At 37.5% G+C, this 71,284-nt stretch overlaps 6 protein-coding genes and 1 long non-coding RNA gene across 14 annotated transcripts in view; 4 read left to right on the forward strand and 3 right to left on the reverse strand.

Moving 5' to 3' along the window:
* Positions 1-8,267, reverse strand: part of pou2f1b (POU class 2 homeobox 1b) — a 22,269-nt gene extending 14,002 nt beyond the window's left edge. For 3 of the 5 annotated variants that reach the window (XM_083536999.1, XM_083536996.1, XM_083536995.1), the window contains exons 1-5: positions 8,053-8,267; positions 3,324-3,389; positions 2,820-2,911; positions 805-987; positions 1-67 (exon numbers count right to left, since the gene is read on the reverse strand). The exon at positions 1-67 is cut by the window's left edge and continues 66 nt beyond it. In XM_083536999.1, the coding sequence (XP_083393125.1) occupies positions 1-67; positions 805-987; positions 2,820-2,911; positions 3,324-3,389; positions 8,053-8,098 (454 nt within the window). In that variant the 5' untranslated portion in view covers positions 8,099-8,267. The remainder of the gene's footprint in view (positions 68-804; positions 988-2,819; positions 2,912-3,323; positions 3,390-8,052) is intronic. The other 2 variants (XM_083536997.1, XM_083536998.1) reach the window with 2 other exon arrangements.
* Positions 8,268-12,327: 4,060 nt separating this feature from the next.
* On the forward strand, positions 12,328-19,184 carry gpa33b (glycoprotein A33 (transmembrane), paralog b). Its single transcript, XM_083537079.1, has 7 exons — positions 12,328-12,461; positions 13,988-14,157; positions 14,308-14,524; positions 14,668-14,832; positions 16,800-16,916; positions 17,035-17,158; positions 18,020-19,184. Exons 1-7 carry the CDS (start codon positions 12,410-12,412, stop codon positions 18,531-18,533), a joined length of 1,359 nt encoding a protein of 452 aa, XP_083393205.1. The 5' UTR covers positions 12,328-12,409; the 3' UTR covers positions 18,534-19,184.
* Positions 19,185-19,347: 163 nt separating this feature from the next.
* Positions 19,348-31,384, forward strand: LOC310723667 (immunoglobulin-like domain containing receptor 2). Of its 2 annotated transcripts, XM_083537030.1 has the most exons (9): positions 19,348-19,497; positions 21,404-21,733; positions 22,574-22,693; positions 26,010-26,066; positions 26,549-26,695; positions 26,819-26,977; positions 29,279-29,477; positions 29,575-30,229; positions 30,706-31,384. In XM_083537030.1, the coding sequence occupies exons 1-9, from the start codon at positions 19,452-19,454 to the stop codon at positions 30,739-30,741; spliced, it is 1,749 nt and encodes a 582-aa protein (XP_083393156.1). In that variant the 5' UTR covers positions 19,348-19,451; the 3' UTR covers positions 30,742-31,384. The 2 variants fall into 2 exon arrangements, with proteins under 2 accessions (XP_083393156.1, XP_083393157.1); XM_083537031.1 differs by lacking the exon at positions 26,010-26,066.
* Positions 31,385-32,472: 1,088 nt separating this feature from the next.
* On the forward strand, positions 32,473-43,832 carry ildr1b (immunoglobulin-like domain containing receptor 1b). Its single transcript, XM_083537055.1, has 8 exons — positions 32,473-32,992; positions 33,949-34,116; positions 37,461-37,610; positions 37,792-37,911; positions 41,160-41,306; positions 41,599-41,724; positions 41,828-42,690; positions 42,817-43,832. Exons 1-8 carry the CDS (start codon positions 32,941-32,943, stop codon positions 42,853-42,855), a joined length of 1,665 nt encoding a protein of 554 aa, XP_083393181.1. The 5' UTR covers positions 32,473-32,940; the 3' UTR covers positions 42,856-43,832.
* Positions 43,833-44,953: 1,121 nt separating this feature from the next.
* me3 (malic enzyme 3, NADP(+)-dependent, mitochondrial) lies at positions 44,954-54,433 on the forward strand. Its single transcript, XM_083537019.1, has 15 exons — positions 44,954-45,089; positions 45,704-45,936; positions 47,216-47,349; positions 48,603-48,752; positions 48,858-48,933; positions 49,037-49,198; positions 49,358-49,461; positions 49,541-49,650; positions 49,742-49,839; positions 49,983-50,096; positions 50,331-50,436; positions 50,589-50,731; positions 50,901-51,074; positions 51,160-51,258; positions 53,406-54,433. The coding sequence occupies exons 2-15, from the start codon at positions 45,709-45,711 to the stop codon at positions 53,565-53,567; spliced, it is 1,860 nt and encodes a 619-aa protein (XP_083393145.1). The 5' UTR covers positions 44,954-45,089; positions 45,704-45,708; the 3' UTR covers positions 53,568-54,433.
* Positions 53,933-55,414, reverse strand: LOC310723811. Its single transcript, XR_014532792.1, has 2 exons — positions 55,268-55,414; positions 53,933-55,206 (listed from the first exon to the last, which is right to left on the reverse strand). It is a non-coding gene; the product is annotated as an uncharacterized lncRNA (long non-coding RNA).
* A 12,575-nt stretch (positions 55,415-67,989) lies between these two features.
* LOC310723673 (NXPE family member 3-like) overlaps positions 67,990-71,284 on the reverse strand; it is a 13,783-nt gene continuing 10,488 nt past the window's right edge. The window contains exons 5-7 of one of the 3 annotated variants that reach the window (XM_083537041.1): positions 71,040-71,237; positions 70,750-70,943; positions 67,990-68,188 (exon numbers count right to left, since the gene is read on the reverse strand). In XM_083537041.1, coding sequence (XP_083393167.1) covers positions 68,165-68,188; positions 70,750-70,943; positions 71,040-71,237 — 416 coding nt within the window. In that variant the 3' untranslated portion in view covers positions 67,990-68,164. Of the gene's footprint in view, positions 68,189-69,977; positions 70,944-71,039; positions 71,238-71,284 lie in introns of those variants that run through there. The other 2 variants (XM_083537039.1, XM_083537040.1) reach the window with 2 other exon arrangements.

Genomic DNA, 71,284 nt, shown 5'->3' on the forward strand with positions numbered 1-71,284 from the left:
GGCCTGGCTGGACAAGCACAAACTGCTGCAAGTTGAGGTTCTGCTGCTGGTGCAGCTGCTGCAACTGCTGTGACACACAAACAAAGGGAAAAAAAAACTGAGAGACAAAACACTTAGTCACTAGGATTAATGCCTGGGCTACAAAACCAATGTAGAACTGAACTTTTTCAATGGTATTGCACAGAACAATACATGGTAATCTGCATATTTTAGGAACAGCTGGCCATAATATTAGAAAAAAATTTATTAAATCTAACAAATAATAGCTTGACAATGAATGATTATTATTATATCATATTACAAGGCCGCAGCAATAGCATATTAATAATGATCCAAATTAAAATCTTCTTGGTCCTCTACACGCCAAATATTGTGTAAGTCCCCCTTGTGCTACCAAAACAGCTCTGTTCCATTGAGGCATGGATTTGACAATAACACTCAAAGCGACACCAAAACATTAGTAGCAAATCTAGAAGTCCTGCAAGTTGTAAGGTGGGGTCCTTCCACATTTTTTTCTGTTTCTAAAACATTAACATTAAAAACTGTACACTTGATATTAAAATGAATAAATATTCAATGTATCACTGTAATTCACTTCACCGGTCAGTGGTTGTAATGCTATAGTACGACCAAATTTCACATTCATAAATTGAATTTATATATTTCAATATTGAGAACCATGGTTTAACAACTTTTACACATCTTCACATCATGTTGGTCAAATCATTACACTTTTGATTAAGAAATTGATTAAGAAAAATAACAGTACTATAGATTATTGTAGAGTGCTTTAGTTGTTCTTACAGGTGTGATCTGAATGGGCTGAGAAAGTGGGATCTGTGTGATCGGAGTAGCAGCGGAGGCAGAGATACTCGCTCCTGTGGTGCTGCTCTGCTGGCTGGCCGAGTGCTGCTGCACAGCTGCGGCTAAAAGCTGCGCCTGAGCCTGCTGCAGCAACAACTGCTGTTGAGCTGGAGTCAGAGTCAACTGTAGAATGAGAGAAAGGGCGAGATGAGAGAATATGAGAAACATCTCTGATGATCAAAAAAGTTAAACTACTATTCTGCACTATATTTCAAAGTATAGTCAGGGATTTTAGCAGAAGTTAACAAAAAAAAGCTAGATCACTCGAATGTGCATAAGGGGAACTGTCTGAGCTAAACAAGTAACAGTTTACAGACATTGTGGTACCACAGAAAATACTGACATGTAATAGCTTCTTGAATATCAAAATAATTGTCAGGAGGATAGTACAAAGATCTGACCTAAAAATAAATCAGTTTATTCCACCTTTAAAGTTATTAATCTACTATTTTAGCAGAGGGAAGAATTAATACTATGCTCTTAAGTAAAACATTCTGAATGCCTAACATGACTTAATCGCCCAATCTTACCCATTAACCTGCCTGAGCCTGACTGTATAGAAAAACTTGGTGGATCAACTGAGAATTAGGACACGATCATAACATCAGTATGTTGATGACTGTTTACTGAATTACTATGCATCGTATCAATCAGATATGATTTAGATTTTTGTCCAGATTAGCTTAAAAGAATGGTAAATACTGACTAATTGCACTTTAGCCCAAAAAGCCGCATCTGTCACATGTACGCACTATACAAATGACGAAACACAGACTTTTCTATAGGGAATAGAGGAAAACAACTATGTGTAAACAATAGCTCCTTGGGCAGCATGCCACTAATGCCAGCTAGCTAACAACGTCCCACCCCAACAACCTGGCAATTGGAGTTAGGTCTGGGGTAGTGTACCCTGCTGGCTGAAGGCTAGATGCTTGAAGTACCCTCTGAATTACAATAAAGTCAAAACTCTCAATGTGGTCAGAGCTTACATTATTTACCTGTACTTCGGTAACTACAAAATGTACAAAAATGTTTCACAATCCTTTAATAACGTAGACAAGACTTCAGAATATTGTCCACATAGTCAAGATACTAAATGAGTATATGATGTAAGGAATCTGTATAAAATCCAGAAAGAGAAAAAGGGTTGTGTTTTTTGCAGTAGAAAAAGAGACACAAAACAGACCCTAGTCAAAATAGAAGAAACTTTTCATATTAGTTTGCATTAATGATGATTAAAAATACACTGCAGCCCTCTGAGACTTGAAGGGAAAAAGGAGGTGGGGTATGTTAATTAAAGAAACGGTTATGCAGTGCATGCAAATTCTGCACTAATTTGCATATTCACCACCATCTGTTTCCGAGCAACTGCAGAGCAGCTAATTAGCATATAGGCACAATTAATTTCCCTTATAAAAAAAAAAAAAAAGATAAAATCTTTTTTCTACTTGCATGTCTGTGTAGTGCTAATTTTGCATTTTCAACAAATCAAACAAAATGTACTGCAAGACTGCTTGCCCACAACCACACAAGCTCACACTTATTGACATGTGACAATCATATTAGATGTGTGAACAGAGAGTCTGAAGCAGTCATTGACACATAGGATAATAATAGAGTCGGGCAGAAAGCTGTTTAGTCACTCAGAAAGGATATATCATGTCAGCAGAGAACAATGACCCTGGGGACATCTTGACATTCCTATGAGTTTGTATGCCTGTGGTCTGTGTGACCTAAATGCTTCTTTAGTTAGCTTTCATCAGACACAATTTTAATGTTTTATGCATGCATGTGATTTTTGAGAGAGAGAGAGAGAGAGAGAGAGAGAGAGAGAGAGAGAGAGAGAGAGAGAGAGAGAGAGAGAGGGAGAAAGACGAGTCAAAGTGTGATAAAGAAATAGAGCTTGGTAAAGAGAGAGAGAGAGCAAGAGTGAGAAAATGAGAGAAAGACTTTACCTGTTGAAGCAAGGCTTGTGCTTGTGCATTGGTGATTGCATTTGTTGTTTGCACCGTCTGCCTCTGAAAGTCCAGTCCGTTTGTTTGGGCACCTGGAGAGAGAGAGAAATGGGCGGCTGCTGAATAGATCAAAGCCACAAAATCCCCTTTCAACTGACATGACTTGTGCTCTCTCTTTCTGGATCGAAAGGTTTTCTGTGATAAATATGCAAAGGCATTCACTACTCTTCCTATGTCAGATGTAATAAGAGGAGCAACACGACCATAAAACCGAAATATTTCACTCTGACTTCACTGCATAGGAAGCAAAAATATGTTTAAGATGGATTTGCATATAAAAATTACAGAAGCATGAGAGCTTCTCCAAATGACAAATATCAATAAGTCCAAGCAGTGCATTTTCAAAAATAGTCAAAGGAATAATAATTCATTAAGACATATAAACAAAAATTAATTTCGAGGCAAACCAATTGAGCCCTTAACTAGTTTGGGCAGGTAACTTACCTGTGTTTCCGTCCCCACTCTCCATTGCACATTTATTTGTTTCTGACGGATTACTCATTCTAGAATCTGAAAGAAACAGAGACAGGCTTGACTAAACCTTCCCCCTGTGTCATCAGCACTGACCTCGAACTAAACATGCCATTATGTCATCATAAGTAGGTTCATCGTTGCAAACCCATTCCGCATTAAATTATATAAAATTCAACACAGGGCTGTATTTAGTCGCCAGTTAAATGACATAAAGAACACTTAGTGTTGTGCATGACCTCCTCATATTGATTATTGCAGCACCCACACACACACACGTGCACACACACACATCGCACTCACCAGAAACAGCTGCACCTGTTCTCTCAAGCATGGTCTCTGTAAGCATCCACAACTGTCTCAAACGTCCCACGAAAGCAGAATACAACCCAGAACAGCACAGACTTCTCTTCCTGAGATACTTATACACTAGTAAAACCACCAAAAAGAATACCAACAGACAATTACAGACTACAGCTGTATAATGCACAGTCGAGTTCAGCTAAGCCTAAAGAGAAGACTGCACTTCCTCTCCTGATCTCTTTCTCTCACTTATCCCTCCTCACTCCCTCTCTCACTTACTGCCATGATCGTCACAACCAGACTGTGAAAAAAGTTTTTTTTTTCCCCCAGAATATAGAGCAGAAACAAAGAGTGCAGCTGGCAGTGCCCATAATGAAGCATAATCAGTATTCAGCTGATTAAAGTCGTATGCAAATTCGCCCCTGCCTCGTTAGCACAGCAACACTTTGAAGTCCTGCAAGCAATTCATTCCACACAGCACTCTGAAAGCTTTCTGCATAATTTACATTTTTCATAAATATTTATCATCTCATTAGCATATTAATTGGATGGCTTTTGGAGGGGAAAAGAAGGGGAAAGAAATAACCTCTACACATCAGCACAATAGCTCACTGGAACCCACACAGGTCCAATTACCAGCAGTGAGCTGCGTTTAGAATCGATACATGGCACATGGACTCACAAAATTAAAAGTGAGGCATTTGAATTATATATATATATATATATATATATATATATATATATATATATATATATATATATATATATATATATATATATATATATATATATATATATATATATATATAATACTACATATAGCTTAATTATAATTTACATTGATTTCTTTTTCTTTTCCCCCCAACTGTCATGCTTCAAGACAGAGAGCCTGCCTTAAGATCCTTCTTCATCATCATCACATTCCCCTTATAACTTCAACACACTTGACTGATCAAATCCCACCAATTCTGCAGCTTTAACTCTATCATGGGACACTATAATTAGCATACCCAGATTAGCTTCAGCTCTCATTAGCAGTTCTTTTAAGAACTTAATTCACTTTTGCAAATTACTTTGCCAGAAGACTTAGTGAATGTTAATTCATATACTTTATTAAGCAAATGTAAGTGCTGAAAGTATGAAATGGTGTACCTGCAACTACTCCGATAACGCATCATTCCAATGTTGCGTTTGATTTTTACGGTCTAAATTAGATAACACGCCGAAGGTTAACAATTGCCACACTGCTTTACTTTGTCTGTAATACTCACTTCAAAGTAATGGTGCCAAAGTCAGTCTGAAAAACATTGTTAAAAACAAGCGGAAAATAGCTCTCTCTCATCTTAACAAGCTGTCAGAGCACTGATATTATGCAAATATCTTAATTTGCAGAATTCAGAATTATGGAATTTTTAATATGGAACTCATTAGTCGTGTTTTATTGAAAGGCAGGCTGAATGCCACAAAGAAGATAAACAGTGTTGAGAATTTCAGTATGAGTAACCATGGACACAGAATGATAATTGCATGCAAATGATCCATTTGAATTCAATTACAGAGACTTTCTAGTCGAAAAAATAGGGTGGGCACATCATAGCCATCAAGGACATTCAAGCGTAATATGCATAAAATATTTAATATTGCAGAGTTTTTGTTGCACTTCACATGGCTCAAAAACACTATGGGTTGTACAAGGCAGTGTGACATTTGGTAACTGTAAATCCTACATTACATATAAAAACTTAAGATTGGAGCTTAAAAATAGGAGTAAATCTATAATTGGTGACTGTAATCACTACATTAACAGCAAGTTAGATTATCAACTTTAGATGTCAAATTTGCAACGAGCTGTAGAATTACAAGATTATATGAAAATACAGAAACATTACAGACTGAGATCTTTATCTTTTCACTGCTTTTTAAACCCTAAAAAAGAGAGCTAATAAGCATTACATAGAATTACTGTGTATTTACAACAACTGGAAAATTAATAATTAAAATTATAGCCGTTTTAATTATAAAACATTAAATTTGGCACAAAAAAAACCCAAAACTTTAATTTGTTCATCTGTGGAACACTTACAATTATACAACTTAGGATTTTTCCACTTTGGAAAAATAACATAGTCCAAACATACAATTATTACACTATAAAGGCAAATCTAGCACAGTCTAATTATTAGCTTAAGATTTATGGTTTCTCTATTTGATAAATATATAAATATATAAAAATCTTTAAATAGTCTTGACAGCAAACTTTTTACCAGAAAATTAAAAGAAATTAAATGAACGCACTCATAAGACCTCCGTAATTTGATCATTTGTTTTTGTTTGGTGTTTGAGGGGGTGGGGGGGATTTTTTCTTCTTCTTAAGGGATAAGTCTTTATTTGTTTTTTTTTACCATATGGTCATTTGCCACACCTGATGCAGCTAATGAATGGCCTGATAAGCTCGTACATTGAGGAAAGAGGATACAGCAAAAAAGAGATCCCAAGTATATGTATTTAATTCTTCAATATATCAACCTTATATATATATATAAATCAAACCATATATACATCAATCAATCAACACTTCATGCAAAATGATTGCATTTTTATTTCTCAGTCCTGCCAGTGTTACAAAATGATCCTCCACACCAGAGCCCCATTATATCCCACTCTATAGTGAATTCATAATGGCAGCACAATTACCTGCTTTCACTCGACACTCATTCTACATGTCACAGCCTGCTTTTCACATTTTGGGGGGAAAATTTTTTTTTTTATGGAATACACATTTTCCAACCCACCCCCAAAACACTGAGTGCCATTTGTTTCAAAGATCCTACAACGTGTCTCCTAAAACCAATCCCTCTCACAAAAGCCGTGTGTGAACACCAACGTGTTGTAGCACGTTCAAGCCTGAACTCGGCTCTAAAAAGAACAACTGTAAACCAGCGTCTCTCTCCTTCCTTTTCTACATTTTCGTGACACCTCCAGCAAATTAGACTTTCTAATGAGAACCCAGTTGCTAATCAAGCCGAGGTTTATGCATTTATTCGGGCCAATGGTAAACAAACGCCTCCCCTCCGGCAACCACACAACAGCCGACCGCTTTCCACAGCAGCGACTGAGGGGGGAATAAACCTGTACCGGGGGAAGGGAGGGAGGAAGGGGGCATTTATGATGACTATTGTTATTATTTAGTAGCATTTTAGGGTTAATGGAACCAAACAAGCACTCAGTGTCGTGTCTAAAGAAAAATAAAAGAAATGCACAAACAGAGTGTCGGAGGCCTGATTGAAATCCTGGGCACTGGAAGGCGCTAGCTGGCCTGCTACATATGCAGCAGGAACAACAGCTGCGCATTATGCAGGCCAGCCGATGAGGGTTCAATGTCCACGGAGAGAACCCAAAACGCCAAGGAAAAAAATGGCTGAAATGTGCAACCAAACACTGAAACATTTCCATGCCTGCTGGATCGCGTTATAAGCTCGCAGGTATAGAGCGAGCATAATAATATTATAACACAGGATCAGAGGAACGTGAATAGGAGTGCTGGTTATCAGGTTTGCATTGTTCTTGTATTGTTGTGTGCGTGTATATGTAACACATGCGATAATGCGTTTTGTACCACGGTGTGTGTGTGTGTGTGTGTGTGTGTGTGCGCGCGCGTGCGTGTGCGCGCTCTTATAGAATATGCTGAAGAGCGCATTCTCCTCCGGCAGGCCCGCATGAATAACGCACAAGACGGGTTTGCACAAAGGCACCCAAAAAAATCACAACCACACACACACACACACACACACACCAAACACACACTGACTGCACTGACACGGCGCACGTTTTGACTAAACACACTACGCACAGTCGCCGGCTCATTGCGGCTGAATGAATATGCAAAGCTACAGTACAAAAACACACACACGCGCGCGCGCACACAAAGCGGCTGTATTAGCATTTAGCCTGCTAGCTACTCATAACATTGGATGTGATCCTGACACAAGATGCATCCGATCGACCCATGCCGCCGATTGACTATTAATAAAATATGCTAAACTATGGCGCTTTTGCACGCAGGCGCTATGAATATGTATAGTGCACCAGCAAACACGGCTCTAAATCATACACAATTTTTTTTATTTTTTTGGCAACGCAAAAAAACCCGTCTCAGAGCTCTCTCACTCTCACACACACATATGCAGGCGCGCACACACACACACACGCTCACACACACACACACACTGAATTAATCCGCCGGACGGAATAAAAAGCCGCCGCGGGTTTGGTCGTGAAGGCGCGGCGGCGGCGGCTCCCCGACACGCTCGTTTTTGCGCGCCGGCTTTCGTGCTCGTGTGGCCCGCGAGAAAGAGCGTTTGAATACGAATATGAATATGTAAAATGCAGTAATGATTACCTGGTGCTGAACTCTCATCTTGACTCGCTGCTCCTCCGTCCGCCATTTTGAATATTTAAGGTGAAATCCCAACCCTACACAAACACAGTCCCGGTAGAGCGCCCCATTGAAGCGCAGAGACTCGACTCCCGTTTTCTCTCATTACATTCAAACAGCGCCGGGAATTTCCTTCCGCCTGATCCGCGCGCAGTATTTCACCGACTTTCATCAACTTTCAGCTCGACTTTTTTATTCCCCTCCTACTATGATACATGAACATAAAATGCGTCCTTTAAGAGTTGCCAGTTTATGCTGGATACAAATCTCCATTAAACTAGTCCATAGTCTATTAGAAATATTCATCTGTTAAAAATAATCAATATATTTTACATGATTTTTTTTTATTTATATTTTTTACTAATAATAAAGCAGAATGAATGCCTGTATTTAACCTAATTTACTTCAGGACAGGAAGCTGAATGGGCTTAACATCTATATTCAGTTTTTTTTTTATATATATATATATATATACAGTGAGGAAAATAAGTATTTGAACACCCTTCTATTTTGCAAGTTCTCCCACTTAGAAATCATGGAGGGGTCTGAAATTGGCATCATAGGTGCATGTCCACTGTGAGAGACATAATCTAAAAAAAAAAATCCAGAAATCACAATATATGATTTTTAAACTATTTATTTGTATGATACAGCTGCAAATAAGTATTTGAACACCTGTCTATCAGCTACAATTCTGACCCTCAAAGATCTGTTAGTCTGCCTTTAAAATGTCCACCTCCACTACATTTATTATCCTAAATTAGATGCACCTGTTTGAGGTCGTTAGCTGCATAAAGACACCTGTCCACCCCATACAATCAGTAAGAATCCAACTACTAACATGGCCAAGACCAAAGAGCTGTCCAAAGACACTAGAGACAAAATTGTACACCTCCACAAGGCTGGAAAGGGCTACGGGGAAATTGCCAAGCAGCTTGGTGAAAAAAGGTCCACTGTTGGAGCAATCATTAGAAAATGGAAGAAGCTAAACATGACTGTCAATCGCCCTCGGACTGGGGCTCCATGCAAGATCTCACCTCATGGGGTCTCAATGATCCTAAGGAAGGTGAGAAATCAGCCCAGAACTACACGGGAGGAGCTGTCAATGACCTGAAAAGAGCTGGGACCACCGTTTCCAAGGTTACTGTTGGTAATACACTAAGACGTCATGGTTTGAAATCATGCATGGCACGGAAGGTTCCCCTGCTTAAACCAGCACATGTCCAGGCACGTCTTAAGTTTGCCAAAGACCATTTGGATGATCCAGAGGAGTCATGGGAGAAAGTCATGTGGTCAGATGAGACCAAAATAGAACTTTTGGGTCATAATTCCACTAAACGTGTTTGGAGGAAGAAGATTGATGAGTACCATCCCAAGAACACCATCCCTACTGTGAAGCATGGGGGTGGTAGCATCATGCTTTGGGGGTGTTTTTCTGCACATGGGACAGGGCGACTGCACTGTATTAAGGAGAGGATGACCAGGGCCATGTATTGCGAGATTTTGGGGAACAACCTCCTTCCCTCAGTTAGAGCATTGAAGATGGGTCGAGGCTGGGTCTTCCAACATGACAATGACCCGAAGCACACAGCCAGGATAACCAAGGAGTGGCTCTGTACGAAGCATATCAAGGTTCTGGCGTGGCCTAGCCAGTCTCCAGACCTAAACCCAATAGAGAATCTTTGGAGGGAGCTCAAACTCCGTGTTTCTCAGCGACAGGCCAGAAACCTGACTGATCTAGAGAAGATCTGTGTGGAGGAGTGGGCCAAAATCCCTCCTGCAGTGTGTGCAATCCTGGTGAAAAACTACAGGAAACGTTTGACCTCTGTAATTGCAAACAAAGGCTACTGTACCAAATATTAACATTGACTTTCTCAGGTGTTCAAATACTTATTTGCAGCTGTATCATACAAATAAATAGTTAAAAAATCATACATTGTGATTTCTGGATTTTTTTTTTTAGAATAATTCTCTCACAGTGGACATGCACCTACGATGACAATTTCAGACCCCTGCATGATTTTTAAGTGGGAGAACTTGCAAAATAGCAGGGTGTTCAAATACTTATTTTCCTCACTGTATATATATATATATATATATATATAGAGAGAGAGAGAGAGAGAGAGAGAGAGAGAGAGAGAGAGAGAGAGAGATAATTCAGTTGAATATATATATATATATATATATATATATATATATATATATATATATATATATATATATAGAGAGAGAGAGAGAGAGAGAGAGAGAGAGAGAGAGAGAGAGAGAGAGAGAGAGAGAGAGAGAGTGATAGATAGATAGATAGATAGATAGATAGATAGATAGATAGATAGATAGATAGATAGATAGATAGATAGATAGATAGATAGATAGATAGAGTACCTTATTAATCCCAATTGTAATTTTTTACAGCAGCCAGTTCACAGACATGCAAAAAAAGTAGAAGCAACCATGTATTGAAAATGTATTCATAGAAAATGTATTATTTAAAAAACGGAATTAAAAAGGTAAAGCACTGCACATTAATAATATACTGTTTCTAGGTAAAAGTTTCTATTTTAAATGTAAACACAAGATTTCCAGTGGCATGTGTGGATTCTGTGAAAGCTCTCCCCATCCCCTCCCCATAACTGTTCTCTGGGTTCTTTGGTTTCCTCCAACCTCCCAAAAACATGTCAGTAAGCAAACTGATTAAGATAAACTGCAAAGGAATGTACAAATGTGAGTGTGCATAGTGCCCTGTGAAGGCCGGGCATCTCATCAGGTTATCTTATAACTGTTAAAATTAGGAACTATGTTGTTTGTTTGTTTAATGGTATATGCAATTTAATCTTGTAAAATCCATCATGACCTCAGACACTCATTAGTATACAGTATACACAGTATAATCTAATAAGCTGTATATAACTTTATTAAATATATTTCACCTGGAAACATATGTACATAGTTAAACCTTGAGAAAAGAGCTCTACATGCACCTTCCAGTAATAAAGAGTTGCAGCCTGGTGGTACAGCTCATAGTCAACTTTATACTATATCCTAATCTGGGTCATACTCTTTTGGGAAGCATAGGTTTATGACCATTAGCATTCCAATATACACTGTAAAGCAATCAAAAATATATTTTTTAAATCTCTCGTTGATGTCAGTGTTTGAGTCTGCTTAAAAAAAAATAATTTTGATTGCCTTATTATTGTGATCAAGGACTGGATATTATCAATTTACAGTCTTAGAAATGCCTGATTACATCATGCCTGATTTTATTAATTTAGTAAAGAACAGTGTGCATAAGAACAGTAAAAAATCCCTCCCTAAACTTTTTCTGATTGTTAAAGATTTGTCCTTAGTCACACTAAGTAAGTCACACTTGCTTTATTAATTTATTAAGAACATAAGTAATTACGGAAGTTTTTATTATTAAACGGTGCACAGAGGATTAATTTATTTTTTCTTTCTTTCTTTTAATGAACTTTTTAATTAAGTTTTTTTAACAGTATATGCCTGAGTCACAGCCATAGTGCTTCTTCATTATATTATAATTATATATACAATTATAATACAGTCCTAATCACGTTTCTACTACATGGAATTTGTGCATTTAATGGTATTTCAAATGCAACTATATATTCATTTAAGACCAGTTTCATAAACAGAGATTAAGTCTGGTTTTATCATTTGGTTTATTATAATTATAATATTGATGAGAACCAGTAAATCAAATCACGTTGATGCTAAAGCTATATTGCCATCTGCTGGTTAGAAATGGAAATGCCACAATTTTTTTTCAAACAATACCTCCAACAGTGGCCCAACAGTTAATACTGGACTGATTTCACCACCCTCTGGGATACCAAAACTACAAAGAACAAATCATTAATAAAACTGGCAGAGTAAACTAATGATATGATATCCTCAGGAGGAAGCCTGTTGATTTATTTGATTAAAGACAATAATACTTTGGTGACTAATGATGACTAATTATAGACTAATGTTTTGGTACCTTGAAACAGAGCAGATGCAGATCTAAAGCAATTGTGTATTTGTACATCCTTACAACTCTGTAATGTCTACTTCCATATTTAAGTAAGATATGTTATCTTTATTTTTTCAATATCTTTGGTAAGATAAAACAGAAGAGCATAGATATGTTTGTTGACTAAAAGTCCAAAGGGTGAAAAAGGTGTGGTTAGAGTGCGAATGGAGCCGTTTAAATTAATGTAAATGTCACCTGCCGGTCATAAGGAAGTGAGCAGACACCAAACAGGCATCTGTTCTGTTAATAACTGTGAAAAAATCTACTTGATTGGAATATACAATTAAAATGGACACATGGAAATCAATATTTTGTGGCAATGGAGTACTACTGCTGTCAGGTACTTTGTAATATTATTATGTTATTCTTAAATTCTGTAAAGCTGCTTTGAGACAATTTCCATTGTGAAAAGCGCTATAGAAATAAACTAGACTTGACTTGACATGTATCAGAAAAGGAATTAGCACTTTATTTCTGGATATAAATATTATTATCATATATTTACCTTAATCCAATCTTTTATGAAGAATTAACAAGTATAACAACTATTAAAATAATGGTAGTAAATATTTCATTAATCTTTATATTAATATTATTATTATTATTATTATTTTAAATATATAATATTATATTATTTAATTAATTGTACTTTGGGTATGACTGGTTATTGTGATAGTTGAGAGACCACAGAAAATTCACTCATTTAAATGCATACCAAAAATACTTTACTTAGGAGGTATACTATATTGCTTTGTAATACTCAGGACATGAATAACACAGGTAAATACACTATGAATATATTGTAATAAATATATTTTATATATCTCATATTAATGGATTATTTTTGTACATGATAATATATCTATTTCAAATGATATATTTGTAATTAATTATATATAATTTATATTGAACTTCTCTCTGTGCTGCACACCTTAATTAGCTTCAGAGACTTTTATAAGGATAATATTATTTATATATGACATTTGTTAAAATGCAGGAGTGACTGTGTAATGTGTGGGTGTTGCACTTGTATGGGTGTATTAGGTTTGTATTAACACTCTGCACTTACTTAATAACTTTATTAGTTATGCATACTATGTTACCTTGGTATAATGGTATACCCTGATATATAATTCTGCATAGATATAAATATGCAAAAACAATTTTTAAGGCAGTGTGTGTGTGTGTTGATCATCGTCTAGCCATTCAGCAGTAGGCCCTTTCTAACTACAGGACCAGTGCTGAAATTATAATATAAGTTGATGGATTGTTTCTCAACCAAGCAGTGACATATTGAATCCCCAACAACAATGTTGTTTTCTCATACAAGTGCAACATACTCTACTATAATAGAAGCCAGAGAAATTGTGGAGTGTTTTAGATGGGATACAGTCAGTAATTAGAAAACTGACTGCAATCTATGTTTGGTAGACATTTTAAATGATGTAAAATAAGAATGATGGGTATTACTGTATAATATATTTAAAAAATAAGTACATACAAATATTTTTAAATGTGCTGGTTTTATCTTGTAACGAATGCTACAGATGTGCGTGTTTATTTATATAACAGCTGATCGAATGGGATCACAAAATAAAATGTTGGTTGTTATACTGAAATTTGATACGCAACCACTAGTAGACATATGCAAAAAAAAAAAAAAGAAAGACAGTAAGAAACACGATGTGTCCTGTTATTTCCCATTTTCTGAAAAAGGTCACCTTTTCTATTAAGAAAATAAAATATAGTGTACTGTGTGCGACTGAGTCAGTAGATAATTTAAATTTTTATAAACATATTTTCTGATAATCTGGCTACTGAAAATAAATGAGTCAATTTTTTGCTGTGTGTTTGTGTTTTGTATAGCGATTTGTGCTACTCTTGGATTGCAAGTGACTATTCCACAGTCCATGTATGAAGTCGCTCGAGGCGATGAAGTGATCATAACGTGCAGTTTTCAGCCTCAAAATCCTGTGAACCGACTCATTATAATCTCATGGACTGGTGAACCTGATGGGTCATTTGATGATGACGGGGTATGAAACACCCTCTATATCTGTACAAGAATATAGAGGCAATTGCATTAATTAGAAAACAATTAGGCCTTTCCTTTTCTTCTAGGCATACAGGGTGACATAAATGTACTTCTGAACTAAGAAACACATTTTTTTTTCTTTCTACTACAGATTTCTTTTGGGACTTTTTATTCTGATGATGGTCATGTAGATATCAATCCAATGTATGAAGGCAAAGTCCAGATTGAAAGTGATGTCAATAAAAAAGTGTCAAATTTAATACTGAAGCAAGTCACTTTGCGAGAAAGCAGACGCATCAAATGTATTGTCCAGATTCCTGGTGACACAGAGGGACGAACGTCAGATTCCACCTCACTTGTGGTTCTGGGTGAGAAAGCTTTAATCATATTTGCCTACTTTCTTTTTACAGCATTCATAAAGAGGGTATAAGAGCATACAGTATATATAGTATATAGTATATAGTATAGTATATATAGTATAGTATATATATAGTTTTTTTCTGTTCGACAGTTGCACCATCAAATCCTGTCTGTAAGATTAAAGGCACTGCAGAATATGGACAGAATATCAGCTTGAGCTGTGTCTCTGAAGAGGGATCCCCAACTCCCACCTACCAGTGGCAGAGCTATGATGTCAAAAACATCCCTAGATTATTTCCACCCAAAACCACTGAAAGTACGTGTTTGTTTTTACAAATTATCATGCCCTAGTTACTGCAACTCTTATACAGTGAATGTTTTAATCTACTTTTTATGTGATATAAAATGGCAGTTTTTGTGATGCAAAAAAAATAAAAATAAAATTTGAACAAGAATAACCATATCATATATTTTTTACCTTAAATGTAATATAACAAGCAACAAAATTCAAGTGAAAACAAAAAACAAATAGAAACATTTTAAGGTAGAATAAAGAAAGAGAAAGAATTTATAATCAATAATCTGTTTGCATAATCCATTCTTCTTCTTCTTTCGCCTTCTCCCATTAGGGGTCGCTACAGTGGATCATCTGTCTCCATACCCTCCTGTCCTCTACATCTGCCTCTTTCACCCCAACTACCTGCATGTCGTCCCTCACCACATCCATAAACCTCCTCCTTGGCCTTTCTCTTTTCCTCCTTCCTGGTGGCTCCATCCTCAGCATTCTTCTAACAATATAACTCATGTCCCTCCTCTGCTCATGTCCAAACCATCTCAATCTCACCTCCCTCATCTTGTCTCCAAAACGTGCTACATGCGCTGTCCCTCTAAAAAAACTTATTACTAATTCTGTCCATTGTCATCACTCCCAACGAAAACCTCAACATCTTCAGCTCTGCTACCTCCAGCTTCACCTCCTGTCTTTTACTCAATGCCACTGTCTCTAAACCATACAACACCGCAGGTCTCACCACAGTCCTATAAACTTTCTTGCAGATACTCTTCTATCACAAATCACTCCTGCCACTCTTTTCCACCCACTCCACCCTGCCTGCACTCTTTTCTTCACTTCTCTAAAACACTCTCTGTTACTTTGCATGTTTGCATAATCCACAATTCTAAAAATATATTTGGCACAAAACAGCTTTTCACCCAAAGAACACCATGTACATGAAGATGAATGGTGTTGGTTGCATCATACTGTGGAGCTGCTTCTCTTCAGCTGGGCCTAGGGCTATAATCAAAAGGGAATAATGGATAGTTCCAACCAGCTATTTTGGCATAAAACCTGCAGGCGTCTGTTAGACAGGGAAAGATGAAGAAAAATGCTTACCTTCCAGAACATAACAACCCAAACCACAAATCCGATTCAACACTGGAAAGGTCTTAACAGGAAATTATTGTTTTGGAACCGTCCAGTCAGAGCTCAAGTTCTCAAACCTGTGACTTGGGGGAAATAAATGGGAGATTTCCTCACAATGTGGCAAATCTTGACTGTAAAAAATGTCAAATCAAAATGTGCTACATTGATAGACTCTAACCCCAATAGACTGAGTGCTGTATCACAAACAAAATAGGTGTTAACAAAGTACTTTTTTAAAAATAATCCCCACCTTCTGGGAAAGATTTTTTTTTTACTAGATTTTAGAGATTTTAGAGGATCATTAATGAGCTCAGGCAGTGATATTGGGTAAAGCATGTGGTTAGTGTTCCAGTTTATCCCAAAGGCATTCATTAGGGTAGAGGTCAGGGATCAGCACACACACCGCTTGGGTTCTTCTACTCCAACCATGGCAAACTATGTGTTCATAAATTTTACTTTATGCATAGTTCAATTGTCATATTTTAACAAGTTTGGGCTTGACCACTTAATTTAGGTAAAGGAAATTGAAATGCTACAACATACAAAGACATCCTATACAATTGTGCAGTCCCAACTGCAGGATCATTTTGGGGATGATCTATATATAAGCGTGATAGTGAAGTGTGTACAAACATTTGCCCCTTTAGTGCATTGGGTTATGATCACTAATGCAACCTGGTTACTGTACACATTTTCTCTTTCATCTGACTTTTGTTGCTGTATCCCATTTAAAAAAACAAATAGATAATTTGGATTCATTTCCATGCATCACAAAAACATATACTTTTTGCAGGAGTGTGTACATTGATATCATCCTCTGTACAATGTACACAGTTGTGAAATACTTTTATTCCCCCCAGAGGATGGAGTGCTTTCCCTGTTCAATGTATCCATGGACACATCAGGTTACTACATTTGCACGTCAACCAATAAGATTAATTCCGCAAAGTGCAACCTCACCTTGTCAGTCATGCCATGTGAGTGCTTTATGACTTCACAGATCTTTTTTAGAGCTGCGTTTCCCAATAGCATAAAACATAAACATTTGTATTAAATTTGTTCACACTTACTATTAATGTTTATCTAATTCTGCAGCTACAATGAAAATTGGAGCTACAGCAGGAATTATTGGAGGCTGTATTGCTGGAGTCGCAGTGCTTGTACTCATAATTTACTGTGCCTGTAAAGACAAGCAGAAGCCAGAGGAGTTTGCTATGGAGTAAGTAAAATGTTTTATTGATCATGACCATCTAAGGAATATTTGACTCAAATTTTACTATTTTCTGTTTATCAGTGGTGGAGAAAGTGCACAAAGCATTAAAGTAGAGATACACTCTGTAAAATATTATTCCAGTAAAAGTGCTCTCTTCAAACTTTTACTTGAGTAGAAGTACAAAAGTATTTGCCTTTAAATGTACTTAAGTATCCAAAGTACTATGATTTATAATGGCTATATGTCCTATTATCATGACTCTTTGCTTAACAAACTTAATGTTTAAAAGACTCTAATGTTACTCTTAGTACTCTAAGTACTCTTAGTTAATCTCTTAATTAATCTCTATTAATAGAATGATATTAATAAGTCAAACACTAATTGATATCTATTAAAATTATCATGAGCCCAAAACCTCCTTTTCAACTACTTAAAAAAAATATTGCGCAAATAAGGCGAAGGGTGTTGTGGCAAGTTAGAGTCAGGAGTTTCTACCATCATTTATTGCTCTTAAATGTTATGCTTGCTGTTGTATGTGAACTGCTTAACCAGTTATGTTTTTATCCACTCAAAAAAAAAAAACGAAAAGAAAAGACTGATTTCACAAAGTGTAGTTGAGTAAAAAATAAGATATTTACTTTGAAATGTAATTAAGTTGAAGTAAAAGTCTCCCCAAATGGAAATACTTTAGTAAAGAACGGATATGCGAAAAAAGCTACTTAAGAACAGTAACAAATTACACTTAATTTGTTACTGTTCACCACTGCTGTTTTTTTTTTTTTTTTACAGGAACAAAGTTATGTGCCTTTTTTTTTACAGGAACAAAGTTATGTGCTATTTTCACTTAAATATATCTCTTTTATTTAGACCACCAATGGTAGAATACCATGGCATTCCAGCAGAAGAGAAGAAAGGAGATGAAAGGAAAACTAGTATTGAAGGTCACATTGACCAAAGAGAGAGGTATGAGATGAAGGCAGAAAAGGACAGCGATCGTGATTCTAATCATCGGTTTGATGATGATGATCAACCTCCTGAGATGCATGATGATCACAGGGAAAACTACAGTAGAGATTATAATGGAGACCGCAGAGATTATTATGATGACCGCAAACATCAATACAATGACCAGCAGAATAGCTATGATGATCGCAGAGGTCAATATGATGATCGTCGATATCGCTCCGATGGCCGAGGTCACTACCGCCAGAACCGATATGATGACCGAAATAGTTTTGATGACCGAAGAGAAGTTTATGATGATCGCCAGGGTCGCCATGACAATCATAGATACCGTTATGCCGATCGTGAGGATCACTATAATGACCACAGAGAGCGCTATGAGCGCCAAGGCCAATATACTGATTGCAATGAACGTTAGAAAGATCATCAGACTTGTGATCGTGACAACGACCAGAGAAATGTATGTCGAGACCTACAATAGATAGCACATAGGAAAATCGTTTACTTTTTTCATAAATTTTTTTATTAGTTATTAATCACTGTAAAATATAAAATTACATTAATATAAAATTACAGGTCAAACTTCATTTGCAGGTACTTATTATTGCAATATTAAAAAAGAGGTTTGAAATGTAGTTTTATATGAATAAACTTTGGGCTAATTGTTATTTTTGTTTAATAATTAAATTAATCATTACTAAGCATTCATAGATCTCCTCTCATTTTAATGCCTTTGTTGTACCCCAGAATAAAGCACAATATAGTTATAATATGATTATGATCATATCTTTATCTTTGAATTCATTTAGAAATAGTTCCAGTTAAATAGCGTAGATAGCAATTAAAAAAAACAAAAAAACAATTATGCAATCATGCATAGCGTTGTAGATAACAATATAGCACTACTTTTTCACATTGTTAGAATAATTATTAAGTATTTCATATACTTTATCTAAATGTATCAGCCTAATGATTCTTTGTAGTTAGGTGCGCCTATTTTTGAAGATGGGTGTTCGTAACGTGGTGTCTAAATATATCTTTATTTTTTTTTTACAACGTTTCCAATATAATGTATGTCAATCAAATAAAGTGTGAAACTCTTTAAAGTGTGTAAACAGTCATATTTTATTTATAATCGTTTTCATTTAAGATTATTAGTAATCCCTATTTCTTTTCATGTTTACCCCGTTTGTAAAAATGGTACACTCCACTCTCTACTCAAACTCCGACGTTAATCCATCTGCCTGGAGGACACGAGTATGAGGGGAACCACGGTGTAAGGAAAAAAGTCAGATCAGATCTATTAGCGGGATATTTATTTGTTTTTATTTGAACAATGAGATTTGTTTTAAATCACTGGATTCCAGTCGTGTTTATTTCGGGTAAGTCTTTCAAACTATTTACAGAAGAAGAGGTAAAAGTTGAGAAGTGGGCAACAGGTTGATCCCAGATTTTACTGCGTGTTTTTATACTCATGGGTTATGTGTGTTTCTGAGATCAAGTCACAGATTTTGTGCTTAAGTTGGCTTATAATGTAAATGTAAAAACAACAACAACAACAAACTTTTTTTGGTACACATTTTCATACCAGACACTCCTGTGCTGACCCTAAAGTCAATGTGCTTTAGTGAGAATAGAGGAAGCAATAATGCCCCAGGCTGAGAGACTGCAGGAATGTGTCTCCAATGTATCACATCTGTCTTAGAGGTGATAAATGCAACACATGATACAATGTTTGATTTTGATTTCCTGTGTCTCTTGATAAATACATGACTTGCTTTCATAAGAATGGAAAAATCTCACTTATGGGATATGGCTAGTACCCTGACCTACTTTGTTGATTTCAATAGCCTGGTCAGATTATAAAAAAAAAAAAAAAAAAAGGGTGGATTTGAGTGTCATGCTGTTTTTATGCTGTTTTTATGCTGAGATTTAAAATAGTTATTTAATTTTTTTGAAGGTTATTATTTTTTTGAAGCAAATCTGCTCGTTCTTTACTTAACTATTCTTTAAGTCCTTGTAACGGTTTTGTTTAAATCTCTTTTTTTCTTTCCCGGGTGCTCCCTGGGCGAGTTGGTTTATCTTATTGGTGGGTTTTAAATACCCCCCTTCCTTTTGCTTTCGGGGCTTATTGGGTGGGGGTTCTTCGTAATGACAAACAATGAATCAGGCTGACAACAAAAGGACAGGGAGATGGTCTTTACAGCCCTGGCTAGGAGTCTCTGACAATGGTGGCTACTTCAGAGGTCAGCTGTAGTCTGATGAATGTTGAGTGGGGTTTTGACTGGTTCTTTTAAATGCAAACAGAGCATTAAAAAAAAACTGTAATCTTTATTCCAGGGTGCACCTTTTTTAATTGTGAAATATGGCTTCAGAGTTATGTAGAGATTGAGTGTAAGTGCCTTGCCCCTGTTATTTCCTCTTGTTTAGGAATGTTTAGATCATAACAGCACCACTACACCCAGATGAACAGCAGACCGTGAACTCTTTTTAGATTGACAAACCCCCTACCTTACTCTCCCCCTACACACACACACACACACACACACACACACACACACACACACACACACACACACACACACACACACACACACACAGGCTCAGGAATTTTGCCTAATTTTACAGATACGGAAAAACTGACATTCTCTCTCTCTCTCTCTCTCTCTCTCTCTCTCTCTCTCTCTCTCTCTCTCTCTCTCTCTCTCTCTCTCTCACTCACACACACACACACACACACACACACACACACACACACACACACACACACACACAGACCATCAAACAGACCTTTTTTATTTTGTCCAGCTTGCTATAAGGTAGTCTCCCACACAGCTGGGCAAATACATGTACAGTTTATCATGGTCTACACACACAGTGGATGACTAGACCGAAATGTTATTAGGTATTTGTGCTTTCATGTTATCTTTTTTCATTTCTTTTGAAAAGAGGATTTAGTTTGAAATAAAGATAGAAGCCAAGCTTCTGTATTATTTCAGCATAATGTATGGACAAGAGCAGAATCAGAGAACAGGATTCCCATTTTAGTAGGTAATAGTTTATTATAGTAGTTTAAAAGATGATACAGGTCAAAAGTGTAAACTGAAAAGCTGATATTAAATATAGTGGATATTTAAAATACATTCTCTTGAATACATTCTCTTGTTTTTTTTTTATTTAAAGCAGTAAGCTGTTTTTTTTTAACCATTCTTTTGAATCCCAAACCACTTTATTTTGTTGTATTAAACTGCTACTAAATTTGACACTTCCACTCTTTTTTTTTCCCAGTGTTGACTTGCGACTGTGTTCATGTGACCATAAAGGATGATAAGAAGTTTGCCATGCTGTTTTCCTCTGTGGTGCTGCAGTGCCATTACAATACCCACTCCATCAATCCACCTGTGGTGCAGTGGTTATATAAGTCCTACTGTACAGACCGAACTAGAGAGTCATTTACCTTCTCTGAGACTCTGGGAGTCCATGGCTCTAAGCTGGGGTCCAAAAGCCACTTAGACTGCTCTGATGAAAGTCGCACTGTCCAAATCATGGCTTCCAAACAAGGAAACTCCTTGAACCTGGCCAAGCAATATCAAGGCAGAGATATCACCATTATCAACAGTAATGTATCCTAATCTTGCTATTTGCATCATATTATATTCGCAGCAAATATTTATAAATCAATAGCATTTTGGTGTTTCTATCAATTTAAAAAGTTTAATTTATACACAATGGCAGGTAAAGATGCGTGTTTAGTACCCAGGTACGGGTTTAAATTGAATAAGAATAAAACAGCAATTCTTACTATGTTCCAGACAGGATGTAATTTGTAGGGCAGTACTAAATTTAATGACTTTAAAGGAGAGGGCTGGCCTAGTCAGTGACTAATCATTGACATCCTGAAAGGGGAACTAATCAGCTAGAGGAGTTTTGGTTTAAATTCATTTTAGCTAGAATTGTGTACTATTACCGAAATCTTTTGGTGAATCACATTTAATTTTCTACAAGTTTCAATATAAATATAATTCAAAAAACATGTAGTGTCTTTGTCTTGATTGGGGTTGTGTGCGTAATCTGTCTTTGCAGGAAACACAGGCAATTGTGTTGTACTTTTCCTGTTCCCTAAATAGGGCACAGTTTTTTTCTGGGCTACACAATGGTCAGATGCTGGCCTTAATGAGGAATACTTCAGCTCTCCTGTTCCTCACAAAACAACCCCCGCATAACTCCTTATCAAAAAACAAACACAATCCCCCATGCTCTTACTAAACAAGCATTCGTGCCACCTTTACCTAGCAGCAAAGCACAGGTCATGTTATGCATAGGTCATGAGTTGAATTTGTACATTATAGCGTATAATAATATTTATATTTCAATTGAAAAATAAATATCAAAAATGGTGTATAAAGGATTTCCTCAGGGCTACCGACTAAAGTTTACCAAAATGCTCTTGTTGTTCAGAAGCAGACCTGCGTATTGGAGAGCTGCACTGGGGTGACAGCGGCGTGTATGTATGTCAGGTGTTCAGTGGTGATGACCTGGAAGGCAGAAATGAAGGCCAGGTGGAGCTTCTGGTGCTGGGTGAGTCATATCCTCCACAAAACTCACCAGAGCTGCAAATCCACATATTAAAAGTGCTACAGATTTAAATAGTTAGGTATTTACTGTAGGTATTTAAAATAGCTATGTAGCTTTGTTGCTACACCACAGAGCTGATGAATTCTCTAATTTTGTTGGTATAATAGTAAGAACTTGTTTTGCAGATGTTTCTGAAAGTCATCTATTAATGGTTAAATATAAGATATGGTGTTCTTGGTACATAAAATATTTTTCTATTATTATTTGTATCATTTTCATTGACATATCACTGTGGTATAAAACAGCCTCTGTCATGTTTTATAATTTACATACCTTGGATTCAGCACAATAACAATTAGGTTATTATAAACTTAATATAGCTTACAAATATGTAATAAATGCATATGATCCTGCTGTTTTACTGTTGACTGTAATACACATGAAGATGTAGGAGATCTAGGATCTCAACAGAAAAGCATTTGTCCTTTTATCTGAGTGAGCAAAATTCCTGCAAGAGTGGGAGGGTTATTCTCTACACTCTTTCAAAATAACAATGATACTAACCAATAGTGGCTCCTGTATGCAGAACAAGGTAGATAGCACTGCCTGGTGACTCTAGCACAATAAGCACATTTTGAAAGATGTGGTTAGTGGATTTCACATGTCAGAGGAAGCACCATAATAACCTCCACCCTCTTTTGTCAGCAGGTGTGGTTGAGTTGACTGGTGGGTGGAAATTGCCAGTTGAGCAAAATGTACATAATGTTTGTGCAGTGTTACATAATAACCAATATTAAATATGGCATAGGTTTTTTTATTGGCCTTTTTAAACTTGAAATTGACAGAACATAGTATGTCTAACAGTATGACTCGGTAATTATGAGTCATGGTAAGCAATGATGGTTGAGAACAGCTATAATGAAGACCTTTGGGAACAACATTTTGCTAAATTAAATCTTGGGTTTCAGGCATAGCTTGTAAGCTTGTGTATTTTGGTGGTGTGTGTTTGTTGTGTCTAGATGTGTGTATAATGAAAACTGCTTGTTTATGCCAGGGTTTGAATTCCTAAGTGCTTTTTCAAGGGCTTCCATGGTAACGGCTGAATGGCGCATGCCTCTCAACAGGGATCTGTTTCTTAATAAGAGACTCCTTTGTTCATCTCTGTCCTCTAAGGTCACTCATATCTTAAGTGCAAGACCATGTGCCAAAAAAATGAAAAACTGCAGGGATGCTTTGGTTGTTTGGTGCTATGTGACTGCAGAGGTTAAAATTCTGCCTGCTAAACAAAGGAAAGGTTTAAGCCCCTTTGCCAGACAACATACATATAATTTATAGGCATGAGTATTATAAGCCACTCTTAACGGTTGCTTTTTTTTTTTTTTTTATGTGCAATGGGCATGTCATAACCTCTTGTTTATTGGCAAATGAAGAAGGAGATGATGGAAAAAAGACTTACAGATAAACAGTTAGAAAAAATAGAGCACAATGTAGTCTGCAGAGAATGCAATGAGTCTATTGTGGACGCTGAGTAAGATGATTGTAATGGGGTTTGGTAGAGGAGGGGAAATTGAAATATGTATCCAAGGAACGTTTCATTTGTAGTGTACAGATTAAGTCCAAACCTTAATAACTCAGAAACAACTAGGCTTATATACAATTCAAATTTAAATAGCTGGACCATGTTCAGAAATAAATCTTCATAAAATATTTTCCAGTAAAGGGAGTCTCATTAGTGAACTGCTGGACTAAAAGATTGGTCTGAATTACAGTCATTTGCAATGTGGTATCCCTGAGGATTCAACTTTGGACCTGACACTCCCTCATTCTTATCTGCCTACTCGTTTCATGCTTCCCCCTTTCTGTTCTGCTGCTTTTCTCTGACTCTCAAATCACTCTTGTGTGTGTTGGTTTTATAAAAGTGCCTGTACAAGAGAAATCCTAGTGCCTGAGTACTCCTTCAACGCTTCCTAACTTTGCTAAGTCAGCACAGCCAGTTTAACGGATTAAAATCTGTCCACCTACAGAGTCTTTGCATGCTCAATGAAGTTGTAATTACTTCTGCAACTGCATCATTTAAAGCAATATATTTGAAACATAATGGTTTATGTATATTTTACTGATGACATTTTCTTCTGTAATGTACAGTATATTAACCCAATTTTATTTCAAATTGAGATTGAAACTTTGGCTACTTTAGTACGCCCCACAAATTTTGAAACTATGCTTGTTGTAAACATGTTCTCATGCAGTAAGTTTGCATAATTTCCATGGTGCTTATTAGACAGTGATTCAAAAACCTTCTACCACCAAACCTAGCTTGCACTGTTACTGTGGCATTGGTGTACCCAAACCTCTTTTTTTTCTGATAGCTGCTAAGTCAGAATGGTTTATAGTCTATCATAATATTTAGTATGTTGTGAAATCTTTCGCTTTTGCCTAGTTTAGGTATGTTAAGTAATTTGGTTGGTTGTTGAGTAAGAACAATAAACTTGAGTAAGAAAATAATGAACATGCTAGTAGCTGTATATGTGCTCAATAACATTTTAGATTACATTTAATTGAATTTAATAAATTTTTATTTCTAGTATGTTGTGCTTTCTCTTACTAGTAATTGCACTTATGCCAGGTCAGAAAGTTTCACACATCTTTACATTTTTTGTATGCATATATTGTACTGTTTTATATAAATAAAAAAATGCAAACATTATTATAGCCAAAGCAATGATATTCGTGTAAAATATCTTGAGTTTATGTTGTTAATGTCTAACAAACTTGTCATACAAGACACTTACGTGCATGTTTTGCTTAGCTGCATTCACTCCTGCAGGTAATGTTTGAACTGTAAGGTAGCTGTAATATTGCGTTGTGCTATAATTAGCCACCTTAACAGAGGGTAGTGTCTGCCTCCTAACCCCCATTACATGAACACATTACACAATGAGCTTCCAAAATGGCATTAAAAGCATACTTTGTTCACCTGACTGCCTTGCACTGCTTAAATACATGGATAAATGCAAACATAAATCAATCTCTCTTTATACCTATTTACTTTCTTTTGATTTCTGTCCACACATTTTTGATCCTATTAGTTTTTCCAAGCTTACATTCTTATTTTAGAGGGAAAAAAATCAGATCTTGCATCCTATTGATTGTAAATAGTTACAATAAAAAAACAAAACAGCTTTGGCTTAATTTTCCGCATTAGTAATCTCTGATCCTTACTTATTCTTTAATCGCATTCCTTGCATGTATCTTAGCCTCTTGCCTAGACGTCTGAGCTTTTAGCTGCTGCTCACCTGTGCGCCTCTCATCTCTGCAGGTAAGACAGGTGTGCAGAATGACGTCCTACCTGAGTTTGAGCTGGAGATTATGCCAGGTAGGGTGGCTTTGTTGCTCTCTGTTTGTCTGCCATCTAAAACTCTATTTCCTTTTCTCTCTGGCACTGGTTCTGTTAGAACAATGTTTTCATCATTTCCTCTACTTTCAAACTGTTCAAATGATTGTACATTAGGCTGCATGCTCAATCAACCTGTAATGAACTGTCCTTAATCTAACTGATTGATCTGATTCGTCAATTGATTGCTTTCAGCTAAAGTCCAAAAACACTCCACATTACTTGTACCTAAGATACTAAAGCAGAAATGCTTCATTATTCACCAGTATGTGATCTGTGCAGAGCTTTTGCTCATGCCCAAAGGAAGTACATCATTAGTCCAGAGGCAGAGACAGACATTCGAGATAAGGGTCTGGAAGAGACAGTACACAGTCTGAATCATCTGCACTCGTTACAGATTGAAGTGGTAGCATTCAATAGCAATGTCTGAATGATTATACACATGGTTCTTTCTCTTTTTGCAGAGTGGGTGTTTGTGGCATCTGTAGGCTTAGGTAGCATTCTGTTTCTACTTGTACTGGGAGTATGCTGGTGCCAGTGCTGTCCTCACTCCTGCTGCTGTTATTTACGTTGCTGCTGCTGCCCTGATACATGCTGTTGTCCGAAGCACTGTGAGTACCCAAACCCAGATCCCCCAAAACCCACACACACTTAGTCATATGTACCATATACTTACTGTACATTTGCACAGCTGTGATTTTTAATACTCAAAACTATCTAATATATCTTTTCAGTATATGAAGCTGGCAAAAAGGCCAAAAGTGGACAGCCTCCTCAGATTGCCATATATCCACCATACTATGGTATTCCCATGCTTCCTCAAGCAGCACCATCTCTGATTGAGCCTAAGATGCTTTCAGTTCTCTCTTCTGTGGAGAACAATACAGCTAGAGGTCAGTGAATTTCAGCACCAATTTGGCTCTCTGAACATACCTAATAATAAGACACATCAAAATGTTTGACTCAGATCATTCAATTCAATTATGCATTCAGTGCTTGAAAGTTGTCAATGAACTCTCAATGAGCCCATTACATTTTGGCCTATAATTGTTTCATAACTACTGTACATAAAGGAATGACACAAGCATTTTGTAAATTTTATAATTTTTCTTCAAAGCTAAATGCAAAATAAAAGATAAAGATGACAATACATAAAGTAGATATACACAAATTTAGAATATACATCAGCAAGCAGTAATAAAAAAGATTAATAGGATAAAACTTGAGAGAGAATCAAGAATGGCATAAGGTGTAGGAATACTTTAGAAGAGGGCTTGTTTCTTATGAATTGACCCTTGTAGTAATCAAGGTGTAATCTCATCACACAGGGTGTTCATAGTGGGTGGTGTCTTTTTGTCTCAAATTCAGCCAAAATCAGGATGCAAGGAATGTTGTATCATACATAGAAAGGGACTTAAGAAAGTTCCATACGGCAAAGTGGGCAGGTCACACATGCAAGTCAGTGTGTTATTAGCCATCTGTACTACCCCAATTTCTAAACAGTTTGGATGTTGTGTAAAAAGCACATAAAACATAATGCAATGATTCGCAAATTTTATAAACCCATATTTTATTCCCACTTGATCATAGAAAACATCAAATGTTTAAACTGTGAAAACCGTAATTTCCGGACTATTAAGCGCACCCAAATATAAGCCGCACCCACTGGATTTTACAAAGATTTTTATTTTGAACATAAATAAGCCGCACTTGTCTATAAGTCTACACTGAAACAAATGAACTTTGCACAGGCTTTAACGAAAGACAGTGTCTGTTACACGGTGTAACGGGTGAAATATGTTGTGGCTCCTTTAAGAGCAAAGCGGTATTTTGGGAATAGCCTGCCACCTCATTTTTCCGCAATTACTGCATGTGTGCAAGGCTGAGGAATATGTCCTTATTATTTTCTGATGCTCATTTCTAAGTTTCTTTGACTAACCCGTAACGCTGTTGCCAAGAAAAATTAAAAAGCACGAGTTTTGGAAACCTGTCTGTACTTATATGATTTCTGTTGCAACTGGAGTTAGCGAGCTCTCCCTTCACCCTGACTCAACGCGTTACAACGGCTTGTATCTAAACAGTAGCCTACCAAGAAAGTCATTGTTCACTGTCTTCCTCCTTCCTTTTACAACCATTTCTCTCACGAGTTTATCTTTTGGCATTGTCGTGCGATTAAAAATCACCATTGGTGAATCTTTTCTCCCGATGCCGTGCAGCTCAGAACACAGATGAAGTGCGTTTTTTCATGCCCGGTTGTTTTCAGCATGATGAATGATTCACCTTTCCTGTAGACAAGTGCGAGTGAGCGGCAGGTCAAACATCAGAGGAACATCATCCATATTTATGATGTGGTGCGGCCCGATTCAATGGGAGCGCGTCTGATTTAATATAAAGAATTTAATTGGTTCACCTGAACCAATTTAATTGGTCTAATGTTTTGGTGCTCAGTTTTTTTGCTTGAAGTTTGTGAAACCGGGAAAAACCCAGGAAAAATCCATAAATAAGCCGCTTCGTTGTAGCTTTTAACAGATTGGTAAACCTCTGCTCATCTTTTTTACTTCTAAAAGTCTCTGACTCTTTAGATGCCCTTTTTAGACCCAGTCATCTTCCTGACCTGTTGCAAATAAGAAATCTTTCTTGTTAGTACCATTTAATTTTTCAGGCTTTGTTGTTTTGAGACATGTTGCTGCCATCAATTTAAAAATTATCTTTTTTTTTTTTTTTCTTAAAATGGTTAATTTTCTCACTTCAAACATTTGATATGTTTTCTATGTTCTATTGTGATTTGCAAAACATTGCATTCTGTATTATTTACAATTTGCACAGTGTTCCAACTGTTTTGGAATCAGACTATCTGTTTCTGTGAGAAACAATAAGTGTCTATAAGTGTAACATGTTTCATCATCATGGCAATATGAAAGTGGCAGTGAAAGTGGCCCTGTAGCTTGCACATTTGCCCATATATCTACCATACATTTTCTGACCTTAGTATTATAAGTCCAGTTTTCAATTCATTCTTAACCCAGATTTTGATATTCTTTCTACCTGTGCCTTTTTTGCAACTGCCTTTTGCAGATTTACTCTACAGTACATTAGAAAACATTACAAGGAAATAGACGTTTTTATTTGTGAATTGACTAAATAGTTTGTGATATTATTAGTGTGTTCTTTTACTAATCTTATATTGTTTACAGCTGCCAGTGTATCAGAGCTAAGTTCCTTGCATGATGGCGATGTGGACTTCAGGCAGACCTATAGGCAGGTGCAAAAGAAAGCTCTGCCACCAATCAGTGACCCCAGCAATGAGCCAAAGATCCACACAGCTTCCACAGCTCACAGACAACGGCCCACGCACTATCAAAGAAATAGCACTGAAGAACAACATGATAGCCGGTATACGTTTAATATAAGTGCTAGTGCTTGTGGTTATATTAATACTCTGTCATGTATTGAGCTATGTATGCTAATTCTAATGAGCACATTTATGCAGATGGAGCTGCCGCTCAGAGCACCTGCCCAGGAAGGCTTTTGACACCCGGGGTCGCACAGGGTCTTTGGATGAACTGGAGGAGTTTGCAAGTAATTACGGTCACCGAGCTGGACGGAGGGGTGACTGTCATGATCTTCGTGATCCTGAGCGAGATTTTGACATGGAAATGAGGCGCCACAATCAGTACAGGCCTCGCGGTTTTCGAGGTGATGATTATGATGACGACGATGGCAACTGGCAGCGTCATAGCCCCACTTTGTCTCCACAAAGGAGAGATGAGACCAGCAGTGAACGGTATGCTACTCGTAGAAAGTCGTACAATGATGCCTACTTGACCGCTGTGCTGGAGCGCAAGACAAGGGGGCTGGGAGAATGCGGTGGGAGGGTTGATGAGGACAGTGACACACCATCAAAAAGCTTCAAAAAGAGCAGTGACTGTTACTACAGCAGAGCACCAACCAACCGGCCAGAGGAGGACGACTCCTTACCTCCCTACTGTGAGGTAGCTCATAGCCGGACCGAACATTTTTCGGAACAAGATCGCTGTCGGACCATGGACCCAGCCACAAGGCCATTTTCTTATACTCGTCCTAATCAAAACATGGCCCACACTCTACAGGAGCTCAGGGAGGATAAGAACAGACCCAGAAAACTGGTGAGTTATCTATAAGGGTCTCTGCTTATGATGCCACTTAAGCTTTCACCTCTGAGAGCTTAAAAATAAATAGCACAATATGAAAGATGGTGTGTCAAAGTGATTTCAGTGAAATGTTTTCTATTAATTTTTGTAGGAACAAGATCCATAAAATCTCTAGTGTAATTATTAAGTCCAGATATTCACAAAGAGGTGTCTCAGAAACAGGACATGATTACAATATAAAATTTTGTTTATTTAACATGTGCTTTCTCTGAGAAAAGATATACTGTAGTAAGTCTTGCGTAATAAAACGTACACATTTAAAGCCACTGTTTATAGGAAATGCTTTCTGAATTGTACTGCCATACTGTGCACTGTGCACATCACTAACAATGCATCATCCCAAAACTTTTGCATGCAATCACCCACAGAGCCTCATACTAACTATCTTCTTTATGTGGTCTTTAATATGTGGCTATTGGTGTTTTCAACAGACCACTCATCTAAGCAGAGACTCCCTCATTGTCTGAAGCCCTTGAGTATCTACTGTGTTGAATCACACTGGACTCACATCGTACTATTGACATGCATCCACAGGGACATGCACAAGGCAGCAGGAATACATACCAAATAAAGAGAAATAATGACGCTGGATCTTAAAATTAATCATGAAGAGACATATTTGCATTGGTGACCTGTACGTGTAAATGAAAATGCATGCATGTCACTCATCTTTTTTTGACCTACCAGTGTTAATCTATTACTGCCCTTATAAGGGGCAATAAATCCTCTTAACTTTACAAAACATTGTAGACTGAAAAAACACCTCATAAAACCATTTAATTTCTTTCAAAATCTTTGTTATTAAGTACTGTATTTGTTTACCTTTTTGTTGATGGTAATTGTTCTAATATATGTTTTTGCACTATACATTGAGTTTGAATTTCAGTGTTAATCAATTCTTCCATGTGTGCAGTGTGGTTTAATTTTTTATAAGACCTTTTTGTGCATTTTACTTGTTTGAATTAAAACTTCTTTTGATGTAAACACTGCACCATGTCATGTGATGTTTGTTTAATTACTATGAATGATAAGGTGTGTTATTGATAAAATATAAATGCTCTTTATCTCATTTCATTGTAAAGCACTAAACACACACTGCTTATGTACACATACCGGGATGACAAGATTAATTAATTAATTAACACAACATGAATTATCTGTAATAGTACTCATTTTGTACTGAATCACTGCTCGGATTTGTACTGTGCAGTTGAAGGTCATATATTCAGCAATGCTTACTCAAAGCCAAGCAGGAAGCAGGACAGGACCTGCAAAGGAAAGGATGCTTCTTTTCCAGGAAATGAAATGACAATGGCAGGAAGCTATATCAAACCAGTGCTCACAGGTGTTCTGGAATGACACATTTATATACTCCTTAGTGAGACTCTGTAATTGTACACACCACAACCTAAGAAATTAGGTTTAAACATATTGGCTATTTTCTTTCGTCAGCATTTTTTTTAAACATTTATTTAATCTAACACATTAACAAAGTTATACTTTGCAGGCTTTATAAGACTTCATGCATCAGTACATGTCACAGAGGCACTTCAGTATGCATGCAAGAAAAATGATTAAGTAATTCCACAAAGCAATTCTTATTTAATCTGTTAACTTGAATGCATAAAACGGAGATAGGCCCATAGACCATTGAACTTATTGGACTATAAATTTTTATTGTTTCTGTAATTTTTTTGTACTATAAATTTACACTGAACAGAAAGGCTTTATAACTATAACTGCATTAGTTTACCAGATTACATATTTAAACAATATAGTTAAATATAGTTAAACAATAGCAGATGAAAGAGTAAGGTACCTATCTATTTATTTATTTATTTTTAAAATCATAAAATAAGGGGAATCTGGCAACTTTAATTTGAATATAATACATTTGGGTATTATGCAGCATTTACTTTAAACAAAAGTTAACCTAACAAAAAAAACCAAAAAAACAGCCTAAAAAAAAAGGTTTCATATTTGGTCTTTCATATGAAAAAGTTTGGCCACCTCAGGTATAGAGTATATCAACACAAGAAATATTCAAATAGTATGAAAATTATTTTCTTTTATGTTATCTTTTACAGAGATTAAAATAAACAGATCCAATGTCTCAGGAAAGCTAAACCTGGGTCAGACTGGACTGTCCTGTGTGCAACCAGACTCAAACTTTATTATCTTGCAACAGCTGAGCGCCACCTTGTGGTGAGCATTCAAAGCCATTGCCTCATTGAATTTATATCAAAACAAACAGCGGTTACGGTGCCCAAAACTAAATAAATGGTGCCGTGATTTTTGACATTACACACGACAAATAGTATAGAGTTGGTTATATAGTATCCTAGATATAGCTTTAATGTAAGGAGTAAGTAGTTAATGTGTAACAGGGTTGCGGCCATGTTGTATGTGTGTACAGATGCACCTGTGCAGTGAAGGTGAGTGATGTCACTGTCTGGGGGAGGGGAAAGGAGGTATTCCGAAAGTCCAGCTTGACTTCCAAGGATCACTACTATACACATGCAAACCGAGGGAAACTAAATACAACATATTTAAAGCAAGAGTAATAAACTGTAAAATATGCGATTAATCACTGAAGCGGATTAATCGACTTGTATGATATTGTTTTGTGTGAAAAACCCGGAGAAAACTTGTTGCGTGGAAAAACCATGGAGAGGCCGAAACTGACAGCGGCGCTATTTTGCTGTCTCTTATCTACAGGTAAACATGGCTGCTATGTTTATTGTTCAGTAGCAAAACAAACAAACAAACTCACTGGTCTGGTTTTGTCGCGTTTTGGGCAATTTGTTACGTTTGCAGATATTCATACGTTAAGTGCGTCAAAATGAAGAAAGCTGGTCACGTGACGCGTTGCACTAGAGTTGAGTCTCGTTACTTGTATGTGCATTTGGACCTATAAGAGTTTTATTCATTACAAATAAACACAGGCTATTTTTTTCTTTTTATTTTGCCTTTACTTACAGAAACTCAGTTAGGCCTATTAGGTTTTTGTCGTGTTCACGAGCAGCAGTAACATAACATACAATAATGTATCATTGCATGCCATATTATAACATGGAATAGCATACCATATTATATCATACCACGCCATGTTCTAGAATACAATATTATACCATGCAATGCCATGTTCTAGAATACAATATTATAGCATGCAATGCCATGTTAAAGAATACAATATTATAGCATGCAATGCCATGTTATAGAATACAATATTATAGCATGCAATGCCATGCCATACCATGTATTTTGCTTTCTCTTTTTTTATTCTTTATATTTAATAGTTTCTTTAACACTGATTATAGAGGAAACATTTCTGTACACGAAAAAGTCCACAAATTAAACCAAGCAATATTATACCATACCATGTATTTTGTTTTCTTCTTGTCTTCTTCGTCTTCAAAAGATTCATATAAACTAATTATAGTGGAAATCTTTTGCCAAAAAGAACAGACATGACTAAATCTTGTACAAAATCACTGCTGTTTTGAGAAGCTCCCACGTAAAATATTGCCAAATGATAACCTCCGATAGTTAATATCCTGATAGAATTGATGGACCATTGGCAGTACCTTTCCACTGATGGTATTCAATGAAGTGAGCATGTTTGTCATATAGGCCTAAGTGTTTTTAAAGGTTATTTCCTTTCCTTTTTAAAGGGCTTGCCATCCAAGTGACCGTTCCTCAGACAGAACGGAGCACCACTCTGTTTGCGTCGGTCATCTTACGCTGTGACTACTCTACTTCAGTCAACCAGCAAGAAGTGCTGGTTACGTGGCGCTACAAGTCCTTCTGCTTGGACCCTGTGCTGCAGTACTACTCAGCAGGTACGCTTACTTGTTGCAGTGAAAATTTTTTTGTGTTTTTGTTTATTTTTTCTTTATATATATATATATATAAACCCAGCCATTAAGGGGGGCACAAGCCAGTGTACTCTTAGTGCCGGTCCCAAGCCCGGGTAAATGGGGAGGGTTGCGTTAGGAAGGGCATCCAGCGTAAAACGTGCCAAATCAAATATACGGATCACAAATGAGAATTTCATACCGGATCGGTCGAGGCCCGGGTTAACAACGACCGCCACAGGTATCGTTAGCCGACAGGGTACCGGTGGAAATTGGGCTACTGTTGGCCGAAGGAGGAGAAGGAAAGGAGGAAGGCGTCTACAGAGACGGCAGGAAAAGCAGCAGTGTAGGAGAGTAGAGGTTCGGGTTGGTACTTTAAATGTTGGTACTATGACGGGTAAAGGGAGAGAGATAGCTGATATGATGGAGAGGAGAAAGGTAGATGTGTTGTGTGTTCAGGAGACCAAATGGAAAGGGAGTAAGGCCAGGAACATTGGAGGTGGGTTTAAACTGTTTTATCATGGTGTGGATGGGAAGAGAAATGGTGTAGGGGTGATTCTGAAGGAAGAGTACAGTAAGAGTGTAGTGGAGGTGAAGAGAGTTTCTGATAGGGTGATGATCGTGAAGGTGGAAGTTGAAGGGATGATGATAAATGTCATCAGTGCCTATGCTCCACAAGTTGGCTGTGAGTTGGAGGAGAAAGAAAGATTCTGGAGTGAATTAGATGAAGTGGTAGATGGTGTACCTAGGAAAGAACGATTGGTGATTGGGGCAGACTTTAATGGGCATGTAGGTGAAGGGAACAGAGGTGATGAGGAGGTGATGGGTAGGTATGGTTTTAGGGAGAGGAATGTGGAAGGGCAGATGGTGGTAGATTTTGCTAAAAGGACGGAAATGGCAGTGGTGAACACGTATTTTAAGAAGAAGGAGGATCATAGGGTGACGTATAAGAGTGGAGGAAGGTGCACACAGGTGGATTATCTTCTGTGTGGGAGATGCAACCTGAAGGAGATTGGAGACTGTAAGGTGTTGGCGGGGGACAGTGTAGCTAGACAGCATCGGATGGTGGTCTGTAGGATGGTTTTGGAGGCGAAGAAGAAGAGGAGGAAAGTAAGGTTTGAAAGAAGAATAAGATGGTGGAAACTGAAGGAGGAAGAGTGTAGTGTGAGGTTAAGGGAAGAGGTCAGACAGGGGCTTGGTGGTGGTGAAGAGGTGCCGGATGATTGGGCAACTACTGCAGGAGTGATGAGGGAGGCAGCTAGAAAAGTACTTGGTGTGACATCTGGAAATAGAAAGCAAGACAAGGAGACGTGGTGGTGGAATGAGGAAGTGCAGGAGAGCATTAGGGGAAAGAGGTTGGCAAAACAGAAGTGGGATCGACAGAGTGATGAGAAAAGTAGGCAGGAGTACAAGGAGATGCGGCAGCAGGTTAAAAGGGATGTGGCGAAAGCCAAGGAAAAGGCATATGAGGAACTGTATAAGAGGTTGGACACTAAGGAAGGAGAAAAGGATTTATACCGATTGGCCAAGCAGAGGGACAGAGCTGGGAAGGATGTACTGCAAGTTAGAGCAATAAAGGATGGAGAGGGAAATGTGTTGACTAGTGAGGAGAGTGTGTTGAGAAGATGGAGGGAGTATTTTGAGCAGCTGATGAATGAGGAAAATCAGAGAGAGAGAAGGTTGGAGGATGTGGAGTTGGTGAAGCAGGATGTAGATAGGATTAGTAAGGAGGAAGTGAGAGCAGCGATTAAGAGGATGAAGAATGGAAAGTCGGTTGGACCAGATGACATACCGGTAGAAGCGTGGAGATGTTTAGGAGAGATGGCAGTGGAGTTTTTAACCAGATTGTTTAACAGGATTCTGGAAGGGGAGAGGATGCCTGAGGAATGGAGAAGGAGTGTGCTGGTACCGATCTTTAAGCATAAGGGAGATGTGCAGACCTGCAGTAACTACAGGGGAATTAAGTTGATCAGTCACACCATGAAGTTATGGGAAAGAGTAGTGGAAGCCAGGCTGAGAGAAGAGGTGACCATCTGTGAGCAACAGTATGGTTTCATGCCGAGGAAGAGCACCGCAGATGCCTTATTTGCTTTGAGGATGTTAATGGAGAAGTATAGAGAAGGACAGAAGGAGCTGCATTGTGTATTTGTGGATTTAGAGAAAGCGTACGACAGGGTGCCGAGAGAGGAGTTGTGGTATTGTATGAGGAAGTCAGGTGTGTCAGAGAAGTATGTGAGGGTGGTGCAGGACATGTATGAGGACAGTGTGACGGCAGTAAAGTGTGCAGTAGGTACGACAGACTGGTTCAGGGTGAAGGTTGGACTGCATCAAGGATCGGCCCTGAGCCCTTTCCTGTTTGCAGTGGTGATGGACAGGTTGACGGACGAGGTCAGACAGGAGTCTCCCTGGACTATGATGTTTGCAGATGATATTGTGATTTGTGGTGAGAGTAGAGAGCAGGTTGAGAAGAGCCTGGAGAGGTGGAGATATGCGCTGGAGAGAAGGGGAATGAAAGTCAGTAGGAGTAAGACAGAGTACATGTGTGTGAATGAGAGGGTAGCAGTGGAGTGATGCGGTTGCAGGGAGATGAGGTGGAGAAGGTGGAGGAGTTCAGGTACCTGGGGTCAACAGTGCAAAGTAATGGAGAGTGTGTTAGGGAAGTAAAGAAAAGAGTGCAGGCAGGGTGGAGTGGGTGGAGAAGAGTGACAGGAGTGATTTGTGATAGAAGAGTATCTGCAAGAATGAAAGGGAAAGTTTATAGGACTGTGGTGAGACCTGCGATGTTGTATGGATTAGAGACAGTGGCATTGAGTAAAAAACAGGAGGTGGAGCTGGAGGTAGCAGAGCTGAAGATGTTGAGGTTTTCGTTGGGAGTGATGAGGATGGACAAGATTAGAAATGAGTTTATTAGAGGGACAGCCCATGTAGGATGTTTTGGTGACAAGGTGAGGGAGGCGAGATTGAGATGGTTTTGACATGTGCCGAGAAGGGACATGAATTATATTGGTAGAAAAATGCTGAAGATGGAGCCACCAGGTAGGAGGAAAAGAGGAAGGCCAAGGAGGAGGTTCATGGATGTGGTGAGGGAAGACATGCAGGTAGTTGGTGTAAAAGAGGCAGATATAGAGGACAGGGTGGTATGGAGACGGATGATCCGCTGTGGCGACCCCTAATGGGAGCAGCCGAAAGAAGAAGAAGAAGATATATATATATATATATATATATATATATATATATATATATATATATATATATATATATATATATATATTTTTTTTTTAATAAGCAGAACAAGAGGTAGTTATATTTTTTTTATTCTGTGTTTCCAGCATACCAAGCAGCTTTGAGTCTGGGGCAAGACCCAGCAAATGACTGTCCTGACCGACAGCGCACTGTCCGTGTAGTTATCCAGAAGAGAGGGACCAATGAGCCCACACTGGGTTCAGAATACCGTGAACGCAAGATCACTATCCAAAACAGTAAGCAGTGCACTAGACAACACTCTAAGACAGACTCACGACATGTATACATGCATTTACTGTACACACATATATTACACGCATATGGTCTTTGATTTAATCAGTAATCCAATGTAGCCCTCTACAGATTTATCTTTAGGTGAACTGTTATTAATTAGATTTTATTGTGCTTCTTTTGCAGAAGCTGATCTGGTCATCAATGAGGTCATGTGGTGGGATAATGGTATGTATTTCTGCTCCATTGATGCAGCTGGAGATACCATCGGAGACTCTGATAAGGAAATCAGGCTCATTGTGTACAGTAAGTAATATTGGCTCAAGTTCTTTGATAAAATTTTATATAAAGTGGTGAAAGATAAACCAGTACAAATATAGAATTACAGTAATCCCCCGTTTATCGCGGTAATACGTTCAAAACCCGCTAGCTATAAACGGACGCCACAACAAAAATGCTTTTTTTATCGTTTAAGCTGTAAATAATCCTTCCACACACTTTAAACACACAGAAAACATTTGCAAGAATATACCAAGATGAATTTTGTGCACATTTGTAGAAATACAGTACACTGTATCACAGTTTTAGTATGTGCATGTATTGTACAGTATACAGTTCTGTAGTAGCATATCCTATGCATAGTTTTTTTGCTCGTTTATTTTTTTAAGTGTCCTATGATGTCAAAAAAGAGGCTGAGTTAAAGATGCCCGTCACTGCATTCTTTACTTTCATTAGCTAAATCTGGTGATGCATGTCTTTAACTCTGTCTTTTATTTTGATGTCAGAGGACACTTTAACCAATAAACAAGCAGTACTAATAAACAATAAACAACCAGTACTGTAATGCTACCTATTTCTTATGGTATGTACATTGCCGAAGTAATTATATTTTATATATATAATATATAATCATATTAAATCAAATTTTATTTGTCACATACACATACATACAGGGTACGACATGCAGTGAAATGCTTTATTATATATATATATATATATATATATATATATATATATATATACAGTGAGGAAAATAAGTATTTGAACACCCTGCTATTTTGCAAGTTCTCCCACTTAGAAATCATGGAGGGGCCTGAAATTGTCATCGTAGGTGCATGTCCACTGTGAGAGACATAATCTAAAAAAAAAAATCCAGAAATCACAATGTATGATTTTTTAACTATTTATTTGTATGATACAGCTGCAAATAAGTATTTGAACACCTGGGAAAGTCAATGTTAATATTTGGTACAGTAGCCTTTATTTGCAATTACAGAGGTCAAACTTTTCCTGTAGTTTTTCACCAGGATTGCACACACTGCAGGAGGGATTTTGGCCCACTCCTCCACACAGATCTTCTCTAGATCAGTCAGGTTTCTGGCCTGTCGCTGAAAAACACGGAGTTTGAGCTCCCTCCAAAGATTCTCTATTGGGTTTAGGTGTGGAGACTGGCTAGGCCACGCCAGAACCTTGATATGCTTCTTACAGAGCCACTCCTTGGTTATCCTGGCTGTGTGCTTCGGGTCATTGTCATGTTGGAAGACCCAGCCTCGACCCATTTTCAATGCTCTAACTGAGGGAAGGAGGTTGTTCCCCAAAATCTCGCAATACATGGCCCCGGTCATCCTCTCCTTAATACAGTGCAGTCGCCCTGTCCCATGTGCAGAAAAACACCCCCAAAGCATGATGCTACCACCACCATGCTTCACAGTAGGGATGGTGTTCTTGGAATGGTACTCATCATTCTTCTTGCTCCAAACACGTGTAGTGGCATTATGACCCAAAAGTTCTATTTTGGTCTCATCTGACCACATGACTTTCTCCCATGACTCCTCTGGATCATCCAAATGGTCATTGGCAAACTTAAGACGTGCCTGGACATGTCCTGGTTTAAGCAGGGGAACCTTCCGTGCCATGCATGATTTCAAACCATGACGTCTTAGTGTATTACCAACAGTAACCTTGGAAACGGTGGTCCCAGCTCTTTTCAGGTCATTGACCAGCTCCTCCCGTGTAGTTCTGGGCTGATTTCTCACTTTCCTTAGGATCATTGAGACCCCACGAGGTGAGATCTTGCATGGAGCCCCAGTCCAAGGGAGACTGACAGTCATGTTTAGCTTCTTCCATTTTCTAATGATTGCTCCAACAGTGGACCTTTTTTCACCAAGCTGCTTGCCAATTTCCCCGTAGTCCTTTCCAGCCTTGTGGAGGTGTACAATTTTGTCTCTAGTGTCTTTGGACAGCTCTTTGGTCTTGGCCATGTTAGTAGTTGGATTCTTACTGATTGTATGGGGTGTACAGGTGTCTTTATGCAGCAAACGACCTCAAACAGGTGCATATAATTTAGAATAATAAATGTAGTGGAGGTGGACATTTTAAAGGCAGACTAACAGGTCTTTGAGGGTCAGAATTCTAGTTGATAGACCGGTGTTCAAATACTTATTTGCAGCTGTATCATACAAATAAATAGTTTAAAAATCATACATTGTGATTTCTGGATTTTTTTTTTTTAGATTATGTCTCTCACAGTGGACATGCACCTACGATGACAATTTCAGACCCCTCCATGATTTCTAAGTGGGAGAACTTGCAAAATAGCAGGGTGTTCAAATACTTATTTTCCTCACTGTATATATATATATATATATATATATATATATATATATATATATATATATATATATATATATATATATATATATATATATATATATATATATATATATACAGTACAGACCAAAAGTTTGGACACACCTTCTCATTCAAAGAGTTTTCTTTATTTTCATGACTATGAAAATTGTAGATTCACACTGAAGGCATCAAAACTATGAATTAACACATGTGGAATTATATATGGAATTATATACATAACAAAAAAGTGTAAAACAACTGAAAAATCAGTTCAGGTTCTTGTCATATTCTAGGTTCTTCAAAGTAGCCACCTTTTGCTTTGATTACTGCTTTGCACACTCTTGGTATTCTCTTGATGAGCTTCAAGAGGTAGTCACCTGAAATAGTCTTCCAACAGTCTTGAAGCAGTTCCCCGAGAGATGCTTGGCACTCGTTGGCCCTTTTGCCTTCACTCTGCGGTCCAGCTCCCCCCTAAACCTTCTCGATTGGGTTCAGGTCCGGTGACTGTGGAGGCCAGGTCATCTGGCGCAGCACTCCATCACTCTCCTTCTTGGTCAAATAGCCCTTGATGCTTTCAGTGTGACTTTACAATTTTCATATAAAGAAATAAAGAAAACTCTTTGAATCCTGTGGATGCATGTCAATAGTATGATGTGAGTCCAGTGTGATTCAACACAGTAGATACTCAAGGGCTTTAGACAATGAGGGGAGTCTCTGCTTTGAATGAGAAGGTGTGTCCTGTATGTGTATATATATATATATATATATATATATATATATATATATATATATATATATATATATATATATATATATATATATATATATATATATATATATATACACTTACTAAGTGTGTATAATAAAAAGCTTTAAAAGATTTTTAATAATAAAATCCAATGTGTTGTCTATTACTTTCTCAGACTGGCTGACTGTGCTGTTGATCATTCTTGGGACTTTTCTTCTGATCACACTTTTCTGTATCTGCTGCTGTCAATGCTGCCCTCAGAACTGCTGTTGCTATGTTCGCTGCCCATGTTGTCCAGAAACATGCTGCTGCCCAGAGAAAGGTACAAACTATACACTCAACATCAGTGCTAAAGCCATTCAGACACTTCTTGGCAGACTACAACAAAGTACTGTATCACAAAAGTGAATGTGAATTAAAATATACTATATTTAAAATTGTTTGTTTGTTGCATACACTATATGGACCGAAGTTCATTGCTTTTTGAACATTCTATTGCACATTTAGCTACACTATTCTTGGAAGATTTTCCAATAGATTTTGGAGAGTGGTTGTGTTAAGAGTGTTGAATCTTGGTAAAAAATAATGACAAATCTTATTGGCCCTCTCTGTAGTGGTGATGCAACACAAGATGATGCGTGAGGCCCAGAAAGCTATGGCTCCCTGGCTCCATGGCCAACCTGTTTATACCCACATTGGGTCTAATGGATCATCTCAGGCAAACCCTCTGCTCTATTCAGGTGTGCAAAGCAACTTGTTAAAAATTTGTCATGCACTTACAAATTAGGCTTCCAATTATTCTAATTATGATACACATGATTTATTTAAATCTGTCACTCACAGGTTCCTTCTCAGACCATTCTTCAAAACACACTATACCAATGGCACAGATGGCTGGTCCTCCTCTGCAACCTTTCCCACCTATGGTGCTTTCAAATCACGTGCAAGCCAATGGGAGTGTCTATAACAACAATCAGATTCTAGACTTTCTGGAGAATCAGGTGAGGGGGATAAATGGGGAAGCCCCAGTTCTCCAGCCTGCAACTCATTATGTGGCAACACATCTGCCTCCTCAACAAGTGGCCCATCAACCCCAGCATATGCATAATGTTCCACCCATGCAGCCAATAACACAATCTGTGCCTTTCTCCACCAGACCCCCTAGTATGCTTTCAGCTTTAGATGAAATGGGTGTGCATGGTGTAGAGCGTAGGGTTATCCAGTTGCCTCCCATTGTGGGCCGTGCACCGAGCTTAACCTCTCGCAGGGGCCCAAGGGAAACCCGTGCGGTACCCCGACACTCTAGTCAATCAAGTGGCAGCTCAAACCGCACAGGTCGTAACCGTGACAATTCCCGGTATCCCGGGACATCACAGCATGGGATCTTGCGCAGCTACAATGATGAGTCTGACAGACGGTTGGGCCGAAGCTCAAGAGAACACAGGGGGGACAGAGACTCGCAGAGGTCTCGCTCATATGTTCGCAGCAAAGCTGAGTTAATTAAGGAACTTGAAAAGGAAAACCCTCAACGAGAAAGGAGCTACTTGCCCACACCCGAGGGTGACTTCTGGAGCTCAGAGGAGGAGGATGATGGTAACAGAAGGGTGTCAAGATCACGAGACCGTGCATGGCCTGACAAACCACCTAGTTACTCTTCCATTGAAATCCAACCAAGACATAGCAAGAGGACTGGTGAGCGTAATTCGGTAAGAATTTTTGTTTAGTGTTTGGATCTCTTTCTTCTTGTCTTTCATGTCCCTGTGCCATACCCCGAATGTATTTTTTTGTCTTTGCCCAACCGTTATGCTCTTCTTACTTTCTCTTTGTCTTAGGACAAGAGCTCTCGAAGTGGTGCCAGCGTTATCATCTGAAACCTCTATGTAATGTATTTTTACAATGAGTGCTTAAGTTAGTGTATTTCTGTAATAGCGAGTGTTACAATATCATTATGAAGATTATTCTAAGATCATACAATAATAACTTTCACTAGGACAGTGGGGCTAGGAAAAAATATAAGTGAATCTTTGTAATTTTAAGATTCATATCTTACATTTTTTATATGGTTTTATATATTGTCTGTATTTTCAAATGTCTGTTTTTTTACACTTTTTTTTTAAAAGGCTGCACTTTTTTTTTTGACTAAATTTTTTTAATTTTAGAATGTATTATTTGAATCCTATTTGTTATACATTAGGCTTTTTCTAATTTTGAGTGCTGTTTGTTTTATGTACAAAATGAAGGAAATCTTGTTACACACAGTTTATTATAATTATATCCTTATTGAGAACCTTTACAGTTCTACTTGCTGTACATACTTTTCCTCACAGAATACTAGGCTAGTTTATTTTAACGTTTTCTGGAACGTAATATTCAGTTTATTTGTTACTTGTACATACACTTTTAAAGAAATGCTCTTTTTCTATTGCTTATACTGTAATTAAAAAAAAAGGAATCACATGAGGAATGTTAAAGAACATTCAGAAGGTGTGTCCTTCTAACCATTCAAAATAAGTTGCTAACTGGTTGGTGCCACTAAGTAACCACATATTATATAGTTATCAAATTTGTTTACTTCTGTTAACAAATCAAACCTGTTCAGATTAGCATCTGCATCAGCATAATTTTTTTTTTTTTTTTAAATAAACAGATCCAGCAAAATGAACTATGTAATGTATAATTTACAATTAAACTAATTTTGTTCTTATTACATTGTAGGACACAGCCACATGAAATATGGTTGTGAGAGTTCTGGTATTTCATTTCTGTCTTTTGAAGATGGATTTTAATTGTCATAATGACAATGTCTGTAATTGTACATGGATATATAATAAATACATTTCTAATTACATATTGAGTGCACAGGTCATGTTGGTGTGGTTAAACACATTTCTCATCATGCGCATGTGGGTTTTTCTTCCGTTTCTGCAAAAATGCCCAAATGTGGATTGCCCCCATGTATGAATATGTGATTTTCTGTCACTCAAGTGTCCCATTCAGAGTGTATTCATTGATTCCACTAAGCTTTGTGTTCCTTAGATAGGCTCAATATAAACAGGATAAATATACTGTATGTAAAATTTTTCTCATACAGTTTGTCCTACAAGGTAAAATAATTATATGATAAACAGTTTGGAGAAGTGGTCTTCAAGAAAGCAGTGGAGCCAAAAAGCCATACTGAACTATACAGTATGAAACAGTAGGAAATGTGGTGCAGAACAAATGGCAGTAGGTGCACTGGACTGGCCAAGGCATGAGTTGTTTGCTGAAGGGCTGGAGACATTCTCCAGTGTCTGCAGGCAGCATGGTGGATGTGCCTTTTCAAGTTTGAGGCTGCATTTGAGCAAATGGAGTTGTAGATTTGGTCAGGATTGATTAGGTCCTCAATGATGAGAAATAAATCCAGATACTTATCCATCATGCAATACCATCAGGGAGACATCTGATTGGCCACAAATGTATTCTGCAAAAGGTCAATGACCCCAACATACAGCCAATGTCCTTCAGTACCAGCTTTAGTTTCTTCAAAAATGGTGTGCAAGTGTACCTAAAAGAATTGGTGCTGTTTTGCAGGCAAAGGGTGGTCACACTCAATATTAATTTGATTTGGATTTCATTTCCATTTTGTTAAGTGATAAAATAAATAAACTATTAAATAATAAAAATCGTCCTTTCTTTACAGCATTTTCCACACCTGCCTGAAACAGTATTCTATTTTTGCATTTTAGTGATGCGAAAAAAAAAAATATGAAGTGGCTTAAGCATAATATTGTGTGTGTTTTCTTTGACTCGACCCCCAATTTCTAAGAGGGTAAGGCTACAAATAATAGACTGTGTCCCAAACATGTATGTTACCGTAGGAAATAAAAGGGCCTAGTATTCTTGCATACTATGTAGTCCACTAGTATGCGCTTGAAGACGCACCATTCTATTTGGATATGCAGCCTTGTCAGCCTGCGTCTCTTGTCCTGATTGGCTGGCTTAAAGGGAAAGGGGGCGGAGCCAGATATTGGAGCTGTAGGAAGTAAAAGCGTCAATGTCAAGTCGGCAGTTTGAGCCGCTGCATCTTTGAGCAGTAAACAACAACAACAACAGCATCAGACCGGAGGTAATATCTATCTTAAATCTTATGTACAGTAATTGTAAGATGTTTTGCACGATAGAAGGCAGGATGATGGAGATTTCTCAGTTATTTTCTATTGTTCATTGTGGCTTTTTTGTATGGGCGTGTTTATAGTATCTAGACAAGAAAAGCCCAACGGCCATCTCGATGCAGGTCTGATATTTTATACACCGTTTTGTGTTCATTCTTTGCATTTTGTTACATTATACCACATGTACTACTAATAATGATCGTGTGTATAGCAATTTTCTTAAACCCAAGGTTGTTTTAAAAGACACCTCTAAACTGGATATTGTAGTGTCTTTATTGTTTAGGCAACGCCGGTGTTGTTTTCCAAAAACATACACATAAAGACACACTCATCATCTCTGCATTTGCGGCGGTTTTTTATTACAGGACAAGAAATAGTATGATGTGAGTCCAGTGTGATTCAACACAAAAAATAATGGCTTCAAACACCCCCCCCCCCCCCCCCCCCCCAATGAGGTGCTCTATTGTGTCCAAAGGAAAGCACACTGGCATGCAGCTCTAATCAAAGTGCCATGTAATGATCTATGGCCCTATGTCAACCCCAACTGTTTTCCACTATCTTTCTTTAGGAAACATGAGCGCTCTCTCCGGAAAGAGTGTGCTGTCTTTGTGCAGACGGACCTCCAGCTCCATCCGTGTGCTGACCAACAACACTCCTTCAGTTTTTCCTTCAGCTCATGGACTCGCCGGGTCATTGTTAGTTACACAGAGAGTGTGCCACTCAGCCACAAGCTCCAACCCTGGCAGCATCAAGACCAAAAAACGGGGTTATGACATCACAAGAAACCCCCACCTTAATAAGGTAATGGTTCAAATGCCAAGGAAAGTGCCCTAGACTCGTGTGTTGAGGCCAAGCAGGGTGATCTGATGCTCTGATCCAAGTCATTTTTTTTAGTTGTGCTTTGAAGAACGAGAAAACATTTCTAAGGAAATAGAATATGCAAGACAAAGTGCAATATAATGCGCTTTATCAAAGCACTGATAAGCTTTTGAGTGTTTACAAAAGAGAAAGCAGACTTTGCATAACACAGATCTGCAAAATCCGGATAATAATACATGAAGACTTAAGATCATAAAAGCATTTTAGATTTTTATTTAGATACATCATCTGGATAAACATAGTCTGGTACACGATGTGGTACGATGTACATTACTATGTACACATTAATATATGTTAATATTATCATTAATGGTCAGTCAATTTGAAGAAACCTCTTTTCAAGGACAACTTGAAAAAAGTGCAACCAACTAAAGTTGCAACAATACGAAAGTACATAACATAATATAATAGTTCTTAGAGAGTCTGCAAGGAATCATAATCTAAAACACAATGTTCAAAGCTTACTCAAACTCCAAGCCATAGTTATGTGCTTAAAGAAAAAAAAGAAATCTATATACCAGTAAATAAAAGGATGCTTTATCCTAGATTTGGTGTAAAAGTAGGTTTTTAGATCTTATATAAGTCCATGATTAGAGCTTTGAAAGGCACATGCCAAAGCACTCTGAAGCACTGAACTACAGAAATTCAAAGTTTTGGAGAATTTCCTTAATCCAGTATGCAGAAGTAAGAGTTATGCTGCAGGATATGACTCAGTGTTTTTTTTTTTTTTTTGTGTGTGTGTGTGTGTGTGTGTGTGTGTGTGTGTGTGTGTGTGTGTGTGTGTGTTTGTCGTGAACACATTTTTTTAGAACCCTTTGTTTGTGCTGACTTTTTTTTAGTTTATTCGTTTTTTTTTTTTTTTTTAGAGAGATCACATGAGTATAATACAAGCACAGTTAGATTCACACAGGCGAGAGAAGGAGTGTAAAGGAGATTGAGTGAGTGAGAGTGTAGGCAGTGTCACAGGGGTGGGGTGCTGAGACATAATTTCCATTGGTTAGGAATAAATAGACTCTATATGTGGTGTGTGTTTCCCTGCTGGTGGAAGCTTGCCCAGACTTAGAAACAGACCTTAAAGCAATGAGAGGGTTTCATTTGAAGCAGATAATTGGATAAATTCTTTTATGTTGTGTAAAAACAACATTTTTAGTTGTTTAGTTTAGTTTTTTGGATTAATTATGGTGTGGTTATGGATGTGCAGGGCATGGCGTTTACTCTGGAGGAGAGGCAGCAGATGGGCATCCATGGCCTTCTGCCTCCATGCTTTCTCTCCCAAGATGTCCAGGTGCTTCGTGTCATGAAGAGCTACGAGACACGTACCAACCCACTTGACAAGTAATATTTGAATAACCCTATAGTTCTGAATTAAACATTGTCCCCATTGTAATAAAAATTAGGTGTGTTTCTACTTGAGTTCTTAAAACCTTTGAACTAAATGAGAGCGAAAAAGTTCCTGGACATATTCCTGGTTTGCGTTTTCTTCACACTGCAGAAACTATTATTGTTAAATAACCTAAATGTATGGCAACAAGGTGAGCTTAGAGGACTTTCTGGTTGTGTCCTGTCATTTTTTCCCCCCTATTCAACCAAGTATTAAAAATGCATATAATAAAATAAGATTTCCTTATTGTATTTGTTTCACTTGTATAAAGTAGGAAATTCTAAAAGTAATTACATTGCATCTGAAAAGTATTCACAGCACTTTCCTTTTTCCACATTTTGTTATATTACAGCCTTATTCCAAAATGTTTTATATGAATAAAAACAAAAAAAACCAAAAAAAAAACCATAACAACATGAAAAAAGTTTGTTTGAAATCTTTGCAAATTTATTAAAAAGAGAAAAATCTAAATATTCACAGCCATGACACTCAAAATTGAACTCCTCGGTAAAAGGCACATGACAGCCTGCCTGGAGTTAACCAAAAGCCACCTGAAGTACTCCCAGACCATGAGAAACAAAGATTGCCTGATTTGGCCTGAATCCCAAGTGTCGTGTCTGGAGGAAACCAGCCACTGCACATCTCCTGGCCAATACCATCCCGACAGCGAAACATGGTTTTGACAGCATCATGCTGTGGGGATGTTTTTCAGTGGCAGGGAGTAATTGGTGCCAAAGGTGTTCAACAAAGTATTGAGCAAAGGTTGTGAATGCTTATGTACGTGATTTTTATTTGTTTAGTTTTTTTTTCTCGTAAATTTGCAAAGATTTAAAACACACTTCTTTCACGTTGTCATTATGATGTATCGTTTGTAGAATCTTTTAGAAAAATAATGAATTAAATTCATTTTTCGATTAAGGCTTTATAAAAAAATCTGGAAAAAGTGAGGTGATGTGAAAAGTTCTGGATGCACTGTATCCCATAGATTTAGAAAAATTGTGCATTAATTGAGTTATTGGTTATGTATAGCCAGTGTGTGTCCAATAGTAATGGTATGCAGAGTATGGTATTCACACAGAAATGTAAATAAAATTCCCACCTAGGCATACCTATATACAAATAGAAAAATTTTATGGTTTTATCAGCTGTGCACAAATGTAATTGTTCATAATTTCCTCCTTTCTTTCTTTTTTTCTTTAATATTCAGATACATTTTGCTGATGACCCTGCAGGACAGGAATGAAAAGCTCTTTTATCGTTTGTTGACCTCTGACATTGAAGAATTTATGCCTATAGTTTACACTCCCACTGTGGGACTGGCCTGCCAGCAGTATGGCCTGGCATTCAGAAGACCACGGTTAGACACATAACAAACATAACTCTGTGTACATTAACAAACATTTTACATTTTAAAAGAATAGTATTTATAAAGATAATTCACAAAAATGTTTGTGTCCTCCAGAGGACTTTTCATTACCATTCATGACAAGGGCCACATAGCCACCATGTTAAACTCATGGCCAGAAGACGACATCAAGGTATTTTATAAATAAAAATGATGTGTAAAGATCTAATAGGACATTTTAAATTATTTTATGTGTATATATGTGTGTTCACATGTGCATGTGTGTGCTTTATTAGGCCATTGTGGTAACTGATGGTGAACGGATCCTGGGGCTTGGAGACCTGGGTAGCTATGGAATGGGTATTCCAGTGGGGAAACTGGCTCTGTATACAGCTTGTGGAGGAGTGCCCCCTCAGCAGTGCCTACCTGTACTGCTGGATGTGGGTACTGACAACCAGGTATACAGTGCTTTTGCTTTCATAATGGTATTTATTTAGCTTTACTGTGCTGGTTCAGTTTAATAATTTCAAGCAAATGAAAAACATCACATTGGATAATATCATAACATCTCATAACAAACTAGAACGTGTCTGGTTAAATGTATCTATTCTTGTCAGACTCTTTTGAATGATCCCCTGTACATTGGACTGAAGCACAAACGAGTGAGAGGAAAAGAATATGATGACCTTATTGATGAGTTCATGCAGGCTGTCACAGACAAGTGAGTACTATGTCTATCAGAGTGGCAGTTTTAAAAGCTGATAGCTTAGATAATGAATGACACTGGTCCTGGTTTACAGGTATGGGATGAACTGCCTCATTCAGTTTGAAGATTTTGCAAATAGCAATGCTTTCCGCATTCTTAACAAGTACCGTCACCGTTACTGCACCTTCAATGATGACATCCAAGGTAGATTAAAACCCCCAAATTTAAACATTATTACATTTCAGAAAACACTCTGTGCAAATGAATGTAACTAAATAAAACATTACTCCTTCAGGAACAGCATCAGTGGCTGTTGCTGGCATTCTCGCTGCTCTGAAGATCACTAAAAACAAATTGTCTGATCACACTTTCGTGTTTCAAGGAGCAGGAGAGGTACAGTTTTAGACTAAATTCCATGTTGCATTTTTATAGATACAGTATAGAACACATCTTAACTTAATAGTCTATGTTAGAATGAGAATGTAATTAGTTCGATTCAGCGATTTTGATTGGTTATTGTTCATCAATATGGCCAGGCTGCTATGGGAATTGCTCATCTGCTCACCATGGCCATGGCTAAAGAAGGAGTGTCCCATGCTGATGCTGTTAAGAAGATCTGGATGGTAGACTCTAAAGGACTGATTGTTAAGGTAACTCTTATTTAGGCAACCCTCTAAATAGTCTCTACACACGTTCCTATTATCATTACGCTAAGATGTGGCTGTCCTCCTACACCAGACCTGGAAATTGATATTTAGGGTGACTTAATTAAGGTGTAGAATTTAATTACATGACTCAAATTATATGGCACATCTAGTGATGACATTCATTCCTGCAATGTACAGAACATGCTTAACAATTATTTTATGGGTTGTGTCTTTTAGGGTAGAAGTCACCTGAATCATGAAAAGGAGGAGTTTGCCAATGAGCATCCTCATATAAAGACCTTGGAGGAGGTGGTGAAGACCATTAAGCCTACAGCCATTATTGGTAATTTTGCATTGTACAGTACTGCATTCAGACAACTGAACAGGATTGATACATTTTTGGTGAAGAGAAGGCCAGTCACAAGTTACATCCTATTACACAAATGGAACTATGACAGTGCGTTATTTGCAGTATGTTCGATTTTCTTTGCGCAGGTGTTGCTGCCATTGGTGGAGCTTTCACAGAGACTATTATAAAGGACATGGCATCCTTTAACGAGAGGCCCATCATATTTGCACTCAGCAATCCCACCAGTAAAGCAGAGTGCACTGCAGAGCAGTGTTACACACTAACAGAGGTAGCACTGACCTGCCAGGTCTCGCACTATGTTTAAGAGTCAAAGAGTACATCCCTGATTAAATGCAGAGATAAAGGTCATATTGATCATATCATGCTTTATGACAGGAGTATGATAGCCTACTCTTTATAATGTTGCACTTCCTGATATAAAACTTGACTGTTGTCAGGGCCGTGGAATCTTTGCCAGCGGTAGCCCTTTCCAGAAGGTGACACTTGCAGATGGGCGCACATTTTACCCAGGCCAGGGGAACAATGCGTACGTGTTCCCTGGTGTTGCACTGGGTGTCATGGCCTGCGGTGTGCGTCATATTTCCGATGACATTTTCCTCACCACAGCCGAGGTAAATTAGAATTTTAAATAAAATGGTCAGACACATCCCACTGTAAAGAAATTAGACTGAATACATCTTTTGATGTGTGTGGCAGGCAATAGCTGGCATGGTTTCAGAGGAAAATCTGGCTGAAGGCAGATTATATCCCCCTCTCAGCACCATCAGAGAAGTGTCCTTCAAGATTGCTGTAAAGGTTAGTGACACTATCTAATCTTGCAACTTTTATGGCTGCTATCAACACCATTCCTCCTTTTGCTATCTCTTACATTACAGTGCTACATTACAGAATTACATTGGATATGAACAGTCTACATACCCCTGTTAAAAATGCAGGCTTTTGTGATTTAAGAAATGTAACCAGGATAAATCATGTTGTATATGATATGACATGACATAACTACCACAAATCAAGTAAATTGTATATAGAAACATTGTAATAAAAAAACAATAACCTGGTTTCAAACCCAAAAACTAATAATTTGTTTTAGAAAAAGTACTCTTTTTTTTTTTTTATGCCAATTTTTTTTCTAGTCATCATTTCAAAAGATTTTCCAGATCACAGAAATGTGAGGAGATCTCCTATACATATACAGTGCAACCTCGATACTTGTGGGGGTTACGTTCTATGACATTCTTAGGTTTTGACTCTCTCCTTTTTATGGTTCCTTTTTCAAGGGGAATTGTACATGTACTGTACTGTAAACTCAACAAAAATTATGAATTACTTGTCAAATGTTTTATTTACTACTTTAAATGGATAATACAATAATAAAAACATTTTTCTAACTATTTTTATGTAATTTATTAGTACAAGCTCTGTTTTGACCTTTCGAGCCACTCGCGGCTGCTCGCGAACTATCAGATTTACTCTTAGTCTGGTTCCAAATGAAAACTCGCAAACAAACAGGGTCGCGAGTGTCAAGGTCACGAGTATCGAGGTTCCACTGTACCTCTTCATGTCTTGTTTTAATAGGATTTAGGCTCAGACTAGGCCATTGCAAATATTGATTTTTTTTCTGAAGCCTTAATATTTGTTTACTTGGCCCCATTATTGTGCCTGAAGGTCAACTGTATCTGTTTGAGAGTGACCTACTGGGGTTTATGATCAAATAGATTGGTTTTTAGAATCCTGTTTCATTCTATTTATATTTTGATTTTGTTTAGAACCTTAGTGCCAGCTAATGCCAAGCAGCACCACAGCATGATTCTGCCACCGCCATGCTTCGTGCACCAAGCATTTCAGAATTATGTCTAAAAACTTCTACCTTGAGGTTATTAAACCATAACAAATTCTGCCACATTGCATCTGTTTAGTCACCTACCCCATATCCCAGAAATGTGAAGAATATGACACATTGTTTTTACATGGAGGGAATGGTCTGTACTTTTTTGTATTTTATTGTTGCCATGTGTCTGTTGGAAGTATCATTTTGATGCTTCTATTCTTCTACTTGTTGTTCATGGCATCAGCAACCAGATGAAACCAAGAAGGTGTTAAGAAAATCCTAAAGAAACACCTAATATTCAATTGGGGTTAATCAGAATCATGTCATTAATGACATGCAGTCGCATGGCTCATTAAAAAAAAACGTATAACACTGGTTCAAGGAGGATAGTGCTCTTATTTCTTCTCCTCGTTAAACTCTTTCTATATGTTTTAATTTGGATTTTGTTAGTTATATCACATCAAAAGTTATTTATTTTTGGTCATTTTTATAGGTATGTTATTTTTTTTATATCAACTATATATTATATAATATAGTGGTTATATGTGTAATATTAGATGTGGTTCTAAAGGGTTTTTTTTGCTGATCCATGAGCACCCTGGACAAGCACAGTAGTCTAAAGTGGTCTAATTTTATCCTGACTTACAACTGAGCAGTTGGGGGTTAAAGGCCTTGCTCATCAAGTCCCAACAGTTAGACTTTGACAAAGCTGGGATTTGAACTCTTAACATTCTAATCAAATCGAACCCAAAGTCCTTACCAGTAGCTGACTATTTCTAAATTTTCAATTGGGATGAATAAAGTATCTCTTTATCTACAGTATGGGCATTAATGAATAAAAAGGAAAGATGCATTTTGCCATTTCCTTTCATTTCCCCTTGAGATCAGTACAGTTATTTTATCTTGAGAGTGTTCGGTTGCTTATGCAGCAATGCTTAAGTGATAAGTTAGCTTGTACTTCCCCCATATTATTAGTTAGCATAGGAACTGTACTGACATTTTCAAAATATAAATTAAGGAAGCAAAACCACTTTGTGAGCAGTAAACTATGCATCTTATAATATCTCCGCATTTATCACACCTAATGTCCCACTCTTGTGCTTCTCTCTTTCAGATTGTGGATTATGCTTATAAACATGATATTGCTTCATGGTATCCTGAGCCCAAGGATAAAGAAGCCTTTGTGTTGTCACATGTCTACAACTCTGACTATGACTCCTTTACACTAGACTCCTACACATGGCCAAAGGAAGCCATGACAGTTCAGGATGTGTAGTTTTTCTGGCTCTTAGCTATTCTCTCATAACTCTCAAAGGGAGTGAAGTTCCAGCACCAGGCCTCAGCTTTTATATTCCTAAGATATATCATTTCTTTCTCTATATTTACACATTTGGCTAGTTAAAATGAAAACACTTGACTCTTAAAACATTGCCCCTGGTTGCAGGTGCCAAAGGGACGGCCTGTGTTATGCTAAAGCTTGGAATTTGGTATCACAGCCCCCTAAAACAAGGGCACAATAATAATAAAATAGTTTTAAATAGCTAAGTATAAATTTTATTTCACTTCATGATTAGCTCCTGACAGTTTTGATTGAGCACTCCAGTCTATTTGTGTACAAGACCCCTCTTTTTAAAAGCGCTCCCTTCTTAATATGATTTTCCTCAAGTATTATCTCCTGTTAATTTGCTGGTATCTCTTTAGGGCTGTCTTGTTTGTATATGGTTACTGCCAATAGAACAAACTAAATGCTGATATAATGAATTGAAGTTTTCAATCAATAGAAATGTATTTTTGTTTGGATCAAAGATCAAAACTTTGATTCTGTTCGACTTTGTTGCTTTAATTGTAAAATCCATGGTCTATATTGTCTTATCAATATTACCAAATATCAGCTATATTTAAGAATGACTTATGTGCTGACATTAAACAGATTTCTGTTTATGCTATGATGTACCACATAAGTCCTGAAAGGATAGTTCAGAAGTTTTAGTACTGTTCTGAGTTCAATTTGAAGGATTGTTGCAGTTTATTAAAATTTTCTAAACATGCCTTAGTTATTAGCGGCACACTACAAAATAATTCTATTTTCAGATATTAAAGGAAAGGGCAAACAACTGTTTTGAATAAATAATAAAATCACACTAATTTTGTGTTGTAGTGATGGATGATCTTGAGAAAGGTGAGCAGGGCTAAAGCTAATGTTTTGGTTATTTAAAAACTTTTTTTTCATTATTAATTGAATATTTTCAATCTTTAATTTATCACATCTCTAAGGAATTGTTTATTTTACTGATACTATTACATAACTAAACTAGGCATAAATAAACAACAAGTCACTAACTACATTACTTATCGTATTACAGAATGAGAATGTACTTATTCTAGCAATTGAGAAACACAAAGTAACACAACTATGTGTCTGAATTTCAAAATAACACAACTATGTGCCTGAATTTCAAGCTTCTGTGCTGTTTTGTTGTTGTAACCCTAAACATAAGCAGTAAGCAAGCAGTACTGGACGTGCAATGAACATAAAAATTGAGCATTAACATCACTAATGGATACTAAAGTCTACATGGTTTGCTTCAGCCCCCTCAGGTGGCAGAATATATAACTGCATCTATAAATTCTGCTCAAATGGGTTCCTCTATACACTACTTGTGAAGAATTCTGAAGTGCTTTATAAACAAATCATTTTACATCTATTCCCCATTTGCTTCTATAATAAACTCCACTCGTCTGGAAAGATGTTCCACTAGATTTTGGAGTGTGCTTGTGGAAAATTTTGCTATGGTACTGATGTAGATTGAGGAGAGCCGGGGTGTAGTCAGAGTTCCCATTCATCCCAAAGATGTTCAGTTGAGTTGAATTCTGAGCTCTGTAGCAGGTCACTCGCACAGATCTTCCACTCTAACCTGTGTAAACCCTATCTTCATGGAGCTAATTTTGTGCACAGTAGCAATGTCATGCTAGAACAGGTGTGGTCTTATAGTTCAGTTGAAGGGAAAATTTGGTGCTACTGCATCCAAAGACATCCTATACAATTGTGTACTTTTAACTTTGTGATTTGTGGTAACAGTTTGGGGAAGAAGAAATGTCAGATGTCCAAATACTTTTGTCCACATAGTGTGTGTGTGTGTGTGTGTATATATATATATATATATATATATATATATATATATATATATATATATATATATATATATATATATATATATATATATATATATATATATACACATATACACATATACACAGTGGGTACGGAAAGTATTCAGACCCCCTTAAATTTTTCACTCTGTTATATTGCAGCCATTTGCTAAAATTATTTAAGTTCATTCTTCTTCCTCATGAATGTACACACAGCTCCCCATATTGACAGAAAAACACAGAATTGTTGACATTTTTGCTGATTTATAAAAAAAAAAAAAAACTGAAATATCACATGGTCATAAGTATTCAGACCCTTTGCTGTGACACTCATATATTTAACTCAGGTGCTTTCCATTTCTTCTGATCATCCTTGAGATGGTTCTACACCTTCATTTGAGTCCAGCTGTGTTTGATTATACTGATTGGACTTGATTAGGAAAGCCACACACCTGTCTATATAAGACCTTCCAGATCACAATGCATGTCAGAGCAAATGAGAATCATGAGGTCAAAGGAACTGCCTGAAGAGCCCAGAGACAGAATTGTGGCAAGGCACAGATCTGGCCAAGGTTACAAAAAGATTTCTGCTGCACTTAAGGTTCCTAAGAGCACAGTGGCCTCCATAATCCTCAAATGGAAGACGTTTGGGACGACCAGAACCCTTCCTAGAGCTGGCCGTCCGGCCAAACTGAGCTATCGGGGGAGAAGAGCCCAAAGATCACTGTGGCTGAGCTCCAGAGATGCAGTCAGGAGATGGGAGAAAGTTGTAGAAAGTCAACCATCACTGCAGCCCTCCACCAGTCGGGGCTTTATGGCAGAGTGGCCCGATGGAAGCCTCTCCTCAGTGTAAGACACATGAAAGCCCGCATGGAGTTTGCTAAAAAACACCTGAAGGACTCCAAGATGGTGAGAAATAAGATTCTCTGGTCTGATGAGACCAAAATAGAACTTTTTGGCCTTAATTCTAAGCGGTATGTGTGGAGAAAACCAGCCACTGCTCATCACCTGTCCAATACAGTCTCAACAGTGAAGCATGGTGGTGGCAGCATCATGCTGTGGGACTGTTTTTCAGCTGCACTGACAGGATGACTGGTTGCAATCGAGGGAAAGATGAATGCGGCCAAGTACAGGGATATCCTGAACAAAAACCTTCTCCAGAGTGCTCTGGACCTCAGACTGGGCCGAAGGTTTACCTTCCAACAAGACAATGACCCTAAGCACACAGCTAAAATAACGAAGGAGTGGCTTCACAACAACTCCGTGACTGTTCTTGAATGGCCCAGCCAGAGCCCTGACTTAAACCCAATTGAGCATCTCTGGAGAGACCTAAAAATGGCTGTCCACCAACGTTTACCATCCAACCTGACAGAACTGAAGAGGACCTGCAAGGAGGAATGGCAGAGGATCCCCAAATCCAGGTGTGAAAGACTTGTTGCATCTTTCCCAAAAAGACTCCTGGCTGTATTAGATCAAAAGGGGGCTTCTACTAAATACTGAGCAAAGGGTCTGAATACTTAGGACCATGTGATATTTCAGTTTTTTTTTTTTAAATAAATCTGCAACAATGTCAACAATTCTGTGTTTTTCTGTCAGTATGGGGTGCTGTGTGTACATTCATGAGGAAGAAGAATGAACCTAAATAATTTTAGCAAATGGCTGCAATATAAGAGTGAAAATTTTAAGGGGGTCTGAATACTTTCTGTACCCACTGTATATATGTATGTATGTATATATTAACAGTAACCAAAAACAACTTACTAAAATTTAATTTTACATAAATATGAACAGTGTAGGAATGACAGTACTTTATAAATGTGGTTGCTTCTTTTTATAAGGGACCAAAACTAATAAGTTACTTGGCTGCTCAGGTATTTCATTGCCAGGTGTGTGTGTTACTCCCTTTTTATTTCACATCACATTAGTAAAAAGCAGTTGGACTTACCTAAGGTTGAAGTGACTGACCACAGGAAATTGAAAACTAATTTCAGAATGTAAAGGCATACTAAACAGGTATGCAATTTGTGTATATACTCCTCTGGTGTATAAACAGTGTGACAACCTACACAACATTAACATAACCTTATTCTAAGTTTAAGTAACTACAATGTATCAATTAGAATTGTGAAATTCATAGTTTATAGTTTTTGTTCTTGACACCACTTGTTCTAGGAGGCTGCTTAATCTGCTTAAAACCATAATTTGTAAAACAGATTAGAAAAAGAAAAAAAAGGTTGTTTCCGCCAGGGGGCGCAGCTGACTAGTGACATGACTCACTGATGAGAGCTGTTAAAGCATAATTTCTTAGGTGCTATAGAGAAATAATTTAATCAGCACCCATTCTTTTTTATTTTATACACTTTGCTTGTTGGTGAGAGAGAGAGACATACAGACAAACAGACAGACAGACATCTGGTGGATGAGTTAATGAGATTGATGGCAACACATATAAAACACATTTAGATCCATGGATTCATCAGTCTGAAGTTAAAGGTGCTCTATATTTCAATTCTAGGCAGTCTTTTAGTGTATCTTTCTATAGATTTAAAGACCTGGAGTCTCATTTATAAAACTGTGTGTAGGATCCTTACTAAAAGTGTGTGTACCCGAAAGCCAAAATGACATAGGCCAAAAAAATATTCAGACTTTTAACACACCTGTAAGTAATGTTTCCCTTATAAATCACAGATCACCTGCAAGTGTCTGTACACTGTTGTCTTCAGCAAATTGTTTGTAAGCTTTCTTGAGAGCCAGCTCCAGAAATGGCTTTCTTCTGGGATGATGGCCATGCAAACCGACTGGTTGCAGTGTGTGCATTTAAATTAACATTTACATTTGCGGCATTTAGCAGACGTACTTATCCAGAGCGACGTACAAAAGTGCTTTGAGTCTCTAGTAATGAATAAATCTACACTGGTACGCCAGATTACAAACTTAATATAAATATAACTCTTGAATTCTACAAAGCAAAATTATAAAGTGCTAATTTAATTGTTTCAGGAAGAGGTAGGTCTTCATACGTCGCTTGAGGATAGTCAGGGACTCCGCTGTTCAGACATCTAGGGGAAGTTCATTCCATCTCGGTGCCAGAACAGAGAAGAGCCTTGAAGTATACTTACCTCTCATTCTGAGAGAAGGTGGTACCAGTCGAGCAGTGCTGGAGGATCTCAGTGATGTGATGAGGTCTCTGAGGTAAGATGGCGCTGGTCCATTTTTGGCCTTGTAGCAAGCATCAGTGTTTTGAATCTGATATGTGCATCTACTGGAAGCCAATAAAGGGAGCGCAGCAGTGGGGTGGTGTGGGAGAACTTGGGGAGATTGAACAAAAGTCGTGCAGCATTCAGGCAAAGACCTGCCAGCAGAGAGTTGCAGTAGTCGAGTCTTGAAATGACAAGAGACTGAACAAGCACCTGGGCAGCCTGTGTGGACAGAAATGGTCAAATCCTTTGGATGTTGTAGAGAAGAAATCGACAGGAGCATGCCACATTAGCGACATGTGGGAAGAAGGACAGTTCATTGTCCATAGTTACCCCAAGGTAACGAGCAGTGGCTGAAGGGGAGAGCAGAGAGTCATGAAGTGTTATTTGGAGATCTTGACCTGGAGATGAATCACCTGGGATGACCAGCAGTTCTGTTTTGCTGGGGTTAAGTTTTAGTTGGTGAGCACTCATCCATGAAGATAAAGATATGCAGTTGTAGCACTTGTCCTACAGTCTTCAGCATAAACGACTTTTTAATATCTTGGACCAGATCAGAAAACTATGTCTGCCCTTGAACCAGTTTAGCATCAAGGCAGAGGAAACAATTACAAACCAATATTATTATTGAAAGATACGTGTTTTCTTTATATTTATATATCTATATCTCTATGTTAAGTTGTATTTCCTGTTTATTAATTTTAGCTACCCATTATTAATTAATTATCTTGCCATTTAATGTATGTCACCTCCAGTTCACATTCAGAGGACAGGATTTCAACTGTTTTACTCAATAACCTCTGTATTGTTTCTTTACAGAACAATTTCATCAAGGTGCAAAAAATTTTAATGAATCAGTATGGTGACAATAAATATCAGGTAAGCTACCCAATAACACACCAAATAAAAATGTCTTCCAATTAATTGTCCTTGGATAGAAATAACTTGGGTAAATATGTGGTAAAATCCAGGAAGAGAGAGATGAAAAAAAAGTATAAAAAATGGTACACGTATGGTCCTAACACACAGATGAAGTATTCTAATTCCAGAGCTCCAAGAATTCCTCATCCAGCATCAAAGAGAGATGTCAACCAAATTGGGAAGGGGGAGTGAGGAAAAAAATGTAATAAAAACCTTGCGAAGACAAGGCAGGAAAATAATTAATTGCAGTAAATTCTCATTTACCCACATTAGTATTCCAAATAATAATTTTCAATGTTAAAAATGTTCAAAATGCATCAACACATTTACTGACACTCAATTCCTTTTTTTTTCACATTTTCCTAATTGAACATAACAATAACAATAATTACTTCTCTAATTTATCTGTGAAAACTCAATTTGCTGCTAGATTATAACAGAGCATGAGACTGCATGGTTAGCAGAACTCCACGTGAGCTATGTTACACACACCACACTAATACAATTGGCAATGTACATGAACACTTAAGCAGTAAATCAACTGTTAATTTATCACTATCACCTCACATATTTCAGAGTAATTATCCACTACAGTATTATTTTAAAATGCCTGACTTCACAAAAGACTGAACAACTTACCAAGAAAGAGAAATGGTATGAAATAATCAGTTTCACAAAGATATCAAATAAATCAGCTTGGGTTTTTATTTAGTTCTTTTGTCTTTTTAGTACTGCTAAAAGCATGTATCTGTGCTTCGACAGGCATCTTTTTTTTCCCCTTTTTTCTGTTCAAGATTGCCATCTGATCAGCACCAGTGATGATGCAGAGCAGTGATTAAGGGCTAAGCTACTCTTAATTATTCAATTTCATAAAATGTTCTGGTTTGTAACATTTACTAAATACTTTCTCCAATATTTAATTCTCAAGACCTTAAAATAATACATAAAAAATATTATTTTAAATTATTGTGCATTTGAATAATTATTTTCTTTTTTTTAGGTTTTGATACAGCTCTTATGACCTTGGTGACACAGTCATAGGTGAAAAGAGAGTATAGAAGAGAAGACAATACACATCCATGAGGAACCCCAGTGCTAAGGGTGAGACTGGAGGAGGTGACTGAGTTCAGTCAGACAGACTGTGGTCTGTTCATAAGAACTCCAGGGTCCAGTTGCAGAGATGTGTGCAAACGGTTGCACAGTCTGGATGTGAAGGCCGAAATGCTTCAAAACCTCTTACCTGATGGTAGAAGAGTGAAGAGTGTGTGTGTGAGGGTCGTCCACAATGCTGTTTGGCTTTGCGGATGCAGCGTGTGTTGTAAATGCCCGTTATAGAGGGGAGAAATTTCAATGATCTTCTCGGCTGTCCTCAGAATCCTCTGTAGGGTCTTGCGATCCAAGACGGTGCAGTTCCCAAACCAGGCAGTGATGCAGCTGCTCAGGGTGTATCAATGGTCCCTATGTAGAACATGGTTAGAAAGGAAGGGAGGGAGGGGGAGGGAGATGGGCTTTCCTCAAAAAGTGCTGCGGGGTTTTTCTTGGTGATGGTGCTGGTGTTGAGTGACCAGGTGAAGTTCTCTGCCAGATAAACACCAAGGAATTTGGTGCTTTTGACGATCTCCACAGAGGATCCATCGATGATCAGTGGAGAATGGCCGCTCTGTGCTCTTCTAAAGTCAACAACCATCTCTTTAGTTTTGTCAGTGTTCAGAGACAGGCTGTTGACTCCACACCAGGCTGTTAATTGTTGTACCTACTCTCTGTATGCTGACTCGACGATCACCATGGTCGCGACATCAGAGAACTTAATGTGATTGGAGCTATGAATTGCTACACAGTCGCGAGTCAGCAGAGTGAACAGCAGTGGGCAGAGCACACAGCCCCGAGGGGCCCCAGTGCTCAGTGTGGTGGTGCTGGAGATACTGTTTGAGATCGGGACTGACTGAGGTCTCCCAGTCAAGAAGTTCATGATCCAGTTGCAGAGGGAGGTGTTCAGGCCCAGTAGGCTCAGTTTCTCAACCAGGTGCAAAAGGATTATTGTGTTGAATACTGAACTGAAGTTTACACTGAACTGAACAGCATTCGTACCTATGTGTCCTTATTGTCCAGGTGTGTGAGGGCCAGATGGAAGGTTGTGGTGATGGCATCGTCCCTGAAACGGTTTAAACAATAGGCAAACTGCATGGGGTTCAGTAAGGGTGGTAGCTGGGTTTTGATGTGCCTCATGACCAGCCTCTCAAAGCATTTTATTATGATGGGTGTGATTTTGACAGGGACGATGGTCATTAAGGCAGGAGACTGTAGACTTCTTTGGCACTGTGATGATGATCGCTGTCTTGAAGCTTGTAGGAACAACGGTGCTGCTCAGAGAGAGGTTGAAGATGTCAGCTAAGGTGTCTGGTGCAGCAGACTTTCTTTGATTGCACAAGGTTTTCCTCACTTCAGACAGAGCACCTGGTCGTTGAGAGGAAGGGTGGTCTTCTTTGCCACCATGTTGTTCTGCACCTCAAACCTGGTGTAGAAGTTGTTCAGTGCATCTGGGAGGAAAGCTTCATGGTCACAAGCTGGTAAAATTGTCTTGTAGTTCATGATCATCTGGATGCCCTGCCACATGCACCGTGTGTCTCCGCTGTCCTGAAAGTGGCTGTGGATTCACGCGTGTGCATTCTTAGCCTCTCTGATAGCTCGGCGACAGTTTGGCCCTTGCTGTTCTTAATGCTGTCTTGTTCCCTGCTCTGAAGGCTCTATACTTTAGCTGTGCACGCACCTTCGCGGTCATCCATGGCTTCTGGGTGGAGCGTGTAGTGATGGTCTTGGAGATGGTCACGTCATCAACGCACTTGATGTAGTCGGTCACTGATAATGTCCTCCAAGTGAATGGAATTGCTATATGATGCAGCCTCCCTAAACATGTCCTAGTCAGTGCATTTAAAACAGTCCTGAAGAGCAGAGGTGGCTCCTGCTGGCCAGGTTTTTCAGAACCAGTTTAGAGCATCTGACAAGCAGTCTGTATGCTGGAATTAGCATAATGGAGATGTGGTCTGAGTAGCCAAGGTGGGGACCGGGCTCAGCATGTTGCAAAGTCCACATACTGATGAAGTTTAGGGAGCACAGTCCTGAGATTTGCATAATTGAAATTTCTTCCGATAATAAACAGCCTTTTAGGTTGAGCAGGCCGCTAATAGCCCCATAAAGCTCACACAGTGCCTCCTTAGTATTAGTGCTGGGGAAATGTACACTCCTTACAATCCACATTAGGCCATGTCCACACTAATACATTTTTGATTGAAAAGGCACATTTCTCTCTCGGTTTTGGCCCTCTGCACACACTGAGAAAGTGTTTTCAGTCAATGAAAATCTAGCTTTTTGAAAATGCCCTCCAAAGTAGCTAAATTTAAAAATGCCATTTCACAGTTCACAAAGCGAAAGGAAAACATCGCTTTTAAATGTATTATTAGTGTGGACATGGCATAATGTGGCCAAAACCAATGTCATAATGGTGTACTAAGGACTTTGAAAGCGCCAGTAAGTATATGAACACCAGGTAGAAATGATACGATTTTAAATGACTTTTTGCCTGTGTGCAGTACAAAAATGTAAGGGTTTTTAGACATTTCATTGTCTATGAGCAACTTTTGGTAAATAATTGAAAATGAAAGTGTGGACACAGGGTGTTTTTAGATAAAAACACAGTTTTTACCAATCATGGCCTGGTCTCCTGTCCATCAGAGACACATTCAACAACAGCACTGTCATCAGAATGTTTGTGCAGGTGAAACAGTGCTGTGAGTGAGCTGTACTAAAGCTGTTGAGAATTATGTAAAAGATCAGCAAAGCTTTTGTAAGCTGTGTAAAATCCATTTTAGTAATGTAGAAACAATGGACAAAAAGGCAGTTTTTAAAATAATGTCCAATAAGCAGAGGTGGCAAAAGTACACACATCCTTCACTTAAGTAGAGGTACAGATACTCATGTTTTAAAATACTCTGGTAAAAATGTAAGTACTGACTATACTTTTGTACTCAAGTTAAATTAAAGAAGGTTGGGCTCTAAATTGTACTCTAAATTGTAAAAAGTAGCTATTACTACTACCTGTTCTAGTGTCATGCTGGTAGCTGGACCTCACATCATATTAATATTTGAGCTGTCAACCAATATAAATATTTAATCGTGATTAATCACATGACTGTCATGAGTTAACTCATGATTAATCGCAACTTAACCACAATTTTTTTAGCTGGTTTAAATGTACCTTATGTTAATGCGCCAATGTAGTGAAACCATACTCAACATTGAGCACGAACACAAAATATTCTTGTAAATGTTATAAAGTAATTTTTGTGGTTCAAATTAAGGAAAAAAATCATCAGGACACCAAGCAAAACTTTTGCTATGTTTCCACACGGACAGTTAACGAGGTGATACCAGAGAAACTGTACCTCGTCTAACTTTCATACGGATTACATAATCAGTGATATTGGTTTTAGATGTTAATTATTGTACTTAAAATGTATAGACATTTCAAGCATTTTATACATATATTTATTATGTATGTGAGGCAAGTATTCACTGAGATTCATTCATTCATTCATTTTCTCCCGCTTATCCGTAATTCGGGTCGCGGGGGCAGCAGTCTAAGCAGGCCCCCGCCTTCGACTGCTGCCCAATCCTCACAGCACCGTCACTTACGGTCCCTCCTGCAGGTGGTGAGCCCACGGGAAGTTCACTGAGATTCAGGTTGTTTTATTTTTGTGACTGTGAAGAGAGATGACAGAGATAGCAGAGAGTACACACTGTCTGTTTTCTTTATTTTACGAAAACACAGCGTTTTGTTGTTTTTATGAGTTTATACAAATAATAGTTACAGATTCGAATCATGTATTGCTCTTATAGAAAAAAAAAGCCAGAGTAATTTAAGTTTGTTTAGCGTTATGAGAAAAAAAATGCAGACAGAGGGTTAATGTGTGCAACATGGCGAATTTTGGTGCTGATTTGAGACTTGGCGCATCAGTAAAACAAATGTTTGGTGATTAATATTTTTTTCTGCGATTATTATTTTTTTTTATATCTGAGTAAAGAGAGAACATTCATACGGAAGCACATTGCATTCACAAAGAGGAAAAAAAAATCACAGACAGGATCTCATAATTATGACTTAATATCTCATAACTATGACTTATTAACTCATAGCTATGAGATCCTGATCTCTTAATTATGACTTAGTATCTCATAATTATGACTTATGACTATTATTATCATTATTATTATATTTTAACATTGACTACCAATATATGTTACACATTCTGACTGTCCACTGTCCCCTTGATAAAAGAAGATTATACGTTCCTTTTCCGGTTTGTCTGAATTGTTGCAGGAAAACACATTAACAAAATCGAAAACACAACAACAATTCAGACAAACCGGAAAAAGTAGGTATAGTTTGTGAATGGAACACTTACGATCATTGGAAAAGACACCTCTCATTCAAGATATACAGGAAGTACAAGAGTTTTTTTTTTTCTTTATATTTATATTAAGCAGTTAGCCATATACAAACAACATGGCAATAACAAGTACAATTTACATTACAATACACAGAACAGGTGCATGAAAATACAACTATATACACATATATTTAGGGAAAAGAGGGAAAAAATTTATAGTAATAAAAAATGTATAATAATAATAATTATAATAAAAAAAATTAATTTAAAAAAGGATAAAATAAACAGGGCTATGTTTTATTCTGTAAATCATATTTTTCTATAAAGGACAAAAGATTCATTGCATTTTTCTTTTTAATTACTTTTGTGTGCTTTTGTGAATGAAATAAACTCATTATACTTCATGCAAAAAACATTGGTTTCACTTTCAAGTATTTTCGATTTGTGAATTTAAAATCAAAAGTATATTATTAACAAAAAAAAAAAAATCATCTTTGATATTCTTCATTACAAGTCCAAAGATAATGTCCTTCAATGTCAAATTTCTTAGATGGGGAACCTTTGGGCAAAACCATAAAGCATCAGTCTGTGGCAGGAGAAAGTTGGAAAGTATATGTAAAAGTGTACAAACTAATCGTTATGTCATGATATACTGCAGCATTTCCAACATCACTGCATATGAATGTCCTTTCTCAAAGTAGCTTTGAATTAATTAAATTTTCTTCTTGATGGTCAATGTTTAATTCTGTTATTTTCTTATATTTAAAGGTGCACTAATCGAAATAAAAATGTTTAAAGTAAATGGAGAACTTTAGACATGTACAAGAAATAAAGTTTTAAGATTTCATACTTCCTGTATATCATGACTGACAGGTGTCTCATCCAATGATCAGTAAGTGTTCCATTCACAAATTATACCTACCTTTTCCAGTTTGTCTGAACTGTCGTTGTGTTTTCGGATTTGTTAATGTGTTTTCGTATTTGTTATTTTGTTTTCGGATTTGTTACTTTGCGTTCAGATTTGTTACTTTGTTTTCGTATTTCTTATTTTGTTTTCGGATTTGTTAACGCATTTTGCACTTCTCAACCACCGTAGCTTTTAATTTATTTAGCACATTAAATTCCACATATGTAATTACCATTCTCTATGACCATTAATCTGAACTTGAGAACAATTACTCAACCCTCCCCCACCCATCATTTGAGAAGACAGATTATACCTCTGCTGTTCTCCTCCCTGCATACAAATATAAGATATAAACAGGATAATCTGGTTTGTCAAGGCAAGGCAAGTCAATTCAAGTCAAGTTTATTTTCATAATACTTTTCACAACAGACATTGTCTCAAACAGCTTTACAGAATTTAAGAGTTACGGTGAATGATGTGCATTTATCCCTGATAAGCAGCCACGGTGACTATGGCAAGGAAAAACTCCCTTAGATGTGATGAGGAAGAAACCTTAAGAGGAAACAGACTTGAAATGAATTAGGAATCCATCCACATTTGGATGACATCAAAAGTGTGATTATAATCTTTAAACAATACAGAACACTGTTGAGTGAGAACTAACATGAGCACTGGAATGTAAGATTGTGAGTAACGTCCTTTCTACAGTCTTATACAGTCATTTGAGATTATGGTACCAGGAGCTAATGAGCCACTCATTAAATAGCTCAACATTTGAGATCATCATAGATCCAACACCATCTTCTCAATGCCAGAGCCTTTAAACACACAAAGAGGTCCGATGTCCAACCTCCACATGTCCAAATGGTGCTGGTACATCTCCAGATTTTTCGGGAAGTTTGCGGGGTCGGCATCTATTTCTTTTAAGGTCCACAATCTTCATGAGGTGGGACGTGACTGGAGTCGCACAACCTCAGGATGCCTCGGGATTTGTAGTGAAAAAGAAGCAGTGGAGAGGAATTAGCGTAGCTGCTGTTCATAATATTAACAAGCACAAGTTGATAATGTGCATGTGATCAGATGTTCTGGAGCACAAGGTTATGATATGTGATGTGTGTTATGTGTAGGCTTTGCTAAAAAGATACATTTTTAAATCTGCACTTAAACTGGGAGAGTGTGTCTAAACCACGAACACTGTCAGGAAGACTATTCCAAAGTTTTGGAGCTAAATGTGAGAATGCTCTACCACCTTTAGTGGACTTTGCTATTCTAGGAACTACTAGAAGTTCAGAGTTTTGAGATCTCAAGGAGCGTGATGGATTGTAGCATGTTAGAAGACTGGACAGATAAATAAGAACTAAACCATTTATACCTATTCTATACCTACTTTGTCGGTAAGTAGCAGTAGTTTGTAGTCGATTCGGGTTATATGGTCATATTTTCTCGACCTTGTGAAAACTCTGGCTGCTGCATTCTGGACTAACTGTAGCTTTTTTATTAATGATGCAGGACAACCACCTAGTAATGCATTACAATAGTCCAGTCTGGAGGTCATGAATGTATGGTTGAGCTTCTCTGCATCAGATATAGACAACATGTTTCTTAGCTTAGCAATATTTCTAAGGTGGAAGAAGACTGTTTTTTGTAATATGGTTGATATGATTTTTCAAAGACAAGTTGCTGTCTAAAATAACTCCCAGGTCTTTTACTGTTGAACTAGTAGTTATAGAACATCCTTCCAAATACAGGTTGAAATGCTGGAGCTTCTGTGTACTGGTTTTTGGGCTGATGAGGAAAATCTCTGTCTTATCAGAATTTAATAATAGAATGTTATGCATCATCCAATTACGATCAGATAGGTAGGATTTAAGACAGCTTAATGCCTGTCCCCGAATGCCGATGTAATTTTGTAAGAGATCTAGTGGATCATGATCTATAATGTCGAATGCAGCACTAAGATCGAGCAAAACTAACAGAGAGATGTAGTTTTGGTCTGAAGCTAAAAAACAGGTCGTTTGTGATTTTAACTAGATCAGTTAACGTGTGATGTACAGTTTACCAATGGAGCAAATATATCAGTAAACTGATCTAAACTGTACTGAAACTACAAAACGGCGATGTTCCAGATAGGAACATAAATGACTACCAGATTCTGTTAAAGCAAACATTAGTAAGCTCACCAACTGTATTGTTCCAAAAATCATAGATCACAGAGGCCCTGGATAAATAGTGGTGTCCCAGCCAAACTAAATTTTCAAAACTTTAGGAACCTTGTGGCCTACAACAAGGCAGAATATGACTCTATACATTCAAAGCAGTTAAAATAGATTACAGTACTTTGCTGCTTATAAAGAGATCTAGACAGAGTCTAAACTAGACAGCAGAGGCAAAAGTCACTTGTAAAGACTGCTCATTATTTTCATTCACTTTAGATTTCATCGAGTGATTTTTATACTCTGCATTAGTGATTAGACAAAGAGGCCATGGTGTTTACATACTGTTTGAGCAGCTGCTGTTTATAAAAGAGAGAACACCCACTCTATTGTAAATATTGTAGCTAGTTGATAGCTGTATTTATGATGTTATTGCCAATGGAAGAACAATGTTTAGACACAGCTGCCAGAGTTTTGAATTAGGAAATCTAGTTTGAACTTGTGGTGGTGCTTTTTGTGTAAAATGCCCTAAAAAAATGTTATCAGTTTTTCGAACTTTCAGTCCTGGAGCAAGTGGAAATTTCTGTGTCTGAGCTAAAAAAAAAAACCCACCTCCCTCTTTGCATATGGACTCCTAGGCCAGGATATGAGGCAGCTATCCTGTGCCACTGAATCAAATTGTAAAGTCCAGCACATGGATGGTCAAATGTATTGCAACAGTTCAGTGTTTTAACACTCATAAGGAAACAGAGAACAAGCCTTTCATAGTCAGGACCTCATGTAGGACTTAGTTGCTCATCTTGATCAGATCCAAACAAATAATGTTCTGTCTGACCAAATAATTTTATTCTCTTAGACGGAGATTTGAATGACACCCTGCAGTTCAAAACAAGTAATTTACAGAACCTATGTTCTTGCTCAGAACAGAAGGTTTTTATCCAATTTTAGATAAGTTTGTCTGATTGTATTTTCATCCCTGCAACATGACTAATGCACAGTGGTGAACCTTTGCAATATTTATTATTCCCATTAATCAGAAGGGCCATGTAATTAACTGACATCTTTTGATTATGTTAAAATGGATGCCAACAGGTGAGTGAATCATAAGCCGACAGCTGGACCAGAAATATTACAAATGTAAACATGCCCATGCCTCAAGAGGGACTAAACCAGATTTACTTGCTGGAGATTTTTGATTTAAACTCCTGTAGAGGCAAGGAAGAATTATATAATGACAAGGAAAAAGGGGACCCGTTTATAATAGTACATATTCAGTCGAATATGCTGGTGTATTCAGACTTAATAACCATCAGTTACATTAGCTTTGAGTGCCTTCAAATGCATTTCTCTACAGTGATTATTTATTTTTTGCTTTGTTGAAACAATTCTAAATGGATTTTTTCATGGATAGGAAGTAACAAAGAATTTAAATTTATATACTTCTAAAACTACAAATGATCCCACTTCACAAAGAAAGTTATTGACATAGTTAGGTATTTTTGTAGATTTCTTTTGAACAATGGAGAGTCAAAAATCAAAATATTAAAGCTTTGTGAGTTGTCAGTTCAAATCGCAATACCAAGATGCCATTACCCTTAACTGCTCAGTGGTATAAATTATATAACTGTAACTCACTCTGGATAAGGGTGTCTGCATTGCTGTAAATGTAAAATGTTATGTAAATTATTTGGTGCTGTATGTATAAATCATTGTTGAGTGGTTATTGCAATAACTGGATCTACAATTAGAATATTGGTTTGTTTAAAGTTTAAAAACCTGAAAAGATATCAATCAAGTCAAGTCAAGTTTATTTGTATAGCGCTTTTCACAACAGACATTGTCTCAAAGCAGCGTTTACAGAAATCAACAGTCAAGGTGAATCAATGCCACATATTATGAATGAGACAAAATAGCTTTTTCATTAGTAGTGGAATTCATGTTTATGGTTGCTAAACTATATCAGAACAGTATTTTAATGTCATTACAACAGCTCCAATAAATATTTAATTTGCCTTTCAAACAATTCTACAGATACCTCCCAATTAAACATTATACACAAAACTATTAAAATCTCTATATTCTATATTAAAGACTTCATCTCTCGATTTCTTGTTATGATTGCTGTTTATTTATTAAACAAATAAAAGTGAATGCTGCATAAAAAAGTTAAAGCCTAATCAAGTAAAAACATGTGCCCCAGATTTCCAAGTATGGCATTAAACTATATAATAACACTTCTTGATCCCCTTGAATATATAAAATGTTTATATGTTGCTGTGAAACTGATATACAATGAAACATATGTTAAACAACTTTTTAAACAGTTCTATGTTTTTTCAAAGTGGCAGATTTGGGAGAGGATCAGATCAATCATATTTTTGACAATGGGGCGGGGTGGATGTATGTCATGAGGTAGATTGTGAGCCAGCGTCATCTCCCAGGCATCTAGTATGTGTATGTTAAGTCCATGGAACATAGCACGAAGTACAGTATCCTGCTGCTGAGAGAACCAGTCACTGTTTGACAGGCTGATCTGTAAGTTTAGTTTCCTCATGTTGGGAGAACGGATCACCACTAAAGTAGTAGGCTCACGTTTCAGCAGCTGCAACAAGGCCCTGCGGATGTGTCGGAGGCGCCGTATATATATATCAATAGGGTACATGTTAAAGTGGGCCCCAATACTTACAAGAATTACAGTGTTTGGTCCACCCTCAATCCGATCAAGCTCATTTGCTACATAGCGCAGCTCAGAAGTGAACAATGTAGTCAAAAAGATGGGTGGTCCATGGCAACGGAAACTGATCATAATGTTGTTCTTGCTGTCCACAGCCACATATGGTCCTGCACTTTTAGGAATGTAAAGATTCACCTGTTTCAGGTCTGTGGAAGTTGGACAGTGGAGAGAAAAAAAACTTAATGCTTTGAATGGAAAAAGATTATAAAAAAATCATTGACATTTCAATAACTTTCTCTTACTTGGAACAACTGCAGTGAGGTATTCAAACCACTGCCGTATAGTTGAGTCTCCAAACATGTATACAACCTTTCCTCTAAGACACTTTGTTATGGCTGTTGCGTTATTAAACTGGTGCATATCCTGGCCTTTTAAAGGTCTCCAAGTATTTTTATAGTAATATCCAGAAGCAGTTTGATTATTTTTTACCTGGATTTGTCCTTTCAGGGAAGAAAAATGATATAATGTAATATTATAATCATAATAA

The sequence above is a fragment of the Silurus aristotelis genome (assembly GCF_946808225.1).
Source record: "Silurus aristotelis genome assembly, chromosome: 3".
Classification (NCBI taxonomy): Eukaryota; Metazoa; Chordata; class Actinopteri; order Siluriformes; family Siluridae; genus Silurus; species Silurus aristotelis.

Excerpts from the sequence above, each read along its gene's own strand:
- ildr1b (XM_083537055.1), top strand. The coding sequence starts at position 32,941 with ATGGAGAGGCCGAAACTGACAGCGGCGCTATTTTGCTGTCTCTTATCT. Across the intron at positions 37,912-41,159 it reads AATCAGGCTCATTGTGTACA|ACTGGCTGACTGTGCTGTTG; the intron begins GTAAGTAATATT and ends TTACTTTCTCAG. Across the intron at positions 42,691-42,816 it reads GGACTGGTGAGCGTAATTCG|GACAAGAGCTCTCGAAGTGG; the intron begins GTAAGAATTTTT and ends TCTTTGTCTTAG.
- gpa33b (XM_083537079.1), top strand. The coding sequence starts at position 12,410 with ATGGACACATGGAAATCAATATTTTGTGGCAATGGAGTACTACTGCTG. Across the intron at positions 12,462-13,987 it reads TGGAGTACTACTGCTGTCAG|CGATTTGTGCTACTCTTGGA; the intron begins GTACTTTGTAAT and ends TGTTTTGTATAG. Across the intron at positions 16,917-17,034 it reads CACCTTGTCAGTCATGCCAT|CTACAATGAAAATTGGAGCT; the intron begins GTGAGTGCTTTA and ends CTAATTCTGCAG.
- me3 (XM_083537019.1), top strand. The coding sequence starts at position 45,709 with ATGAGCGCTCTCTCCGGAAAGAGTGTGCTGTCTTTGTGCAGACGGACC. Across the intron at positions 49,651-49,741 it reads CTTCAATGATGACATCCAAG|GAACAGCATCAGTGGCTGTT; the intron begins GTAGATTAAAAC and ends TTACTCCTTCAG. Across the intron at positions 50,437-50,588 it reads TAAGCCTACAGCCATTATTG|GTGTTGCTGCCATTGGTGGA; the intron begins GTAATTTTGCAT and ends TTCTTTGCGCAG.
- LOC310723667 (XM_083537030.1), top strand. The coding sequence starts at position 19,452 with ATGAGATTTGTTTTAAATCACTGGATTCCAGTCGTGTTTATTTCGG. Across the intron at positions 26,978-29,278 it reads GGAGAACAATACAGCTAGAG|CTGCCAGTGTATCAGAGCTA; the intron begins GTCAGTGAATTT and ends TATTGTTTACAG. Across the intron at positions 30,230-30,705 it reads AGAACAGACCCAGAAAACTG|ACCACTCATCTAAGCAGAGA; the intron begins GTGAGTTATCTA and ends TGTTTTCAACAG.